The following is a 72,089-nucleotide window of genomic DNA, read 5'->3' on the forward strand; positions in this document are numbered from 1 at the left end:
CGGACAATGCGAATCGATTGGTTAAAATATTTTCAAGATATTATGGATCGCATGCAGACATTATTTTTCCACATTTGACATACCTAAAGAAAGTGTAAATTCTGAATAATGAGGAAGTTTTGGTATGTTTTTTGTGCGCTAAGCCATTTGTGTTTGGAGACAGATTGTGGTTTGTGATCTATATTAGGGTAGGTTGTCTTGATTGGTTGTTTGTTGTATCTATGATGGGAACTAGATTTTGTGGTATGCTTCTCAAATATATGAACTTATTCGCGCTTTAGGTTATGAAATGCAAATGAGTCGAATTGAATCGAGCATGCTTGTTTTTGAGCTGACTTCCGTCTAGACTCGTAAATTGTTAAGTGAGCTACTTCGTGTTCGAGTTTGTTCGACGTTGATCATAAAAGTACAAGAAATAAATATATTGTGTGCATCAGATTATTAGCGTTGTGGCACATTGTTGTCAACCCGAGCGCATATGCAGCGGGAGTAAATTATAAATGCACAAATATAATTTTAATAAATAAAAGACATGTTTAAATTATGTACAAGTATTTATATTTGTACAACGTCTCATGGCAAAAATTACTAGAAAAATATGTAAATCGTTTACACAAAACAATACTAGTCTTTGACACTCCAAATAATTAAAATGCATCAAAATAAACCAAACTAAAAACTAAATTCATAAACCGAAGTTGCTTAAAACCAATAAAAGAACACTCTTCGATCAAAATTCTTTGAATCTGTTGCAACCCAAAGTCAATTTGTGCCTGTAGATGAGAGGCAGGGAGCATGACGTAGCCTTCAAGAGTGGAGGTGGATGTGGACGCCGTGTTGCCAGCACCAGTAGCAACATCAGTCGCTGACCAAGGTAGATCCAGTTTTCTGTTGCCTTTGAAAAATGCATGAGCTATCTTTAGCGTTTCACTTACATTAGAAAGGGTCTCATCATCTTCTTTGAGGAATATCTGTGATTCCAGTATCTCATAGATCAGTGATGGAAATGTAAGGCAAGTGGATTTCAATCCACCTTCAGCAAACTGCAAGGCAGTCTTGAACACCAACTATCCAAAATCAACGGGAAGAAAAGCTTGCGGCCTAGTCACCATAGTTGTATTGGACGACGTTGTCCGATTTCTGATAGTCGTCTTGTGCAACACCGAATAAAAAGAAGTCAAATTGGCAGCAGCTAGGCGGTGAGGGCGGACTGGGAATTTGGTGAACCACCAGTCAATACGGCAGTGATCTCATCAATATCAACAGGAGGAGCGTCCTTAGCAACAGTATGCGATAATATTCATTGATAAAGTTCGGAGAAAATTGATAGATGGCATCCCGCACAAACACTCTTCCAAACCGAACAGAGTTGACATCTCCAATGTCATATGTGAGGTTGTAGAAAAATTCGCGCACTGGCCTCTTTGAGTAGGGGAGCATACAGATACCATCTGGTCACAACATCCTCAGAATAGAAGGCATTGGAGAAAGCAGCAGTTAAATCATAGTCTGTACCAGAGGTGTTGTCAGCACACCACTGACAACATCAGCTGCATCTTCAATCTCTTCAACGGCTGTTTCAGAGTAAGCATCAGTGGACTCTGCATCAACATCTTCCTCATTCTCAAAAGGTGAAGTGGATGAGAGACTGGAGGCTGAAGTAGGGCAATTCTCGAGCCATTTCCTCATCAGGCTCATCATCATACTCCTGTACTGCTTCTTTTCTGATTTTGGCTTCTTTTAGGCTATTTAGGAAGTCTTCCAGGGACTGTTCATCCTCAGAAGAAAAATCAACCTCTCGTGGTTGATCTGGAATGTCCTCAGGCTGTGCTCCAGAGGTAGAAGTGGACGGCTTCGGGCCAACAGCAGGTCGCGGGCGTACAACCAGCTCAAAATCCTCATCATGAGAGTCATCTCCCGAAGAGAAATCCGGATCGAGGACATTTGTGGAGAAGGGAGAGACATGTGGTTTCTTCGCAGGAGTAAAATCTGGTCCATACCCTGCTTGAAGTTTCGATCGGCGTCTTGGTGGTGGTGGAGGAAACGCTTGTGGAACCTCATATAAAGGCAGATTATCCACATCATATGCATTTCCAGGTTTTCCTGGAGCAATAATCTCCAAAGGAACTGCTTCTAGGGTAGTAGCAACAATATGTGACAGATTTTCATCAAGAGGCATTGTTGGTAGTGTTGCCACAGGGGGTGGAACACCACCGCTGGCAGCCATTTAACTGTGGATACCCAATGGATCAAATTGATTATCAGCAATCAGTATCTGTGGAAGAAAGATTGGGACGAAATTTAGCACAGAGAGATTTGCAGAGATAATGCGATTGTGCGAGAAACAGATTGCAAATGCGGTGACAGTAAAATGATCAAAACGTTAATAAGTCACAACCTAAATAAGCCTAAGGTATAACAGTAATAAAACCAGCAATGATCGCTTCTCCGTTTCTAAGCGTCTCCGTACATTTACCTCTAACGGTAACTTTCTGAAATTAACTCCACTTCCTAATCGCTGTTTAGCCCCTAGTTGAAACGATAAAAAGTGATTCAACCTTGTCCAGTAAAATTTCAAGGATAATATCAGTATAACCCCACATCTACTATAACCCACTAGCATAATTAGTCACACCAATTCAAAGTCTGGGTAATTAAGGTTTTTATCAACCGCCATAGGTTAAATATTGATATATCACTGCACATGATGAATTCACAAAACAAAATCAATATGCATGTCCTAAATATACCTCTAAATGACGAATTATCAAAATATCTTACAATGTGTAACGTCCGAAAAACCAACATACGTAAACCACATGCATGCAAAATTATTTTAATTGCTTAATTATTTTATGTAATTGCTTTTAAATGCTAAGCGTGATATTTATGATATGATTAAATGTAAGCTTGCATGATTAAATGATTATATGACATGATTGCATGAAATTAAAGATTTTACCCGAATATTCGATAATAGGCGGGGGAAAGGAGACCGGGGACGACCAAGACAAGAATATATATTTTCATTAATTAATGGCAAGGCTTCCTAATATGATTTAAAAATGATATAATTTTCTTAAAAATGTTGGAGTTCAAATTATTTTACGAGTCGAACCCTATTTTTCCCGGGAAGCCGGTTTTGGGCAAACAAGGAGTTTTAAAAGAACAAAAATATTATTTTTTGGAAATTAATTTTATAAAATTTTATTATTTAATTAATTGAGTGTTATTGAGCTCAATTTAATTATTTAAAGAAGGTCCAATTACCCTTGAGCTTGCAAGCTCAAAACCAAAGCCCATTAGCTTGTTATTAATTATAAATAAGTATCCTAGGCTTTCAAAAACACCATAATTTACCCTACAATCAGCCGAATTCACCTCAAAGCACACACCACAATTTCAAAAAATAGGAGGAAGAAAAGCTTGTGTCTTTCATCGCCTGTTCGTCCTTCCTCGCCGACGATTGAAAATTCGAGCATTATAAACACAAAAGCATGTTCCAAAACTCTTTTAAACATCATACAAATCATATTATGCATGATTTAATTGTTTATGTGTGAAAAAATTTAGGTGTTCGATTATTTTACAGTACGTATTTTCAAAGTTTTAACGATTTTACGCTTGTTTTAAAATCGGTTTTTTAAACCAACAGACATGCTGCCAAAACATGATCAAATACGAATTAATTAGGGACAAGACATGATAAATTTAAAGGAAATACCAAGCTGGAACCGTAGGAAAAAAATTCAGAACAAAGGAAAGTGGGTTTGGTGGAATGTATAATTCAAGGCTTGGTTCATATGCATGGGGTCTTGGGGCTCGACCAAGGCTAGGGGTTGTGTCCTAAGGGTCGTGGCTAGGTCCTAGGAAGAGTCCAAGCATGGCTAGGACTCGTGGTTTAGGCTGGGGAAGAGTCCACGAAAGCTAGGACTCTCCCCAAGCTCTTCCACAAGCAGCTGCTGTACAGGGGGCTGCGGCTCCATCTAGGGGTAGGTTATGTGGTCCATCAGGGTCCTAGGGTGATGGGTAGGGGTCGGGATAGGGGTTGGTGCAAGTGGGCGCGCTGTGGCTCGAGCAAAATGTGGGTAACGTAGGGAAACAACTTGGAGGCGCGCACAGGTTGCTGCTGGTGGCTCGCACGCCCCCCTAGGGATTGGGCTGGTCTGGGCTAGGTCTGGCGTGGTCCAAGGTTGATTAGGGTTAGGTGGGCTCGGTGGTGGCTCGACTGGAAGTGCTCTTGTGTCGCTAGGAGTCTTTGAGCGTGAGTTGTAGCAGCTTGGGTCTGGTTGAGTGCAGGGGGAGTAGCCTGGGTTAGGGGCTGGTTCGAGGGCTTGGGCTGGTATGGGACGAAGCTGAGCGTGGTCCACGGTCAGTAAGGGTCCGAGTTGGTCTCTAGTTAAGGGGCTAGAGGAGTCCTAGGGTCACTAGGAAACTTGGGTAAGGAAGGGTGCACGTACAGAATTCTGTGGCTCGGTTGCAGGGCTTGGGCTTGAGCTAGGGCTATGTTCTATGGGCTGGGCTTGGTCAAGAGGGTGCCTAGGTGGGTTGGCTTGGGTTTGGCTCGAGTATTTTAGGAGTTGGCTCGGGTGGTTCGATTATGGGTCATATTTCGAATTTAATAAGGGAAAATTAGAACCATGGGTCCACGGGTGTGGCTCATGGCTCACAAGGGTTAAATAAATAATAAAAATGCTATGTTTAAAATTTAGGATCAAAATATTGATTTTTGGATTTATTCGAGATTTAATCGTGCACGAAAAAAAATGCGTTTGAGCATTATGAAGAGCAAATGGTTAATGGGTAGAACCCATAATGCGTAATTATTCTTCTATCGTTAATTAAAGAATTAATTGAAAATCCTAGTTTTATGCTTCATAAAATTATGAAAAAATTATAATTAAGCTTAAATGATTATTTAGAATAATTACATGTCATTAAAAGTGAGAAAAAGATAAATTCGAGAATTTTTACGTCCATGGGCAAAACGGTAATTTTACACTTAAGAAAATACGAAAACGCTTGGCAGCGTCCCGAAGGATCATAATGCTTGTAAAATGATATTATAAGATTTAAAATGATGATATTTAATTTTATGATTTTTGGAAAAGCTGTGCAATTTTTACTGTTTAAAATGTTATTTTTGGAAAGCTATGTTATTTTATGATTTTAAAAGAAAAGGAAAAATATTTTGAGAAATGTGAATTGACTGTGACAAAAGATATGATATAATGATATATGATTTTGTGGAGATGACGTGAGGGCCTTGGAAACCCATATTCGGGCCAAGGCCCTAGAGGGATCCCGTTTACAGGCCAAGGCCCTAGAGAGATCTCGTCTATAGAAAAAGGCCCCAAAGGGACCCTGACGATTGTATTTCTACGATGGAGCCTAGTGCACACCCCTATGGACCATGTGGAGCTAAGACTGCAGTCGACCAAAGGATAAAAGCTAGTCACTTTCAAGGATCAAACTTCACCCAAAATTATATATGATTGAAAGCTTTATGATTTTTAAATGATTTTATAATAAATGATTCATGATGATGATTAAAGCTATTTTTAAAATGATTTATTTATGCTCAAAGCTATTTTTAAATGATTTTTCAAGGATTTATTTATGCTTAAAGTTATTTTAAAATGATTTTACTATTTGAAGGATCGAGTGTGCTATTGCCTTTGAAAGCATTTCGAACACTATATTCTCCAATGAGCTGCAATAACTCGTGATCTAAGAATGTTAACACCGATGAATTAAATCGAGTTTGGTTTAAAACCAAGCGGAAGAAACTCGAAGTAATCCTTCGTGAAAAAGATTGTTATTAGAAAACATTTTAACTTATGTAAACTGAATAACTGAAAAAATGTAGATTAGTTTTTGCATTCATCAGTTCAATTATGGTGACAACTGAACTGACGGATACTCTAACTGATCCAAATTTTTAAAACAGCAGTTAGTCAGTTAAATACACAAGATATGTTTATGGATGTTCGGAGACTTCAACTGCTTCTACGTCACCCCTTCTACCTCCACGGGTAGGATCCACTAAAAGATTTTGATTTATATTACACTTTTTACAAACCCACTCAGTTAGGACTTACACTACTGCCTAAACTGAACTCCTAGCTACGACTGAAGACAGCACCTTCCAGCCAACACTTCTTTAACGTCTATGTGTCAAAGACTACATACACAAGTTTAAAGTCTTTGTGCAAGACTGTATTTGAGTGGTTGTGAGAGTGTTTGTGTGTGTGAGAACTGAACAAAGATGCTCTCACACACTGAGGGAGATAAGCTTCTACACTAATCTGATAACACGTTGAAGTGTCCCTCTGGGCTGATTGCTTCTGAAAGCTGATTTTCAATGTGCGTGCCCTTTCTTTTCTCTCGTATTTGCGTTTAAGCTTGTTATCACTCTTTGTATATTGTTTGAATCTTCACTAATCTTCTCTTTGTATAGGTGGAAAAATTGATCGTACAGTGAGACTCAATTATTTATCTGTTGCATCTTGAATTCGTTTCTTGGACTTTGTGTCTCGACTTTTCGACTGCCCTTCTGAAACGTTTTGTCTTTAATGCTCTTATGTAATGTCCCTTTATTGTCCTTTGACTGGACAATGGCTTTGTATCCTTCACGCACAGCTGGAATCCATTGAAAGAGTTCGTCTTCATCTACAACTAAAAGATTCTGACTGATGCTTCGGACTGGTCAACTGAACTGTTCTTCAGTTGGGCTGGTGAAATCAGTTGACTCGTCAGTTGAACTGATTTCACTCTCGTTCAGTTGAACTGATCAGCTGGGTTTCTTTATCAGTTGAACACTCCTTCGGCTGGCCAGGCTTCTGAGGTTATCCTGCTCAACCACCTATCAACTGGACAATCAGCTGGACTACTCAATTGACATAACAGTTAGACTGATTTAGTTTGTGATATTAGTTGAGTCTTCAGTTTGCGATGTAAACAGCTTGTGACTGATACTAGCTTCTGCACACTAAGGTAGATTATTAGTAACACAAATTAACAAGTTTTGTTAACATCAAAATCAAGATTGCGAACTTGAAAAGTTCCAACACTATTTGTGATTTAATTATGATTAAATGATTTTTAAAGTGTTTATTTATATTCAAAAGCTATTTTAAATAAAAATATGATTTTAATGCATGTGATTGTATATATATTATTTGCTATCCATGTTTAGAACGTGCTGAGTCTTTAGACTCACTAGGTTTGTATGATGCAGGATTTGATGATTTATGGGAGGCAGTGACAATTGAGGGGATTGAGTGCAGCAATACACACCCGAGGGCCTTTATGTTTCCGCACTAGCTAGATAGATAAATGATTTAAAGATTTATGTTAAGGATTTTTATTAGAGATATTATATGCTTTAAGTTATTGTTAGCCGATCTTTTTAAAGGTCAATTTAGTAAGTTTTGGTTAGTTGATGATTTAGGATTCATTTTATGAACTTGAGATTTCATATGTTATTCTATTTTGATGGTTGATTATGTTAAGTTATTTTATTTAATTTATTATTTTAGAATTTATGATTTATGATTAGAAAAAAAATCGAAGCCGTTTCGCAATATATAAATTGTGCTGTGTTTGAACTTAGGTGTTGGCAACACCACTGTTTATGAGTCGATACTTCCACAAAAAATGTTTTGGTTTAGATATGATAGCTCTCACACTAGAAGAACGGTCTTCAAAGGACTCCTCTAGGTAGCTTTTTCCATTTCTATTTTGTCTTAGAAGTGGTAGCTCCCACACTAGATGAGACGTCTGCTATTCGTTTTGCTTAAAAAGTTCTAAATTTTTTTTCGAAATATACATATAAAAATATATACTTTTAAAATACCTTGACACCATCTTAAAAATAAACAACATACTATTATTTGAAAATCAAGGAAATAGTTTAAACATATAACAAAACCTAAAAAACAATAATTTGAAAAGTATCGCTCATACTATCACCTCTCAAAACCTCTCAAAACATAAATAAAAAGTCGTAAATCTTTTATCGTAAATCATAAGCATAAATCGTAAGTGCGGAAAATGGAAGCGCTGGTCCTCGAGTTATGTGCACCTTCAGCCCAGCAAGGTCAACCATCAAGACCTCCATCAATCTCACCTGCATCAATCACACCTAGTGAGTCTAAATATTCAACACATCATAATCTTTATAAAAAATAATACATATACAGCTTACATGCAACAGTGAAAATACTTTTTACGTAAAATAACATTTCATGAACATGCATAACTTAAACCTCAACATTGTCCTTTTTATCCTTTCATACCATATATCATTTATCATGAGTATAAACATTTTTCCTTTTATTGAATTCAGATCGTTAATCGTGACTTTCTTTTTCCTCAAAAGTCAATTGATCCATCTACATGTAACCACAGTACTGGACGACGGGGACATCAGCGACACTCTCATCCGTCAACTGAGGCTTGGCCTATATATCCTCATCATATGGGAACACGATCGCCGGGCTCTCTTTGGGGCCTTCTCCCGTAAACGGGCTCCTTCTAGGGTCTTTCCCCTCACGATATCCCCATTTATATCCTCATATTCTCATAATAGTCACGATTACTTCATCTCCTCCAATGTTTTTATAAAAATCATGCATTTAAATATCATTTTTCGTTTAAAAACAAGCATGCAACATTTCTTTTAACTTTATCGTTTCATCATAAATTCCATAACATTTAAAATAAGCATTTTATCATTTAAAAATCCATAAGCCCCCATAACATTGAAAATAATCATTTAGCATAAACAACAGCATTCAGAGCACTGCCATGACTTTTACTAATTTTCGGACGTAAAATTATCGTTTTACCCCTAGACGTAAAATCTTTCGCGTTTGACTTTTTTCTTAATTTCATTGACTCTAACATATCCCAAATAATTATTTAAGCTTAAATTAATTTTCCAAAAACTTTATTTAGCTTAAATATTAAATTTTTTCATTAATATTTAATTATTCGTTTTAATCACAAATAATTTCAAATTTCAAAATAAAATTCCTAAATTTAAAACTTAGACTCTTAATAATTATTTTAGCCCTCGTGAACCACGACTCGACCCCCGTGGACCGTGTTTCAATTTATTTTCTAAACGAAAACCCTAAGTTCGAACCATGCTTGTTAACCGTTGAGCCAACTTGTGATTCCATCGAGCCGCACCCGAGCCACCCCAAGCCAGCCCCTTCCTAGACCTTATATGAACCCTACTGGACCAACAAGACCCCATGAACCTGACCCTAGCTCGCTGCAATACCTGCCCGAAGACAAGGACCCGCGCGAGCCCTTCATATATGCGCCCAATATCCTAACTCCACTAGGACTCCTCGCCCTGATCACCACCCGTGCCCAGCCACCTGAGACCCTCTCTGGACCCTCTTAGGACTTCATCTATCCATCCTAACCAAGCCCTAACCGCCCTACTGCAACAGCCTCTCGGCCGCGCGCCCTCGCGCATGGGTAAGAGTCCTTGCTTGCATGGACTCTTCCCTTGCACTGCACACGAGTCCTAGCCATGCTAGGACTCAACCTCACCCCCGACCACGTCCGGCCCGAGCCTCGGTCAATAAGTTTGTGAATTTATTAGCCGGGTTGCCAAAACGTTCATATTTTTGTTGAAAAACCAACACCGATAAAATTTTCGTCTCGGCGTATAAAGTCACCTCAAAACCTCTTATTTTCAAAAATATGAAAAACATCAATCATATTTTAAATAATTAAAAACAATTAATTAATAAAAACATTTTACATTTTTCAGCCATCGGTCTCCGTTCCTCGATCGCAACTCGAAAATCCTTAAAAATACAATTTAATGCATATAAGTAGAAAAACTACTAAAACGTCACATAAACATGTCACATAATCAATTAAGCAATTAAAATCATTTAATTAATCATTTTTCATATTCTCTAGATTTGCATGCAATTGGATTACGTTGTCTTAATTTTGGACTTTACACTAGAAGAACGTCTTCAAAGGTATCTTCTATGTAGTTTTTTCCATTTTCTTCTAATCTGTTATTTTTCTTTTCTTCATCTTTTCTGTTTTTCACCAAACTGCTCCAGTTTTTCAAGTCACTATTTTCATATTGGACATGATCAAGAAGATCTCAAGATTCCTTAATTATTTGATAATTGAGATTGAGCATCAAACACCTACAAAACTTGATTGGAAGATTGATCTCTATCAGAGTGCACACTAGGAGATTGTCATCACTTGTACACATTACATACTTAAATAGGATGATTATGATTATGCAATATGCCTAGCATCCTAAAAATAGACATGCAAAAATGGTGTTGTCATCAGTGTTGGCAACACCAATGACAACATCGGTGTGTGCTTATTGTACGCACATGCTGAGAGACTTTTGAAGATTGGTGAATCTCACAAAGTCCAAAGATTTCGTGAATATATCAGCCAGCTGGTTTTCAGTTCTAACAAATTCCAATCGAATTATGCCTTTTTCGATTAAATCTGGAATAAAATGATGTCTTATATTTATGCGTTTTGTTCGAGGGTGTTAAACATGATTATTAGAAATGTATATAGCACTGGAGTTGTCAAAATATACGGTCATGATGTCACTGTGAAAACCATAATCATCTATCATTTTATTCATTCAGACAAGTTGTAAGCAACAACTAGTAGCTGCTACATACTCAGACTCAGCAGTGGATAGGGATACACAATTTTGCTTCTTAATGTACCAAGACACAAGGTTATTTCCTAGGTAGAAACACCCAACCGATGTGCTCTTTCTATCATCTAGGTCTCCGACCTAGTCAGCATAAAAAAACCTACCAAATTTGTGTTTGTCTCTTGTGTGTACCACAACCCTAACTCTAGTGTACTGCAATGTTTCTAAGAATACGTTTCACGGCTTTTAGGTGTGAAATTTTTTGATTTGCTTGGTACCTAGCACACAAGCAAACAATGAACATGATATCGGGACGTGTAGCGGTTAAGTACAAAAACTACCGATGATGCTACGGTACATGGTGTTGTCAACATCGTCGGCAACATCATCTTTAGACAGTTTTTCACTTGACCACATAGGAGTTTTCATATGCTTAGAATTATCATTTTAGAATTTTTTAACCAGATTCTTAGCATACTTGAATTGACATAGAAATATATCATCGTACAATTGTTTAACTTACAATCCAAGGAAGAAATCCAACTCTCCTACCATGTTCATTTCAAATTGTGACGACATGCACTCAACAAAGTTATCAACAAGTTTTTGTGATGAAGCACCGAAGATAAAGTCATCTACATAAATTTGGCAAATCAAAATATCATGCTTCAATTTTTGAATAAAGAGGGTTTTATCAACCTCACCTCATTTAAAGCCCAAGTTGATCAAATTAGCAGCCAACCTATCATACCATGCTCGTGGAGCCTGTTTCAGTCCATATAGAGTCTTCTTCGGCTTGTAGACATGGTCAATGTGATGTGAATCTTCAAATCTTTTTGGTTGACTAACATAAGCTTCCTCATTCAAAATTCCATTCAAAAAGACACTCTTTACGTCCATTTGGTACAATTTGATGTGCATATGGCATGTTATGGCAAACAACAGTCGAACTGACTAAATTCGGGCTACAGGCGCGAAGGTTTCATCAAAATCCACCCCATCAAACTGCGTATACCCTTGAGCTACCAACCGAGCATTTTTTCGAACAATGTTATCAGATTCATCTGTTTTATTTTTGAAAATCCATTTTGTTCAAATAACATTGATGTTCGATGGTTTAGGAACCAAGTCTCATACATCATTGCGCACAAATTGTTCAAGTTCTTCATGTATTGCATTGACCCAAAATTCGTCTTTTAGTACATCGTTAATGTTCTTAGGTTCAAAGTGAGATACAAAACAAGAGTGACTTATTATGAAAATGTGGAGCTCATTCAGACTAAACCAATCATTTTGCGGTAGTCTTTTTTTTTTCTTTTTTGTTTGCACATCATCATGCACCTCACCAATAATATGTGATGATGGACGGTTATTCTGAATCTTGCTTTGAATGTCCTTTCCTTCATTATTAACCCCATCATCATTGTCATCAACCTCTTGTGTTTCTGTTTGGTTCAGAGATGGTGTTGTGATGGGTGTTGTCTCACTGGTCTCAACACCAGACTCAACACCATTTCTGGTCAGTGGCGCATTTACATCCAGCAGTCCCTCAATATCATCCTCCTTGGTTTTTCTTGTTAGGTCTGCAAAATCATAAAATACAACATTAATTGATTCAATGATTGTCCTAGTTCTCAAATTAAACACACGATAAGCCCGACTATTCATTGAGTATCCAAGAAATAGGCTTTTATCACTTTTCAAATCAAATTTTGCAAGACGATCCCGATCATTTAAAACTTAGCAAACACAACCAAAGATACGAAAATATTTAAGGTTTGGTTTCTTTCCCATGATGATTTCATAGGATGTAATGGTAGATCCACTCCTTAAAAATACACGATTGGAAATGTGACATGCCGTGTTTAAGGCTTCGGTCCAAAAATGTTTTGACTCATTCTTGGAACTTAACATGACCCGAGCCATTTCTTGAAAGGTTAGGTTTTTTCTTTCCGCTATGACTTTTGTTGAGTGGTCTTCGTAGCTGAAAATTTATGAGTGATACCTTTCTTAACGCACAAAGAAGTAAAATGAGATTTTTTGAACTCTTTATCATGATCAGTTCTTATTTTAACCACCCTCACTTCATGCAAATTGGTTATTCTAGCATGCAATATCTTAAAAACATCAAAAATATCATATTTTTTTCCTAAGGAAACTTACCCAAGTAAAACACGAAAAATCATCAACACAAACAAACGAATATTTCTTACTATCCAAGCTCTCAATATCCATTGGACCCTTTAGATTCATGTGCAAAAGTTCAAGACATTGTGTTGTCCCAAAGTGTTGTAACACCGAATGCGCAACACGGTTTTGTTTAAATTTCTGACATGGTCCAGAAACATATGTATTACATGAAGGGCATACCTCTCACATCATGAAACTTACGTAGATTCTTCAAGGTCTTGAAGCTCGCGTGTCCCAATTTTGATGCAATATGTCCAAATCACTCTCCTTGGCACTTCTGCAATCATCACCTTCTCCCAATTGATAGCAATTGTCAGCAGAACGAGAACCTGACATTACACAAACATTGGCATCATTAAATCTTTCACAGTTATTTTTACTGAACCTAACAAACAAATCATCATCACAAAGTTGACTTATGCTTATTAAGTTAAAATTAAGTCCTTCAACCTGTAGAACATTGTGAAGTTCAGGAAGCCTATCAACGTTCAGGGTTCATTTGCCTACAATTATTCCTTTAGCACCACCATCATAGGTTACACGCCCACTTTTTACTTCAACATAATCCGTCAAGTGTTTCTTGGATCTGGTCATGTGGCGTGAGCACCCACTGTCAATGTACCATGCGCCTGCAATATTACTTTTTAAAGAGGTATAAATAACATTACATCGAATTACGGCTTTGGGTACCTAGATTTTCTTTGCATGAGATTTATTGGTTGCGGTGTTGTGCTTGGTGTTGTGCAACACCCGATTTGATTGCCAATTTAGGTAGTCCGCTCTTAGTTTGTAGCAGAAGGGCTTGATGTGCCCAGGCTTATAGTAGTAGTGGAAGATGAACTGTGGCTTTCTTTGCTTTGATTTAGAAGTTGACACTAGCTTCTTGGTTTGTGGCATCTTCATTGAATGATCAACTTTCAAATGAGTCGAAGTGACTCTAATTTGTTTCGGCCTTTGTTCCAAGACTAGCTTTGAGATCGGCAGAGTCTTCATAGGAGGGTCAACCTTTAAAGGGACCGAAATGACTTCACTTCTTTTTACAAACCAGCTCTGCTATCATTTCCCATTGTTAGCATTGCGTCAAATTTTGATGAACTTGAGTTGAATTTTGCAAGGGTTTTTGAGGCCTTCTCAATATCATCCTTGACTTTGCAAAACTCGAGGTCCTTTCTACTCAATAAGATTTCAAGTCGAGACAAACTACTTTTTAACTCAATATTTTCTTTTTAAAGAATCGAATTTGTCTCATTTCTTTTAAGCCAATCATCATACAGCTCTTCATACAACATCTGGACAGTCTCTACAGTAAGCTCTTCTTGGTCATATTCCTGAATTTCTTCACAGTCCAAGTTCCCAAGAGATTTTGCATTAATGCATAGTGACTTTGAGATGGTGTTGCGGTTCGGTGTTGCAACACCAGTGGCAACACCAAGTTGATTGACCTACAGTTTTCATGTATTCTACAAAATGACAGACAGTGATGTAAAATCATCTCCTTTACTGGATTTAAGTTTTTCATCATCAGAATCTTCATCACTCAAGGAAACTGTCATGCTTTTATTTCTATGGAGTCGATTGGCACACTCATTAGCATAATGCCCATATCCAGAACACTCTCTGCATTGTACGGAGTCCAATCTTTTAGTTTCTGGTTGACCCATCACTTCATTTATCGGTTTAAAATACCCTTGAGCAGGTGTATGCAGTTTATTTCTGTCAAAAGGGCCAAAAGAATGTTTTGGTGGTTGCATAATTTTCTTCTTGTCTCTCATTCTCTTCAATTAATCACCGAACTTCTTAGTAATCAAAGAGATTGACTCCTCAACGAGATCAGACTCATTTGCTTCCTGAATCAGATTGTCGAAGAAGTCATCAGAAGCTTGTAAAGCAATGGTTTTCCCCTTATCTCTTCTTTGTAGATCCAAATTCATCTCAAATGTCCTGAGAGAGCTTATCAAATCTTCCAGATTCAATGTAAATGTGTCCTTAAACTCATCTATGGCACAAATCTTTATGTTAAACCGTTCTGGAAGAGATCTCAGTACTTGCTGACAAGCCTTTCATTAGGCAAAGGATCTCCGAGACTAAAAACTTCATTAGCTATCCCGAAGTCTTCGATCATATTCAACAATGATCTTATTTTCTTCCATCCTAAGGCTTTCAAATTTGGAGGTCAGCATCCTCAGTTTAGTTCTACGAACAGTTTCTGATCCTTCACAGTGTATTTGGATAAGGTCCCAAGCATCTTTGGAATATGTGCAATTTGTGATAAGGCTAACATGTTGACATCGACAGAGATAAAGATAGCATCGAGTGCCTTTGAGTTGAAATTTGATGTCTGAACTTCATCATTAGACCATGCACTCTCAGATGTAACTTGGCTGTCACCATCAGCATCAACAATTCTAGATGGTGAGCAACCGTCTAGAACCCATTGCCAAGCTCTTTCCTCGATGGATTTTATGTACATCCTCACTTTGACTTTCCAAAACTCATAATTTGATCCATCCAAGACCGGTGGTCTAAAGGCAGCACTTGATGCCAATGCGTCCATTGAGCTATAGTTGAATTTCCTGTAAAAACAACAGTAAACCAGAATCAATCACTTAGTATTAGTATATCAAGAGTTGGCTCTGATATCACTTGAACGGACGTTGTTGATCATAAAAGTACAGGAAATAAATATATTGTATTTATAAGATTTTTAGAGTTGTGGCATAGTGTTGTCAACACGAGCGCACAACATGCAACGAAAGTTAATTATAAACACGCAAATATAATTTTAATAAATAAATGATAGTTTCAAATTATGTACAAGTATAAATATTTGTACAACGCCTCATGGAAAAAATTCATTAGAAAAATATGTAAACCGTTTACAAAAAACAATACTAGTGAAAATAACAAAACAAAATTCTTTGACACTCCAAGGAATTAAAACGTATCAAAATAAATCAAACTAAAAACCAGATGCATAAACCAAAGTTGCTTAAAAAAATAAAAAAATACTCTTCGATCAACACTTTGCGTCAGTGTTGTTCTTCAAGTGTCTTCAACAACAATCCTCTGTTAGAGTAGGTGCCCGTCGAGCCAAGTGTTGGCCGAGTGTTCACATTGAAACTCTATGTATAAACAATCTTTATTTTAATTATATTTGAAATTATTGTTTTGGTACATCTTTATCTGTATACACATGCTAGTTGCATAGATAAAGTCCTTGAATATACAAAGAGTAGAAAGAATATGAGATGCTCATATGATGAGTATCATGAAACTCATATATGAAATACTGTATATTCTAAACAGTTCCTAGTCGATTCAGCCGCCGCTAAGAAGGATATAGGCTGCTCGAGTTTGAGACTAGTATCTGCGCTGTGAGTACCATGTTTCATTGGTAAGGGACATTGTGATATGATGTCCGAGCATGTAGATAGGTGCTCCTTGTAGAGTGCACTGAACAACCCTCCATAAAGGACTTTCCAAGTGGTTCTCACTTATCGAGTGGAAACGTCCTAGTTTGTGGTTGTACACCATTAGTCCTTATGATCGGGACAACATTGAGACTCTATATGCTAGCATTGTACTTTGACTTGTTACCGACTCATATGGGGTCATCAGGGGACAAGGTTGGGTGTTCTGTTGAAACATATAGGAGTCGATGCGTTGTAGTCGGAGATTCACCTCTTACCTTCGGGTATGGATATTATATGTATATGTAGAATGAAATCTCTGATCAGAGTGTTGGTGGTAATTATGAAAGGGGTTTCATAGATTACACCATCTATGCAACTACGACATGACACATAGTATCGATTCTTTGACAGCTCTCGATAAACCAATAGTTGTCGAATCGGTCGGGATATACGAGTTGAAGGGACCGTACTGCAAGCTAACCATAATAGATTGGTTTTTGCAAGCACTATCATTTGATACAGAGGGAATCATGTAAGCGATGCTGCTAGGCGTTTAACATGATTCGTTGGGTACTATCAGATTTGAGTTCTGACGTTCTTAATATCAAGGAATTGATAAGTAAGAATGGAGCAATTGGGATATGCTCATATAAGGACATGTTTAGTCCCGAATCACATTGAGATGTGAACCTACGGCTAGTTGTATCATTGAACCATTGAGGGTCACACAAGTGCTAACTTTTTAGATCCCGTTGAGAAGTAAAATAGTTCAATGTGTTGAACGGCTTATAAAAGAGTTTATAAGCGTAAGGAAAAATTAGAAGTATGACTTCTATGAGAGAAATGTAACTTTTAATTTGTGGAAGTGTTCTTAAATTAAAAGTTGACCAAATAAATAATGTATTTGAAAATTGTGAATTTCATAAACATTATTATGGACTAAATTAAATTAATTCAAGTGTTGAATTAATTAAATACTAGTGGTCCTAGTAGAGTCCAAATAATTAAATTAATTCAAGTGTTGAATTAATTAAATAATATTGGGTCTTGTAGAGCCCAATAGGAAATAATTATTCAATTAGTGGGCTTGAATAAAATCAAGTAAAGTTTAAATGGTCTCAAATGAGTTTGAGATATTAAAATAAAAGTCTATGGGCTTTGTAATTGTTACAAGCCCAAATAAAATATGCATGCGGAGATGACGAGTTGGGAGACAACTTTTTCAATAATCTAGGCATGACATGCACATGCTCACTTTAACTTTTTACACAACCAAGAAAAGTTTTCTTCTCTCCTCCAAGCACTTGAAGTGGCCGAAATTTTCATGCCATTCTCTCTCAATTTTTTCTTCATTTTTGGTTGACGAAAATATACACTTCTCAATGAAAAATACTCTAATTTTTCTAGTGTAAAATTAGAGTGGTTCTACTTTGTTAGTTGTGGACCTAATTTTGAAGGAAGGAGTCCATTTGAGCAAGAAGTGGTGTTGGAAGCTTGTAGATTGTCTACCTTCAAGAACTACAACTTAGTTGGAGCCAAAACATCAATCCTTGTGATTAATAGGTAATATTCTAAACACACTACGAATGTCATTTTTGTGTTTATGTTATTTGCTACACTCTATAGTTTAGGGTGCTCGGTTTTCTTGCTAGAAAAATATTTTTGAAACTTCCGTTGCGCAAGCGGGCACCTTAATCGATCTCCTTTCATCCGCAACACGGCATAAACATGAATCAATCACTCAAATTCTTCAACATGAAAATTATCTTCTATGCATTCTCTGCAAAAGTTTGCTATCCAAACCCCACGGAAAACCCACAAAAAACAAGAAAATTATCTTCTATGCATTCTCTGCAAAAGTTTGCTATCCAAACCCCACAAAAAACCCACAAAAAACACACTTCCACGGCTGTAAGGCGCTCCATATTTATATCCAATACCTGACCTAAAAACAATTCCATAAAAGAGTCCTAGAAAATATCGAAACAAGATTTTCATTAGAGATAAAATATCTTATAGATAAATGCCATATTAAAAACAAATCCTCTAATATCTTGAAATAAATCAAGCAAGATCTTATCATCTAGAAAGACCAAATCTTAAATTGGTAATATCAATTTAACAAACATTAATAAAAGAATAAAATACTCATTTCAGTTCCCATTAGTGATCAAGCTCCAGTTTGATTTTCTTAGTTTGAATTTAATTCAAGGTATATAAAGTAATTTTTATATTGATTAAATAATTTGGATTCGAGATCAGTTCGTAACATCACCATCTTGCGATTATCATTGCTTAATTACAAGGCTTGCTTTAAATGTATTAGATCGACTTTTGGCATACTCAGTTACTGAAGTTAATTAAACTGATCGATCAATTTATTTTTAAATCAATTGACTTAATATTGATTGTTTTGGCTGGTTAATTAGTCAATCTTTTTTTGTCCTAAAATAATAAATATTAGAAAAGTTGTATTGTTATGCAAAAGTAAAAATTTATGGTAAAAAGTAAAAATCTCAAACTCTCAAAATTTACCAAACTACACACTTTATAAAATTTTTCTCTCTACTCAATTTTGATTTTCTTCACAAATGAGATATCTATTTATAGAAAATCTTTGAAAATAATCTAAAAATAATTACATCATTATATTCATCATCACACACTAATTTTAAATATTTACAACTCTTATTTTCAACATTCAACTTTCTTATTTTCAACATTCAAAAATTACAACTCATATTTTTCAACACTCATATTATTTTTCAACGCTCTCTCTTGTGATGATGATCATGATACAATGATTGTCTTCATTACGTATTTTATGCTGCCTCGTTAAAAACCTTACTAGGAAAAACCCATTGGGATAAAAACCATAGTAAGGGAAAATGAGTGCAGTCACGTAAACTCTCCCTCATGTTGACACGAACAATTCTTTACAAATTTCGTACATTGCGCATCCCAATATTATATTTCTTTACAAATTTCGTAGATTGCGCATCCCAATATTATATATGTGCTTTCTGAATATTGTTATAGGAAGTGCCTTTGTGAAGAGATCTGATGAGTTTTCACTTGGTTGAATGTGACGAACATCAATATATTTATTCTTCTCAAGCTCCTTGGTGAATGCGAAGAATTTAGGAGGAATATGTTTAGTTCTGTCGTTTTTTATGTATCCTTCTTTTATTTGAGCAACACATGCAGCATTATCTTCATATAGTATCACAGGCTTCTCGTCAAATGATAATCCGCATGAGATTTGGATATGTTGGGTCATTGATTTTAACCACACACATTCACGGCTGGCTTCATGTAGTGCAATAATCTCGACATGATTTGATGAAGTTGTTACGAGTGTTTGTTTCAGTGAACGGCAAGAAATTGCAGTGCCTCAACGAGTAAATACATATCTAGTTTGAGAACGTGCCTTGTGTGGATCAGATAAGTATCCAGTATCGGCATAACCAATTATACTTGGATTATCATATTTTGAATACAAAAGTCCCAAATCTGTTGTTCCTCGTAGATAACGGAATATATGTTTAATTCCGTTCCAGTGTCTCTTTGTTGGATATGTGCTAAATCTTGCCAATAAATTTACGGCAAAAGATATATCAGGTCATGTACAATTTGTAAGATACATAAGGGCACCGATAGCACTTAGATATGGTACTTCTGGACCAAGAATATCTTCATCATCTTCAAATTGACGGAATGAATCCTTTTCTATGTTTAATGATCTAACAACCATTGGAGTACTTAAAGGATTTAATTTATCCATATTAAAACGTTTAAGGATATTTTCTGTATAATTTGTCTGTAAACAAATATTCCACATTATTTTTGTTCAATTAGTAAACTCAGACAATACTTGGTTTTTACAAGATCCTTCATTTCAAATTCTTCCTTCAAGTATGACATAACTTCTTGAATTTCCTTATTCGTTCCAATGATGTTCAAATCATCAACATATACAGCAATAATTACGCATCCGTATGTTGTTTTCTTAATGAAAATAGTGGCATATTGAATTATTTACATATCCCTTTTTCATCAAGTGATCACTTAGCCGATTATACCATATTCGGCCGAATTGCTTTAACCCATATAATGATCTTTGTAATTTCACAGAATAACATTCTCTAGGTTTTGAACTTTGTGCTTCACGCATCTTAAATCTTTCAGGGATTTTCATATATATACTATCAAGTGATCCATATAAGTAAGCTGTAACAACATCCATAAGACGCATTTCTAAATTTTCAAATACCGCCAAGCTAATCAAATACTAAAACGTAATTGCATCCATCACGGGAGAATACGTTTCTTTATAATCAATTCCAGGCCTTTGAGAAAAACTTTGTACAACAAGTCGAGCTTTATATCTTACTATTTCATTTTTCTCATTTCGCTTTCGAATAAAAACCCATTTGTATCCAACAGGTTTTACACCTTCGGGTGTAAGGACTATAGGTCCAAAAACATTACGTTTATTTAGCGAATCTAATTAACCTGGATGGCATCTTTTCATTTTATCCAATCATGTCGATTTTTACATTCACCAAAAGATTTTGGTTCATGATCTTCATTATCGTTTATGATGTCGATTGCCACATTATAAGAAAATATATCATCAATTTCTTCTATATCTTTTCGGTTCCATATTTTTCCAGTATTAATATAATTGATAGAGATTTCACGATTCTCGTCAGTTTGTGGTTCTGACAGAACATTTTCATCATCATGTGTTTCTTCAGGAACATCATTCTCTATTTTGTGATCATTGTGTGTCTCTTCAGGAACATCATTCTCTATTTTGTGATCATTGTGTTTCTCTATGAATTTTCTTTTTCGAGGNACATTTACAACATGTATATATGATTTAGTTACCTCTTTTGCATCTGTAAATGCATCTGGTATTTGATTTGCTATTTTTTGCAATTACACAATTTGCTGTACATCTTTTTCACATTGTTTTGTTCTTGGATCCAAATGTAACAATGATGATACATACCATGTAATTTCTTTTTCGGTATGTTTCTTTTCTCTCCCTAACATTGGGAAGATTTCCTCATTAAAATGACAATCAGCAAAACGTGCTGTGAACACGTCGCCTGTCTGAGGTTCAAGATATCGAATGATTGATGGACTATCATAACAGATATAAATTCCAATCTTTCTTTGAGGTCTCATTTTCTTTCGTTGAGGTGGTACAATAAGCACATACACCATACATCCAAAAATTCTCAGATGAAAAATGTCTGGTTTTTTACCAAATACAAGCTGCAATTGGGAGTATTTATGATATGCACTTGGTCTGATGCGAATTAATGCAGCGGCATGTAAAATTCCATGTCCCCATATAGAAATAGGTAGCTTTTTTTTCATAATCATTAGTCTAGCAATCAGTTGTAGACGTTTAATCAATGATTCAGCCAATCCATTCTGTGTATGAACATGAGCAACATGATGCTCAACAATGATTCTCATAGACATACAATAATCATTGAAAGTCTGGGAAGTGAATTCACCAGCATTATCAAGTCTAATTTTCTTGATTGTATAATCGAGAAATTGATTTCTCAATTTTATTATTTGAGCAAGTAATCTTGTAAATGCAACATTTTGAGTTGACAATAAACTTACATGTGACCATCTGCTGGAGGCATCAATCAATACCATAAAGTATCTAAATGGTCCACATGGTGGATGAATTGGTCCACAAATATCACCCTGAATACGTTCAAGAAACATTGATGATTTAGTTTGGATTTTGGCTGGTGATGGTCTTATAATAAGTTTTCCAAGAGAACATGCTTTACATTGAAACTTATTATTCTGAATGATCTTCTGGTCTTTCAGTGGATGATCATGTGTATTTTCTATAATTCTTCGTATCATTGTTGAACCAAGATGTCCTAATCGATCATGCCAATTGGTTAATATTGGAGAATTATCAACTACCATGTTTGATTCAATGTGACTTATACGTGTGTAATGCAATCCAGTAGGGAGCATTGGTAGTTTTTCAATCACATATTTCTTTCTGATTTATATGTGATAAGACACATATATTTCTTATTCCCTTCATTCATTGTTTTAGTATCATACTATCATACCCATGTGAATATATATCATTAAAACTCAACAAATTTCTTTTCGATTGTGGTGAATACAAAGCATCATTGATAAAAAAAAAAAAATTTGTACCATTAGGTAACAAAAATTGTGCTTTACCACAACCTTTAATCAAGTCTACAGGATCTGATATTGTATTCATCATTGTTTTTGTTGGTTTTAGTTCCAAGAAATATCTTTTATCTCGGAGTTTAGTGTGCGTTGTACCACTATCAGGTATGCAAACTTCAGCTTTGTTCATAGCATTTTTCATATTTGAACTTCAAAAAAAATATGCAATGAAATAAAATTACTGACAATACATTTATAAAAATAAAATACAATACAATACATATGTAAAAATATAACACACGATAAAACATTATCATACGAGTACATGGAAAAATAAAATATTTTACATATCGATTCCACCAGCAAATTGATCATTGTCCGAGAAATCAATCAGAAAATCTCTAGCATCAAAATGAGATGAATCACTCAAAGAGTCACTATGTTCAGTAAAGTTGGTCTCCTTTTCTTTACCCTTTATTGATTCTTTATAAAGTTTACAAAGGTGTTCAGGGGCTCGATAAATATGGGACTAATGTCCTGGAGTACCACATCTAAAACAAGAACTTTCAAATCTTTTTGAGTGATTCTCATTAATACTCATATTCTCATGATGCCTTTTCAATGGATGGTTTAAGTCGCTCTTTTGAGATGAGCTATAGAAGTAACCATCTCGATTATTTTCAAAATCATGGCCGTGTCCACGTCCACGTCCACGACCACGACCTCGATTTCGTCCTCGACCAAAATCTTGTCTATAACTTTGATTTTGGTTTACAGATTTAAATTCATTTTTGCTTACGACATTTACTTCAAGAAATGCCGTTGAACCAGTGGATCGTGCCTGATGATTACTCATTAACAGCTCGTTATTCTTTTCCGCCTCAAGGAGACAGGCGATCAGTTCAGATTTATATTCGATGCGTGAAAAGTGAAAAATATTTTTTCAAGCATTTCCAATTCAGTAATCTTGTGCCCACAAAATTTCAATTGCGAGATTATTCTATACATCGCCGAGTTGTAATCACTTACTTTTTAAAAATCTTGGAATCTCAACATATTTCATTCATCCGGGCAGTAAGAAGTATAACTTCCTTTATATGTTCGAATCTTTCTTTTAATCTCTTCCACAAAACCATGAGATCTTTTTCAATTAGATATTCACATTTAATCCCTCGTCGAGATGTCGACGCAAAAATATCATGGCTTTTGCCTTTTCTTGTGATGTTGATATACCATTTTCTTTTATGATCTCATTTAGACCCAATGACTCAAGATGCATTTCTACATCGAGAGTCCGTGACATATAATTTTTTCCCGTAATATCAAGAGCAATGAATTCGAGCTTTGCCAAGTTTAACAAAGTGGTACTAAAAAAAATTACGATGTATTTTATTATTTAATGAATATTGCAATACAAAGTAATGGATAAACAACAAGTACAAGCATTCGAATTCGAGCTTTGCCAAGATTGATATGGTGGTACTAAAAAAATTACGATGTATTTTATTATTTAATGAATATTGCAATACAAAGTAATGGATAAACAACAAGAATAAACATTTGTAAAAATAAAGAAAGCACATGAGGAGGATATTCTCCGATAAATACAAGACTCGTGAGTATGATAACCAAAATAATTAAAAATAACCTTGAGAAAGCCATCTTTTTTTTCTTCGAAAATTTGATGAAGAATAATTGTTTAGAGAAGAAGAGAAAGTTGGAGTGATTGAATGTGTTTGTGAGATCATATTTATAGGGAAAAAACTAGCTGTTTTGTTACCGTTTATGACCGTTGGTGTACCAAAAAAATAAATGTATGTATTTGTATAATTTTATGGTAATAATATGATGTATATAATATTAGTCATGTTTAAATAATTATGTATATCATATCACATTATTATAATGAGGTGTCATAAGGTATTTTGTGTAAAAACTTTATAGGCTTTTATACTTGTCGTATCCCTTACCGGGAGTGTGGGATGTCATCTTAACATTCTCCAAGAATTTATAACAAGTTTTTTTGAAAAATTTATTTTTATTATTTCTGATCTTTATTATATAATAATATTATATTATATATTAAATATATACACAACAAATAAATAAACAGTAAAATAAATATTATTACTTTTGTTACCTTTTTCTTCTGTTTTGGAGCTTGGAAAAATATGGAGGACTTTTACGGCTTCGTGCTGATATCGTGTTATGAAAAAGTAAAAATTTATGGTAAAAAGTAAAAATCTCAAACTCTCAAAAATTACCAAACTACACACTTTATAAAAATTCTCTCTACTCAATTGTCATTTTCTTCATAAATGAGAGATTTATTTATAGAAAATTTTTGGAAATAATCCAAAAATAATTACATCTTTATATTCATCATCACACACTAATTTTAAATATTTACAACTCTTATTTTCAACATTCAACTTTCTTATTTTCAACATTCAAATATTACAACTCATATTTTTCAACGCTCCTATTATTTTTCAACATGTATAATGTTTTTATAAAATAAAATTTTATAATGACAAACATGATATTGTAATCATGAAAATAAAATAAATACATCCAAGATCATTTGAATAATTACTTGATATCAAAATAGGTCACCATAACAGTGACTTTTAAAAAAAATTCATTAATACCAATTATTAAATGTTTGGTTTAAAAAAAAAAAACAATCCACATCAAACCAATAAAAGCTATATTCCAAAAATCTAAACTTGAAATATCGAAAACATTAAACAAAAAAGTCGAATTCGTTCAAATTAAATCCATCCACCAAACCGGACATTAGTTAGCACCTTATTTTTAAAGGTACTTCACTTCAAAACGATTATCATGCGCTTTAGATCCTAATAAGAACTGTGTGTCATAGCAAATAAACTTTTTGACACCAACACCACATTTGCAAAGCACAGAGCTAGAAAATAATGTAAATCTGAAATGAAGAACTGGCCACAAGAAAAACAAATGTTGATAACTGTTTCTACAAACATTGTCAAATTGGTAATTTAACCCTTCTGTCATTTAGTTTGAACCACCCCCACCGAAAAGAAACTTTGTATCTAGTTACATGCGATATTCAGTTTGAGAACAGATTTTTGCACCGAACCGTTCATCTGAAAAGCGAAAATTCAAAGAACCTGATGTGGGGAAAAAATATAGAACCACAGGTCAGGTACAAAACTTGAGCATGTTATCTTAGCTCCGTGTCCTATTTGCTGCCTTTAAATGCTGAAAGAGAGAAGAATGACCTTGTTGCTGAAAGAATACGTAGAAGATAATATTAAAATTTGGAGATAAAAGAATGCGCATCATGGAAAACTATAAGGGCGAGAAACACAAGCGACGAGCAAGCTGACCTTTGGTAGTGGTCACAGAAGCTGAAGCATAGCCCTCGTGAAACTGCTGGGATAAACTCTGAGAGTTGGATTTGCCAATAATTGCTTCAGCTGAAACACAGTTCATTGCATTTATACAAATATATGAGATCCCCACTGATATAAATGAGAGAACAAAAAAAATTATAATTGAAATACAGAATATGAGGAAATTGTGAGGCGCATAAAGTACCGGGATGTTTTTGGTAGCTTTCATAAGTAGCTTTTGAATGTCCATTGTTAATTGATTGGAGGGTTGCTTTTTTCACCAGATTTTCAGCAATTCTTTTATTTACCAATTTTGAATCCTCGGTGTCTTCCTCTCCTTCGGAAAATACAGTCGGACTCGACCAACCAGTTGTATTTAAGTCATTCTTACTCTTGCGAGCAAACTTTAGAAGCCTCTTAAATCCCTTAGGCACATCTTTTTGGAAGGACATTGGTGGAGGATGTTCAGCATTGCCCCAGTCAGTGATATCAGATTCATTGTTTTCATCGAGAAGCATTTGTGACAGAGAATGACGAACCCGTGAATTTGATGTGTTAACTGGGGCTACAGAAGCAGGAGATCCCATTTCAAAAATGTGGCCATTGGATGTACTGGAATGATCTACATTTTCCTCTATTTCGACCCAAGCTGAAGGCGAGATGGCAGACCCTTCTTCAATATCAGCTTCTAGTTCTCGATCACTCACCCTATCAATTACATGGTCATTGGTGGAGTAAACTTGGGTAAGGCTCTCCTTGTCTTCACATTTTGGGGGGCTTGTAGCACAGAACTCAGGTTCCATCAATGTATTGATCTCTGATTCTCCAATTTCATTCTCTTGATGCTGAATCAAAGGATCAGAAGAATCGGAAACTGACTTATTTTCCTCAGTTGGGATTGGGTATGAAACAGTCATCAATGGTTCTTGAGATTGCAAGGATGCTTTGATCTTTGAGACTGGATTAATATTGGAGTTAGTTCCAGAGCCTTTGCGAAGAAAAGGCTTCGATTCCAGTGGAACAATGGTACTCTTCTTGGTAACCTTGCTGTATACGCTAGGTTTTGCAGAGGAAACAGGATTTCCAGGTGCAGTTTGAACTTTGCTTTTCGTTGTTTGGATCGTTTCTGTTACAGAGTGCTGCTTCTTATAAGTAGTGCTTGTCGTGCTCTTCGTCATATTGTTGTTCGATTTTACAGGCCTTGGCTGTGTTTGAGGTGTCTCTGCTTTTTTGCTCGACCGAGAAACAGATGATATTGGATGTGATTTACGAGCTTGCATGGCACCAACAAAAGTTCTCCCGTTAGAGACCTTGGTGGGTGACACTGCTGAAGCCCTTGGAGATGGTGCTGATGGCCATGATTTACGTGTGGTGGGCAGAGAAGATGCTTTTAGTGAAGTTTTCTTAATACTGCCAATTTTTGGAGACTCTGGTTTTGGTACTTCAGGTTGAGACACATTTTTCTGTGGCTTCTGGTGTTTCTTTACAATTTGCTTTTTACCAGCATCTCTCGTGTTTGCGAAGGCCAATTCTGATTTTCTTGAATCAAGAACCTGTTGCATTACCCTGAACTGTTTGTCTTTCTCTGCTTTCCTTCTACCAGTTTCTCCTCGAAGTTTCTCGTCCCTCTTTTCCTTGTGGTCATAAAAGCCAGCTCTTTGTTCATCTGGCAAGCTTCGCCTTTTGCTACTATTGGGCACAGCAGTCCTAAATTTCGTAGGCTTGGTCTGTACCATCTTTATCATCAAATCATTTAGTTCTGCTTCAGTTTTACGATTCCATTCAGCCAAGGCAGCTTTTTTCTGGTCGTTAGTCGATTCGATCGGAAGAGTCTCCTCTGGCGCAAATGCTAGACCACATTCTGTCCCTTCCGGTGAGTTCAGTTTCACATCTATGTCAAAATGCTCAACAGGAATATCTTCAAAAGAAACACCAGACTGAGCTTCAGCTGCTGGTGAATTATTCACAATTTCCACATTTTTTAGATTATTTTGGACCTGAGAAACATCTTCTAAAACAGATTCCTCGTGGTACCTTGAAGATTCGTGACTGATTCCACTACTCCATCTTCTCAGTACAGATTTATTTCCACCACTAAATGCATTGGACGATGGCCTGGCATTCTGAATATCCCCAATTTGATCCTTTTGTTTACGTTCAAAAAGACTTATAGCATCTTGCACACTTATTCTCACATTATTCTCAGATTTTTTTAGTGCCTCTTCATGTCCTTCTTTATCACTATCAATTCCATCTGGATTATTAGGTAACACCAACCTTTCTCTGGCAGGAATATAGTTGAGATTCTTGATAGATATTGCGGTAGATCTTCGAGATCCAGACCTCCCAATTTGTATCCTTCGCATTGGAGATGCTGACCTCCTAGGTGAAGCAGATCTTATGAGAGAGCGACTTCTTTCCACTGATGTTTGCTCTTCCTCATTTGAGAAAGAAGATTCCTCATGGTCTGATGAGCTTTGTCTCTCCATCTGTGCAACTTTTGCTGGAGAAGCACCATATTCTACTGGTGGCTCAGAAGCTAATGATCCAACACAATCATTATTCCCTTGGTTTGAAGAGATTCGATCGCTCTCCAAAAACTGTGTGCAGCTTGAAACAGGAGCCAACTGATCTCGTACAAGTTCTATGTGCTTGCTCAAGGAATCCCTGGAATGAATATATGTGCATTTGTATTCATAAATAATTGAGAAACAGAAGAGAAGATAACTCTTTTGAATTGACATGACTTTAATGCAAGCAACCTATTCTAGAGCAAGGAATACCTCAAGTATATCGATCCAAAATGGGTAGAGAACTTCTCTAAATCAGTCATTTCCTCAACAGAATATCGAGAATCGACAGCTTGATCAAAAGCAGCAGTCAGTTCTCCTCTTAATGCAGTGAGCCTCATGTCCATGGCTCGCAGCAATTCATTTCTGTAACCAACCAACAGCTCATACGATAGAATATGACATTCCTTAATTACAAGTAGCAGCAGACAAACTAAAAGACATACTTGGAAGCATCTGATCCTTCAGTCTGCAAATATACAGTGAACTGAATAAGTGTATGCAAATGTGTATGTACTAAATCATAATTGATGCAGTACGCATAGCATCAATACCAAAAACAAATGAAAGAATATTATAACATTACCTTTGGAGTTGACGAGGAGCCATGAGATGAGCTGCTATCTGCCAGGACAAAAAGGAAAAAGTGAACTCAGTATCTTTTCGACTATGGTTAAATGCTTTAACTTTCATCTGAATGGAGTGGTAATCTGAATGGAGTGGTATTGCATTTTCTTTGTAAGTAATACCATAAATTAGATGCTCTTGACAGCACAAGTCATGCATGTTATAAAGGTAACAACTTCACGTGAGAATTCTTGTTAACAACTGCAATGGAAATACCATTCTATAAAAAGTGATCAAACTAACCTGTTTTGCCACTTTGGACCTCAGATTCCATATCCTGAAAAAAAAAACATGACAACTTACTTTTACTTACAGCTTAACTCAAGGTCAAAACAGCTACTTTTACCTTTGCATACAAAGAAAGGTGAAATCTTCGGGCTTCCTCCAGCTGAGACATCTCTCTTCTAACGGCATTGGTGATGTCCAGCATATCAGGTGAACAAGTTATATGTAGAAACCTAGTTACTGACTAATCAATGATAATAGTTGAACTCTAAAGAAATAAACTACCAAAGAAATTAAAAAAATGATTTCCAAACCTTTCCAGTGTGGACTTTGTAAACCATTTTAAATCACGTGGGTTTTTGGGAGGTTTAAGTTTGTACTTAGCATCAGATCCTTCTGAATGCAAAGCATTGATTTCAGCTGAATGCAGTAAAAGATGCTCCAAAAGTCCAGATGCTATTTTATTCTCTTTCTTGTTCACATAGCACAGACATGCCTCATACCTTTATATAGGAACAGCAAAAATGTAATATTGACGAGGCAGATCAAAGCGCAAGAGGTGATAGCAGTGTTCTACGCGCCAGCCGACCACACCGAAAAGTGCTAGTCGGACAGCCTAGGCGGCAACGATGCCTAGTCAGTCCTAGGCTACCGAAAAATTGCCTTTTTTGGAATTTCTTCTTGAAAAGTTTTTTGAACTTTTAATTTAAATTAAAAATCAAATTACAAAAAAATAAAAGTAATTTTTTTATAGACCTTAAACCAAAGTTCAGCAAGAAATACAATTTGTTGTCTTGCCCTAACACACCAAACTTCATCTCATTATGTTGATACCGTGGAATCCACCTAATCCCTACGGCCGCCTAGGCCCTGGCTGGTACAAGCACCTAGCGAATTTTAGAATCTCGCATAATAGATTGCAAGAATTCCGATAGGCAGTTTCGCAAGTAAGTGAATGTGTCAATCAAGAAAAAAAGGGTGTTTCCCAGTAATCACTAGGGACATTAAAAAAATACAGATAAACTAAGGAAACTCATAACCTAGTTAAGAACACTTATAATAAATAAAATACAAAGCAATCGCACATAAACGACATGCAACATTGAGATATTCTTTTGCAAACCATTGCATGCAATTGAATAAGTGGTGGAAATATAACCTATTTTGGCTTGGAGAAATCTGAAACTCGACGTAGTCCAATGGCATGTCAGCATCCATAGCAACATCCATCTTCATGAACAAACTGACCAAAGAAATTTAAAATTAGTACTTTAGCCAAGATTTACAGATGCAAATTATTTCCACCTACAAATAAATTTTGATGACCAAAAAAAGGAAAGAGAGAGAAACCACCCAGGTTTTACCAGAGTTTCTAATTTTTCAGAATCCTAAACTCTAATTCATCAAACGACATAATCCTGGTGGCAAAATCACAAATTAGAACTGTTGGACAAGCATTGCTCCACTTGAAAATAATTCATCACCGACAAGATACTATTTATTAATGCAAACGCAGATAATAGAAACATGAGGTATGCCAATACAAAGCAATCGATTTTTTGCACAGTAACACAAGCACCATAAATATCTGAACGGAATAATGCTACTGACCTTCCACATTCCAAAATATATTTCACAGCCTAATCGTAGTAAAACAAATTCTCCAACAGTCACAGAATAACACCATACGCTACACATTCTACAGAGAATAACAAACGGCACAAAATGTCCCCGCTACACCCATCCAAAACAGAAACCGAACCGTCCAGAATTCGAATTCAAAATTTAAACTTTAGGAATCAGACTGCATATCTACCTCTCAAGATCAGATCTCGATTCCAATAAAGGAACAAAAAATACAGTATTACAATGACACAGCAATATCCAAATCCATCGGAAAAATACAAAAAAAAAAACATCAATAAGCAACAAATTTCAAATCCTACTACCACCCACAATGCGCTAAAATAAAACTGCATAAAATAACAAAAAAACAATAAAAATCCAAAACCCGGGAAAAAAAAAAGCAAATCGAGAGTAGTACTCACTGCAGACCGAGAAACGGAGCTCAGGGTAGTTCGAACTTTAAACTACCCAAAAAAAATAATAACACACAGTGAAAATGAGATCTCAAACAACAGCTGAAAATTCCAAAAAAGTATTGATTAATAATTAATTCGAATCAAATAATTTAGCATTACTTTATCTCATTGTAGGCGAATGTAGAGAGAGAAACCTGAAAAGTAAGCAGGAAGGAGCCTTCAGCTTTGAGTTGCGTGTAGAGAGAGAAACTGGTGCAGGATTCATGTTTTATTTTATTTTTAAAATTTTTCATTATATACATGGGGAAGTTGGTGAAAAATCCCCAATGAAAACATTTCTTTGGGTTCACTCCCTACCCACAAAATTGTGGTACTATGTCATACAAATTGTGGTACACTTCATGTGGAAATGTGGTACTAAAAAAGTACCCAGGGACTGAACACTAAAAAAAACGACGGCTGGGGACTGATCCCCAATTTCCCGTATATACATCGTTAATTCTAAATACTAGTTATTCTGAACACACGATGCGTGTGTACAGTTTTTTTTATCATTATCATTGGACTAAAGTAAAATTTGACAAATTATAGAGGGACTGAATTGATATTTGAATTGTTGAAATAAAAAAAATAAAAATAAAAGTATGTGTTGAAATTTAAAAAAAAAACAAAAAACAAAAGTGTAATATTAGTATCATATGTAGGTAAATTTGGAAAAAAAAAATTAGTGTCTTTCCTAGATGATTACTATCATGTCCTCGACTTTAATAAAATAGAATATATATAATTTGATTTGTTTTTTTTAACAAATATTACAAATATATTTTCTATTTTATTTTTATTTAATTCATTAAAGTTTTTTCAAAATTTATTATAGACATATATTAATTAAAAAAATGTTATTAAGCGTAAAAATTGAATTATATAACGAAGAACAACCAAAAAAATGAAGTGTATATAATTAGGAAGGAATGAATAATTTTTTATGTTAATATTTTGAGATTTTTAGTCGGTGATTTTTAATTTTTTTTAAAAAGGGGAGAAATTATGACGTGTGTGAAGATTATAACGAAAGACATGGAAAGTTGGTGAATTTAAGAAATTAGATTAGATTCGATTATTAATCATTGGTGAGCAAGTGGTGTAGTAAACGAAAGTTTAATTTTAAATTATTCTATTTGTTAAAAATACGGAAATCGACCTTCAATCTCCAGCCGTCGTTTTTTTTTTTTTTTGTATTTAGTCCCTGAGTACTTTTTTAATACCACATTTTCACCAACTTTCCCTTAAAAATACAGTATTTGTTTTGATTTATGACTTCTTTTGGGTCATCCACACAAAAATATATTAGATCGAAACATAAAAAGTTTTGTGAGACGGTTTTACGAATCAATTTTATGAGACAGGTCTTCTATTTAGGACATTCATAAAAAATAAATATTACTTATTACTGTAAATATGGAAATAATTGACTATCTTACGAATAAAAATCAGTGAAACGGTGAGAGACCTACTATTAGTTAGGTTATTATTACGGGCTTATTACTTTTTTTATTTCTAATAATTTAATTAATACGCTATAGTGATATATTGTATTGTACTGAAATTTTTGGTATACCGTATTGACATCGTAGCGAAATTTTCGGTAATTTCGGTATATATAGCATATCGATTTTACCGAAATTGTACAATGATATCGAGATTTCAGTACGTTATCGGTATATACGTTTTATACCCAGAAAACTTTATATTTTTAAAATTTTATAAATTTATCGTTAAAAATATTACATATTTTTAAATTTTTATATCTTATTTCGGTATTTTGATATTCCGGTATATATCGAAATTTTCAAATTTCAAAACATTATCGTACTGAAAAATTCAATATCGTTACCGTATCATACCGAAATTTTCGGTATACCAAAAATTTCATAAATTTGGTATTTTTTGGGTATGATAATTTCGGTATACCGAAAATTCAGTTATTTTTCTACCCCTAAATACGATTGCGAAAACGATTTCTTTAGGTATTAATATATATATTTGAAAGTATTTAAAATAACGGTAAAAACTTGTGTGAGACGGTCTCACGGGTCGTATTTTGTGAGACGAATCTCTTATTTGGGTCATCTATGAAAAAGTATTACTTTTTATGCTAAGAGTATTACTTTTATTGTGAATATCGGTAGGATTGACTTATCTCACAGATAAAGATTCGTGAGACCGTCTCACAAGAAACCTACTCTAAAATAACTATGAACTATATAGTATTTTAAATTAATGAATACTTAAATTTGAAATTGTTATTGAATGTAATTGCACCCATCCAGCCTGAATATAAGGTTGCATTTATCCCCAAAAAAAATATTATATCTTTCAAATCCTGAATTTGAATTACAGATTTCAAATAATTCAATCTGGACTATAAAATAGAATAAGTCACGGTTTCATCGGTCTATATCCATGAGACAGATCGATTTAATTCATACTTATTGTCAAAATTAATATTTTTGACAGAAAATGTAATATTCTCTCATAAGTATGGTCGGCTCAAATATCTATTTTACAAAATTAATCACGTGATATTGTCTCAAAAAATATATATATGTATATAATGTATTCTGACATATACTAAATCAGCAAAAAAAACTAGCCCCAACTATACATGAAAAAAAAATATTATTATGAAACAAACCCAAATATAGATTATTCCACATATACTAAATCAACAAAAAAACTAGCTCTAACTAAATAGAAAAAAAAAATTAAAATATTATTCTGAAACAAACCCAAATATAGATTTGTCTCATTTTAAAATCATTAATAATAAAATTAAAATATTATTTTGTTACGTAAGTTATAATTTAATTATGAACTAAAATTTGTTGGCGTCGATATAGACATTAGACTTTTCAGAAGAAGTTAGTCATATATAACATCATTTTCAGTTCACAATTCAAAGATCGGTTTTGTCAAAGTTCTTGGGAACGTGGTGGCGTCTCCAATTAAAACTGGAATTATATTCTAAAATCGTCATTAAAAAAATTGGTTTATTTAATTATACATAAAATATAAAAATGAAAATAAAATTTCTTAAGAAAAATAAAATAAAAAAGTGATGATGTATAGACTATTTCTTGCAAATAACATGCGTAGCCATCGAGAAACCCAGTTGATTCCATCCTACGTGTAGGGATACAATCAAGGGTCCAAATTTAGCCACACATACATGGGGTCCACTAATTTTTTTAAAATCACATATGTGTGTGAATCTTGTCCATCCAAATCATGTGGGGGCAGTGCCCTCACATGTAGCATCGAAGCTACCGAGAAACCCTACGCGATTGCGCTTTCAATTTACAATCCGTTTAAACTTAATGTAATGTTGGGAATAATAATTGTCTATATTGGGTAGAACAAACGAAACATTGTATTTGAGCTCTTATACATTTTAAAAGATTTGTGTTACATCATTACCATTATCTATTACTTTTGAAAAAAATTACCATCATCCATTACTTTTGAAAAAGCTACAACAGCTCAGTTTTACAATTAATTAATGATCTTCTTCTCAAAATCATTACAAAATAAATATAATATATGAATAATTTTTTTAAAAGAAAATGATTATCATTTCTTTAAAGAAACCAAAAAAAACACTAAATAAAAAATAGATAGATGTGAGATTGAGTGCTTGTTATTTTATTAAAAAATATAATTGATGATAATTGTGTAAATATTTTAAATCATACAACAGTCTTACATCACGTTTTAATCGCTTTTATGGCAAAGGTACGTAATTGTTGCATCCCAACTTGTAATTTCATGTAATTGAACTCATGATCTTGGATTTGACAACAATATCTCAAACATAATATTTCGATCTATTTCTTTTATGGTAATTCCCAACACAAGAACAAATTCCAATTTTTTAAAATTTATTAAAGGTAGAAATTAACTAAATGGAATGGTCCAGTGGTGAGGCCTATCTTAAACTAGTGGAACTACGGGCTGCAAAAAGTGTCCACGGCACTGGGTATACGAGTTATTTTTATTATTTATTTTATCACAATTTGTATTTTAAAGGGAACTAATCTTAATATATTAACCTGCATAATACTATTCATAGAATCTTCTGTCTTTTATATATATATATACACAACATTTAGCACAACTCTGTGTAGTTTCCTACCTTATGATGTATAGTGAAGAAGTTTAGTTTTGAAAATAATACATGAGAGGGTCGTAAACCTTGATTATTTGATTCAAACATATAACATATTATTACATAGTAACATCCTGCAGATGAGGAGAAACTTGTTCTGGAAACACAACACAAATAAACTAAAATATTACAAATTTTATTTTGAAATAAAAATGAAGATGTTGAATGATGTCTCCATCTTCCTTTTTGTGTTGATATATATCGAAGTCTTGGTAGATTTGAAATCTGCAAACTTGTGAGCTTTGCCAGTTGTGACTGAAAATATCTTTTAGTTAGTGTACCACTAGTTAGTGGTATGTCATGTTATGGTGGTTGAGTGGTTCATCTTCCACTAATGGAGTGGTTGGATCACATGCCTTCTTTACATTTGTCAAGAAATCTTTTTCTTTTATATGGTCTCTAGGGAAAACGTGACTTGTGTGAACCTTCACCACTTGGACTTATCGCCGCATTATGTTTTCGGTCAGATCTAGGTCAAAAAACGTTCGTGAATTCTGGTTCTTTCTGATTTAGGCATTATGGGCAGATTATTTTTGACTATCTTTCCGCATGAGTCATATTGTAGAATTTTCCACCAATTTCTTTACTCTCTGACAGTTATTCCAAATAAATTTTTTTCTTTTCAAATATTTTTTCTGCAAAGTTTGTAATTTTTTCTGTCATAACATTTAATATAAAAAAATCCATTTTCAAATGATAAAACTTAAATGTAAACATGATTTTGTCAATCTCTATGAGACATATCCATAATCTACATGCTCGTCTAGTGAAGATGTCGTCTTGAAACAAGATGTGTTTCATTCTCCAGAGGATTCTTGATGCATTTCTGAATGTTTATGTGGCACCCGGTTTAGGAATTCATAATTATTTCCTTACTAAGTGTCACATTTTCTACAATATTTCTTTATTGAACTGCTATCTTTATTTTTACCATTAGATAAAAATTTAAATATTTTCTACTGTTATTAAAAGATTATATACAAAAATTTACATTCTTATTTCAAATATGTACAATTATTCTACAACGGAAGTTTAACATTTATTTATAAATAGATCATCACAACTTTCAAATGCTCTTATTTCAGCTTTAGTTATTTTCCTGCTGTTCCAATTCTGTGATTCCTGTGTTTGGAAATTACAATAGACGAAAAGAAATAGAGGGTTAAGTCTTTGAGAACTTAGTGAGTTTAAATTAGTATATAGCTTTTAAAATAAGTTAATATAGCGCTTCATCATAATTATGCATGAAGTAATAGGCATAACAAATTAGATGTTATGAATGCTATGCAATGTTAAAATTACTAAGAATAATAGATAAATGAAAATTTCATAAATTAACATTGGTGGCTCTAATTAAGCACTTATAAGATCCTTTTACGAGCCGGGTGAACCATTCTTAGGGCCGAAATATTCGGTGTGCGTTGTTAAGATGAACCATATACCCGGGACTTTTGACCTGTTGTTCATTGGACTCACTTTCCGGGTCGAAGCCACGTTGTCCAGTGGACTCAATTTCCGGACCGAAATCCGTTGTCCATGACTCCATTCATTAATGGTATATCAATCCATTCATAAATATGCAAGAAAATATATCAGTAATCGAAATGAACTGTGGATGATATTTGAACATTAAATAAATGCTATTGAAATTTTCAGGCCAAATGCCAAAGGCTTTAATAGAAGAATGAATAGTAATTTCCTCATCTGATAACTTACAGTTCAGGCTTTATTAGTAATCCGAATTGTTGGAGCAAGTCCTAAAAATATATCATGAATTATATTTATATGTTAGAGTTTTAAGTAAATAGCTTATCATTTCCAGATTATTTTTGTTCAAAATTTAACTCGGTTGATTTTACTTAAGTTCGCAAAATTCATATTAATTATAAAATATCTTTAAACATTACGAACGTTGACCAAAAAGTCGGAAACATCACTAGGAAAGTTCGGCCACCGGAAAAAGGCGATACGGCGGCGCGTGAGGTACACGCACCAAAGGTTTCGACGCGTGACTGGCCTTTCGGTGGCCACGTGCGGCCGGGTTTTTTCCAGCTTATGTAACTTTGTAAGATCTTTAATTCTTATGTTGAAAGTATTTTCAAATTCCTATCCAATCAATACCAGATTTAAATATCGCCTTATGAAGAACTAAGGTACTCCGGCATTCCGAAAATGTTAGTTCCGTCAATATTTTGGGATGACGGACGATATGTACCTTATCTATGCAACAAGGGGTACAAATTTTGTGTTCAAGTCAACCTCTAGTTTGGTGTGCAGCTATTATTAAAAGATTATATACAAATATTTACATTCTTATTTCAAATATGTACAATTATTCTACAGCGGAAGTTTAACATTTATTTATAAACAGATCATCACAACTTTCAAATGCTCTTATTTCAGCTTCAGTTATTTTCCTTCTGTTCCAATTCTGGGGTTCCTGTGTTTGGAAATTACAATAGACGAAAAGAAACAGAAGGTTAAGTCTTTGAGAACTTAGTGAGTTTAAATTAGCATATAGCGTTTTAAATAAGTTAAAATAGCGCTTCATAATAATTATGCATGAAGTAATATGCATAACAAATTAGATGTTATGAATGCTATGCAATATTAAAATTTCTAAGAATAATAGATAAATGAAAATTTCATAAATTAACATTGGTGGCTCTAATTGAGCAGCTTCGAAATTAGCTCGCCTTTAGGGACAACAATGATTACTGACATCATTTACAAAAATTGTCCCTTAAACTTCCAAGAAAAAGATTATCTAGCAGATTTGATTGAATTACCAATCAAGGACTATGATATTATTCTTGGAATGGACTGGTTATTTAGACACCAAGCCTAACTCAATTGCTACACAAAAGAAGTTTATCTTCAAACTTCCCATCCAATCATTTCCAAAGCTAACCATACCATGGGAATAGTATCAACAGCAGAAGCTATGGCTATACTAAAAGACAACAGACAAGGATTTGTAGCTTATTTGATAAATAAGCCAAAGGATCAACTCAAGGTCTCAGAAATCTCAGTTGTACAAGAATTTCCAGAGGTTTTTCCTGAAGAGATCAATACTTTACCTCCTCAGAGAGACGTAGAATTTTCCATTGATCTAATATCTGGAGCACAACCCAGATCTAAAACTCTATACCGAATGGCACCTTCAGATTTCAAAAAATTAAAACTTCAATTACAAGAGCTCATGGACAAGAAATACGTCCGACCTAGTACAACTCCATGGGGTGCTCCTGTATTATTTGTCAAAAAGAAATATGGAACTATGAGGATGTGCATTGATTATCGAGAACTTAACAATGTTACCATCAAAAACAAATATTCTCTACCGCATATCGAAGAATTATTTGATGTCTTACAAAGGTATCAAGTATATTCAAAACTTGATTTGCCACAAGGATGTTACCAATTGAGAATTAAGGAGGATGACATCTCCAAAACAGATTTTAATACCCGTTATGGACACTATGAGTTTGTGGTAATGGCATTCGGATTAACCAACGCTCCTGCAGCTTTCATGGATATGATGCATCGAATATTTCAATCATTCTTGGACAAATTCGTTGTCATATTCATAAATTACATTTTGATATTTTCAAGAAGTCACGATGAACATACTCAACATCTACGATTGATTCTCAAAACTTTGAAAGAACATCAATTGTATACCAAATTCAGTAAGTGTGAATTTTGGCTAGAAAAAGTGTCATTTCTTGGCCACTTTATATCTAAGAAAGAACTGGAAGTAGATCCTGCAAAATAGAAGCCACATCTCGCTGGAAACAACCAATCAACATCACATAAATTAGAAGTTTTCTCGGCTTAACAGGATACTACCGAAGATTCATTAAAGATTTTGCGAAAATTGATGTTCCCCTGACACAACTAACTAGCAAAGACAACCCTTTCTTGTGGAATGATGAGTGTGAGAAAAATTTTTGCAAATTAAAAGAAATGCTTACTAGTGCACCTATATTAGCTTTACCAGAAGGAACAGAAGGATTTGTGGTTACACAGATGCCTCAAAAGAAGGCTTTGGATGTGTGTTAATACAAAACGATAAAGTTATTGCATATGCATCTAGAAAATTAAAGAATCACGAGTTAAATTATCTCACTCATGATCTGGAATTAGGAGCAATAGTGTTCGCATTAGCAAAATGGAGACACTACTTGTACGGTTCCACTTTTGATATTTATATAGACCACAAAAGCTTGAAGTATTTATTTACTCAAAAAGAGCTGAACATGAGGCAAAAAAGATGGATTGAATTTTCGGAAGATTACGATTGTTCCATTCTTTATCAATCAGGTAAAGCTAATGTAGTGGCTAATGCTTTAAGTTTATAAATAAATGTTAAACTTCCGCTGTAGAATAATTGTACATATTTGAAATAAGAATGTAAATATTTGTATATAATCTTTTAATAATAGTCAAACATATTTAAATTTTTATCTAATGATAAAAATAAAGATAGCAGTTCAATAAAGAAATATTGTACAAAATGTGGCACTTAGTAAGGGAATAATTATGAATTCCTAAACCGGGCGCCACAGAGATGGTATCAGAGCCAGGTTTCTTAGAGCCTAAGGTTTATTATAATGTCATACGTTAATCTTTATGTTTTTTTTACCTCATAATTGAAATGTCTCCTTTCGGGATGACGGAGTCTAGTGGGACATCAAAGAATAAACAAACTATAATCATCAAACAAATAGAGGAAGAGATAACAACATTAAGCAAAGAAAACTTGGATTTGAAATGCCTAGTGGATATGTATCGGGAACATTTTGAAACCTTCGGAACAAATGAAACTTTTCATAGATTTATTGAAGAACGGACGAGGGCTGATAATCTAGCATATCAGGTCAGGGAGACTTGGGTCATGTACTATATGAAAGAGACCGCACTCTTATATATTTACTCGACATGCATGAATTCTATGACCGAGGTTTGATTAGTTTCTTAAAAGAAGTATCACACCCTTCGATCCACATTGACCACTTAATCATGCATGGATGTGAACTAGTTTATCAATCTATCCAAGGAATGGAACCTGGTGTTATCGGTCCATCTTACACAAATCAAGCTAATCAGACCATAGCTCCTCCCATCACTAACACATTTGAAACCGGAGGTAGTAGCTTGACTAAAAATATTCCACAGTATGTACCAGCCCTTTTTGTAGAATATCCTGGAGTCATTAACACAACAATAGATCAAAACCCCTTTATGATAAAAGATTATCCGTTGCAGTCACCGGAAATTGAATTTCTTCCTGATCTCATGTGGGAAAACTTTGGAGTAGATGAACTTGTTCCAATGACTATCATACCTGAAAGTGAAAATGTTAATGAGCTTAGTTATGAACCGGACCCAGTTGAACCATATACATCACTGCCAAATACGGATCAAAATGTTACCATTGGAACCACATGCACAAATGAAGGCACGAGCCACATAATTTTTATAGATCTCTCAGACGACGAGATATGAAGACAATGACTATTTTGCACTAGTATATAACTAGTATTAATAATCATCATCTTTTGTAGGTATGATGATTATCAAGGTCATCAATTTTTGTAGGCATGATGACCCAGTTTGCTAGTTCTATTTGTATTATGCTTGGGTATTGTAAATATTTGAAACATGTTTTGTGTATAAATAAAACTGACTGTTTACCCTATATATATATAGAGCAAGATATGTTCATATTTTATATTTATGTGTTTAGAATGACGTCTTCACAAAATAGTACTAAAGCCAGAATCGGACAAGAAATTCCCCCTCAAGATGGCCACAACTCGGCAACTGGTGGAAATTCCAGAAACGCTCAACACAATCCCCCCGAGAACAAAACATACAAAATATATTTGAAATAATGCATCAATTTGTGCAGTTTTGTCAGCAAAATCAACCACGACCTCATGATCAAGCTCAAGAACATCACATTGAGGCAAATGATCAAGCTCTTGAGAGATTTTTGAGATTCAAACCGCCAAAGTTTGAAGGCAAACCAAATGCGTATCAAGTAGAATCTTGGCTAAGCAAAATCAACAAAATATTCTCTATTTTCAATTATTCTGAAGAACAAAAAGTGAATTTTTCTACTTACTTATTTGAAGAAGCAGCTCACAACTGGTGGCGTACGGTGGAACATAAGTGGGCACACTCCAAAAACGTAGTACAATTTTCTGCAAGAATTTGAAGGTAAATATATAACTCAAGTTATATTAAATACCCTAGAACGTGAATTTATGGATTTAGTCCAAGGAGACATGACCGTAGCTCAATATGAGGCAGAATTTCACCGTCTTATACATTATGCACCACATTACATGGAAGATGAGGTAAGAAAAAGAAAAAAATTTGTTCAAGGATTAAAGCTAGATATTCGTTGGGCAACACTGTCCACAGAAGTTGCCAGTTATGTTTTTGCTATTAATCAAGCTCTACGAGTGGAAGAAGACATCAATGCACTTCTTAAAAAAAAAGAAGAAGAAAAGAAAATCAGAAAGCCCAACTTTTTTGAAGATAACAACCGGTTACATTAAACCTATGTATTGAACCTAATTATAAATTATCTTACGTTGAACCTAATGATTATTGTACTTAATTACTTAACATATATGTTGAGCTTAATATTTTATTATATTTTGGGTATTTGGTTTTGGAATGAGAACCTCATAGTACTTGATGAATTTTTAAGTGTATTGTGATGTATTTTAATGTATTTCTAGATACTTTGGACAAATAAAATTTTTACCGAAAAATAATGTGGTAAAAATTCTAAAATGAAAATAATAAGATTTAGTTATACTAATAAAATTTAAAATGCATTTATGCACCTTTGTGTCTAGGGTGTCACAGTTTATGTCTGGTATTCTCAACTTTATGAAGTGAAAGGATTTGTACGAGCCTTTCTCTGCCTGTTCTGGTGTTGTATTAAAAAAATATCTATTCTTGACAAATAATCATTATTTGCCCATGTTTCATGAACAGTTTCTTGGATCCATTTTGGTAGTACTGAGATTTCTGGGAAGCTGAGTGACGTAGTATAAACTGAGGCAAGAGCTCCAAATTTATACCATTCTTTTACCTCCTTATGATAGGAATTTAGTTTCATCCATATTTTAGGATATTTTCCTGCTACATCAACTCAGATTGTGACTGGGTTGATGTTTATTCTTGTTTTCAATTTCTCACAGTTCTGTTGATATACCTGAGATAGAGAAACTATAAGCTCGTAAGTACCAACCTTATATTTTTCTTTGTCAGTTTGATGTCTAAGGTTGATCTCACCCTCTTTAATCTCCGATATGAAGGGTTACTTGAAGGCTCGAGACAAGTATCCGGAGCTTCAATATTTGCTTTGGTCATCTCATCTAAAGATGATCCCGAATTAAAATTTGTGTTAGGCGTACTTGAATTCCTTACTCCAGGTATAGTGCCATGTACTCGAAAACTCCTCATTTGGAAAAACAGTGGCTTATCAATAGCCTGGAGGATCGAGTTTTGCAATACAAACTATAGCCGAGTATAAGCCTATAAACAACATGTTATTTGATCAGAGATAGTGCTCTTATCAACTTGTTGTAGCCAACCCACAACTTCTGCATTTATGGCAAGCTTATTGAACTCAATTTGAATAATATAAAGATGTTCTCTCAAATGCCTCCGCATTTTCATGATGACATCGACATTAATGTTGTATATATCTTGTTAAGAAATTTTCGAGAATATTTTTATGAGATTTAATTATAACAATATAAAAAATATAACACGGAGACGGTCGTTTCAATAATTTAGCCTTATCATGTTTAGTTTCAATTATATTTTTCAAGAAAGCCGTCATATTTGTCTTGGCATTGTCATTTCTCTTCTGAAAAATTTATAGATTAGATGATGCTTTCTGTTTTTTAGGCTAAGATTTTCTAAGAACTTTCTACTTGTCCTACAGGGAATCATTAATATTTCTGTAGGGTAGGATTTTCCCCATGATCTTTTGGACCATGTTATGAGATATTGTTTCTGGCTAAAGAAACCGGACAAGTATTCATGTGTTTCATGTCGAAACACATGGTATTTAGTCAGATTCTTATTATATTCCATCAGATTTTTCATGACTCAAGATTTCTTCTTTCATATATAATATCGTCTGAAGGAATATCTTCAAACTGATATACTTGAACGAGATCTTAGTAATAAATTGCTTTTTCAATATCCGGAGTTGGTTCGAAGTATTTTATCCTTTTTCTATCATTTTCATGACAGTTGGTCGAAATATGACATCTTGCTTAACATGTCCAACAATTAAAATATTTAAAACTTCCAGTAGCTCAAGTTTGAGCTCTTATGAAAGTTTTTTTCGTTGGTGTGTGCCCTGTGCTTCGATATGAGTTCGATGATTTGGATGATATCCTACTTCTTGATAGTCCAGTTCTTTACCCATATTTGTAAGATCTGGATTTTTTTTCTAGATCATACTATTCTTGGTTTCCAAGAACTACTTCCACTTCCTCCCCTTATGCCATAAAGATGAGGTCTAAAGCTCTTTTTTTATGCCTTTGTGGCTTACTTCCAATTATTGTTGAAAGATCATTTTCTTTACAACGTGAAAGAGTACATTTATCAATACCTTGTAATATTGTCATATGACACCATTCTTCCAATTTTTCTTTAAAAAAAAGGCCATTCGTGCCAAACTATCCGGATTACCAGGGACATGTTCTCTAATTAGTATTTCCATCCAGGACTTTACATTTTAGCAAAAAATATTTCATTGCTATGTTTTTTTCGACCTCTGAATTCCGTCTATATTTACTGAATAACATAACGTATTCATCCACCAAACAGATGTCATGTAATTCAAGACCATATAGAGTTTGAGTATATTTCTTTTTCTTCTTTGTGTCTTGACTGTTAAAATAATCCACCCATATAAATTGTGCTTTAAATAAGGTAGCCACTCTCTCAGCTATCTCACTAAGAGATTCTCCATCTAGCACTGACTCTTTATTTTTTGCTGAATTCATGTCCCAAGAGATTTTAACGGATCCCATCGGGCTCATTTATAAAAGTTTAATGAACCATTATTTGTTGAGATCAAGTGTGCCTACTGCGATTCTCATAGATGTCCAGTCATCTATAAGATCTTCTCTGTTTTTGAAATCCAGTATATCAAGGTTAAGCATAACCCCATAATGATGTATTAGTTTTATAATAGACTTCCCATAGGGTTTTTGGTGCACAGGAATTTGATTTCTCTTCGACATTGTTCGGTGTGTTTCTCCATTGGAAATCTGTTTGGGATTATCTATTATTTGTATTATGAGATGCCACACATTCCCTTGGTGGTTCATGGGAAGATGACCAAGTTCTTGAGGAAATTTCACTTCCTGTTGTATTCATCTTCAGATCTACGACCTTGATATTCGTAAAAGATTCTGCAAGGTTTTGAAGATCTTTTAGACCAATCATTTCTATAGTTTTCATCAGGTTAATTCTTTTTTGAGACAGTTTTAATCAGATTGATCATTATTTATTCGTCGGTTAAAGGTTTGGTATTACCTTGGTCTTCCCTCTTTGGTTTAATAAAGGTTCAGTACCAAATGATGTAACTTTTCTTTCGAGGTCCTTTTACTAGAACTTGATTTTTATTCTAGAGTTTATATTCTTGTTTGAAGTTTCTTTAATTTTCCAAAAATTTCTTCTTGTTTTTAAGGATTTCATCTATTTTATGTGATACATAATATATCTGATTACCATAATTTTGTACCGTCTTTTAGATCTCTCTAAGATCTTTGGAGAGTTTAGAGGAATCCGGGACTAATTCTAGGAACATATTATTTTGAATCATAAGTTTATCTTACGACTATGATGTGTTCCTCTTTGCACCTGATGTTTAATCTTGATTAGCTTTCTTGTAAATATTACAAAGTATTGAAATAAATCTTGTAAATATTTAATATCGAACATATGTTTGAATCTATAATTTTTGAGAAAATATCCTCCTCAACTATTTAATAGCACCGTAATAATAACAATGTATATTAGAAATAATTTTAACTCGACTCCGATGCCATTTATAACCCAATTATAGCATCAAATATATTTTTGATCATTTTGTCAAAACTGAGGAGTTCAAACCAAAATTTTAGGTCTTAAAGAGTAAATCCTAAGTTGAAACTTGAATTAATTTTTTTTCCTAATTTACTCATATAAAAATAGGTTACTTTTTAAATAAACTAATAAATTAAATCAATTTACTATTATAGATTTTTGTTATTAAAAAAATGAAGCAATATTATTGTTAAAACTCACATAACAAAGTCTTTATATATAAAATGAGTAGTTTCTTGTGAAATAGTCTTATTCGTACATATTCGTGAGATGGATCGATAATTTCATATTTAAAGTGAAAAATAATTTTTTTGAGATAAAAAATAATATTTTAAATATAAACCAACATTTATAACATAATATACTTCTGACATAAAAATTAATTCTTTTTACTCAAATCAGCATATATTACATAATATTTCTTCATAGTATTAGTAACAGAAAATGATACTTTTGCAGTAAAAAAATAATAATTTGGACATAAAATATAATATTTTCATAGGTCGAATACTTTTCACTCAAATAAACATATATTACAAAATATTTCTTCATAACATAACTAACAAAAATACATACTGTTGGGTTAAATGTGCATGAATGAGAGTAATACTGGGATAAGTGATCTCTTGGGAAGTTCTTGTGCGTCAAGATATTGACGTTGAGTCGCTTGATCTAATTGACTAGATGAGCCGTAAAAGTAAGACACCAGATCTTAACGGGTAATACTGTTTCTATTGGGGACAAGGTCGACGATAAGAAAAAGGTAAGATCGATGTCTAAGAGATATGATACAACACCAGTAGATTGACGCACCTTTCCAGACTCATGTGACTAACAAAATGACTCATTAATACCCAAGTAGGTGCACTCTCCACTGCCAAAAGTATAAAGAAATAAAATTGTGCCTTGGTTAACAACTATAGTTTTTGACCTATGGTAAACGCTTGATCCTAACAATTGGTATCAGAACGAGGTCATGAGTTCAAGCCTCCCAAGAAGCATATTTCTATACTTCTAAGGGGTAATGTGGGGTTAAATGCGTATGAGTGAGAGTAGTATTGATATGAACGACCTCCTTGGAAGTTCTCGTGTATCAAGATGCTGACATTACACTACTTGATTTGGTTGGCTAGATAGGCTGTAAAAGAGTGATGTCAGATCTTAACGGATAATATTATCTCTGCTGCTAACAGCCCGATCCATTAGCAACCAAGTATTTGCACTATGCACTTCCACAATTATAAGAAAAAAATTGCACATTGACTAACTTTTTTTAGCAATTGTCCTAACGGTAAGCGTTCGATCCTAACAAATACTTCTGCAGTGAAAAATAATACTTTTCCTTAGTCAAATAAGATAATGCCAAATCGAAAAAATATCTCACAAAATTGATTTATAAGATAATTTCACGAAAGTTTTCTATATATAATATAGCATAACGAATATAATGATTCATTCATATTTTTTGGAGTAAATTTTGTTGGATGCCAAAGAGTTTTTCTTCCCTTGAAAGTTTTAGTACGGCAAAAGATCCAAAAGTTGGGAAATCTTGAAGCAACAAATTATTGACGGCCTCGTATTATTGGTGTCCAAACTTACGTGTGAAATTGGGACTCAAGAAAGTAACATCTAACGTTAATGGCGGTGGTAATAATAATAAGAGTAGGACTCTTGTGAGACGGTCTCACGAATCTTTATCTATGACACGGGTCAACTCTACCGATACTCACAATAAAAAGTAATACTCTTAGAATAAAAAATAATACTTTTTCATGACTGACCCAAATAAGAGATCCGTCTCACAAAATATGACACGTGAGACCGTCTCACACAAGTTTTTGCCTAATAATAATAGCTAGCTGTCAGTACACGTGTTACATGTGTATAATATTTATATTTATAAAATAATATTTTTAACTAATATAATACTTAATTCAATTTGAATGAAAGGAAAATAAAATAGATACAGAAATAAAAGCAATTACAAAACTGTTTGTGCTATTTGATTAAAAATTAGAGACAAAATTAGTTGATTAGTTTATATTAAAATTATCATTATTGTTACAGTAATTGGAATTTTTTGACCATTAAATTCCACATTTCTACATATCTATTGATGATATCTGAGATTCTGAAGTATATCTTATAAGAAACATCACAAAAAAATCTCTTAAAAAGTTTTAATCACATGCATGAAATTGTAACATTGACTATACTTTTTATATATGAAAGTTTGATAATACTGAAGTAATATTTTTGGTAAAAAAAAAAAACTTTACATATTCACAGTTCATCAATTTGCAATTCGAAAAAAAAAAATCGGATCAAAAATCTAAAGTCGACCATCAAATAAATGTTTGTAATCTCTAAAAAAAAAGTGAGGTTGCACTGTTAAATGTCAACATAAATCCGTCAGTTCATTGCTTAATAGATCAAATCCGAGCTGAATGAGTTGGGCCACAACCAATATTCTCCTTATTCAGCCCATTAATTTTCAGATGGGCTTAAGCCACATTTATCATGACGATCACTCCCGGTCATCATCGATCTCGGAAAAGGAACACACATGTCCACCAGTCCTCACTCAGTTCGTCCTTATAAACCTTAACGACCAAACGTCAAGATTCGATTACTCTTTTAACAAAAATAATTATTATACCCAACGAAAAATATGACATTATCCCTTATAAACCATTTAAGCATTCATTCTAAAATTGTGTGGGACACAATTATCAAAAGCGGCCCTTGTCCAGCGTAGACAGAATGTTAAACCTAGAGTTTAAAGATCTAAGATCGATCTATCAATATTTTTGAAAAATATTGATATAATATATAAGATTATCAATTTCGTGATGAATAATGATCTCAAATAAAACATTCATCGATATTAATGATGAAATTGGAAATAAGATATAAGATCTGTTAATATTTCTGATTAATATTAATGTAATATTAAATATTCATGAAAAACAATCATTTGAGATCTAAGATTTGTCAATATTCTTGATGAATATCAATCAACGAGATAAGATTTTACTTAATCATAAAGGATATCAATATAAAACATATGATATTATGATTGATAATATAGACAGATCTATATATATTCATAAAGTAATCTAGTATACAAGATCTGTCAATATTTTTGAAAAATATAAATCTTGAATATTCATGAAGAATGTCGATCTTAAATATTCTCAAAAAATATTAATTTTGTGTAAATTAGAAATATATATTTTTATGTTGTTCTCTCAAAGATCACATATTGTAACAAATATTATATTTAATATATATTAATTTATGCTAAAGAAGCATCATAATTAATAAGATTCATATCGATACGAGATCTATCAATATTTATGAAGAATATTAATTTAATATCAAATATCTATTAATATTTATGATAAATATTGATTATATATATCGATCTTCCTGAAGAATATTGATTTAAGATTCATCAATATACTCGAAAATCTTGATATAAGATAAAAGAATTGTAAATATTGCTAAAGAATATTGATACAGATATAATATTTGACAATATTCTTAAATAACATGAACTAGCATACAAAATCTGTTAATATTCACAAAGAATATCGATCTTAATATTTCTGAAAAATTGATATAAATCTACAATATGATCTATCAATATTATGAAGAACATTGATATGAATTTAAGATTCGTTAAGCTTCCGGATGAATATGATATAAGATTTTATTGATATTCTCAATGAATATTGATCAAAATCTAAGGCTTATTGATATTTTTGATAAATGATATCTTAAATATTAATGAATAATATTTATTTAATATTTTTCAATGTTCAAAAAGAAAAATGATTTAAGATATAAAATATATCAATATTCTCGAAGAATATTTAGAATATTTTTGTTTTAATATGAACTAATATCTACCAATAATTTTAGATAATATTGGTTATATATCAAATTAGAATTATATATTTTTTGTTAATTATCTTGAAAAAATATGATATACTATTTATTAATAATATAATAAAATTAATTTGATTTGTTTTCGATTGAAGGATTTAAGATCTGATAAAAAGATAGATTTTATAAACTTTGTTAAATGAATTTGGTCTCAACCATGAAATTTAATAACAAAATTTGTGCAATTCTTATTATTATATGTTGCATTCAAGTTTCAAATTCTATGTTGTTTTCTGTTTTTTTTGTCCAAATGTGAGATTGGGGTAGATACGTCAACTTAAATTTGTTGTTTCCAGTACATATCACTACTTATATTAATTGATTCATTCGCTAAAGCTTATATTTCAAGCAGAAGATACTGAAAGAAATGTATTTCTAATTTTTCAATTTCATTTGTTTCAAAAACATGAGTACATAATGAGCGACTAATATTGAAAGTCGTCTAATTGATGTGATTCATTCCCTGAAATGAAAGAACACACTTGATATATTTTGTAATGTGTATATTAATTTTTTCAAAAATAAGAATGTTTTACTTCACTTGAAGTGTAATATAGATTATAAAATATCTTCATAAATGTTTACGACACCTAAACATTTAATTTAAAAAAAAAATGTTTTACTTCACTTGAAGTGTAATATAGATTATAAAATATCTTCATAAATACGTGAAAATTATATGTTTAGGTGTCGTAAACAAATATTCGTACATATATTACGATAAAAATATTATATATCTTAATCGAATATTATATAAGATATAAATTAATTTCTCGAATAACCATATTGTACCTGAATTACGTTAAAGGATTCCTATCAAGCATGATACATGATTCGAAAAGGAAATTGGTTATCACTCGGATTATATTTTCACTGTAACATAACACAAATGCATTAAAGATCCAGAAGATCACTGATTGCCGATGAAAAAATGACAAATTAATTATAATGCATAAAGATATTAATTGTCCAATTCTACAAAACGTTAAAGTATTATACTTGATTGTTAGAATTTGTGTTGCACAATATATCGAACGATAAAGTACAGTAAACTTTTGTAAAAACCAGCGGACTAAATGGTGAAGAAAACACAGTAGAGCAAAGCTTAAAGTAAACCAAACCGAGGCCTGTACGAAGTACAGTGTCCTTAAAACACATTTGTCCCCTCTTATATATGCTTCGAGGATCGTCTTGGACGTTTGTTTCCCATGATACAGCGGAACAACCAGCAATGACTTAGCACGGGACACTACTTCAACAAACTGAAAACGTACATTTACTTTATCACCGAATTTAACGGAGGCCAAATGGAAAACTAACAATATGAAATGCGAGAGAATGCTTGAAAGAGATAATATTTTCATGTATATGAAATGAGAAAATGAACACACTATTTATAAGCCCTAAAATACACACCAAGAGTCATGCATGATTAATTAACACAATTAATCTTCTCATTAACTCAAGAATAAGAAGAGCCAAAAGTCTTCAATTAACTCAAAAATGTGGAAAGTCAAAAGACATTTCTAATATTATGAGCCACAATTAACTCAAGAATGTGGAGAGCCAAAAGACACTCTCACATTCACGAGACATAAATTTTATTCAAACTCTAAATTTGATTCAAATTTCCAACAATCCCCCACATGAATGAAAATTGATACAAATCTTGGTAACAAAGTTTTACAGTTGAATCCTGCATAGGATAGATAGGTGTTACTCTTTGAACATTCTCTTATGAAATATATTTGCTTTACTAGCTGACCAGTAGACATGATTTCATTGAACTGTTATGTCGTTTATGTAAATTAAGATATACTTCACACAAGACTCTCACTGATGCTATTCAGTTCTCATGATTGTATTCGTTTTGGCCAAGAACACAATCCTGGTTCTGCGAGAGGGTCTATAATTGAGCCTTCGAAGCGGCCTTACTTTTCTCTCACATGGATGATTCTATATTCTTCTCATCAGAATCATTAAAAGCCGTAAGCTTATCCTCTACATTCACTGTTTCATAATAGGAATGGACTAAGGATAATCCCCAAAGTGATATATCAAATTAGTGCGATTAGGTTGTCCCATTGAACCTAGTTCTTGGGGATCTCCAGTCAGTGTAGGTTGAGTTTTCCTTCACACCAATTTATTCTTACGCTTGAGTCCCATTCCCCTTGACGATTTCACAACTAGCTATCTGTTTAATAATTTGGTTTACGGATCCGCTATATTATCCTTCGACTTTACATAGTCAACAGAGATAACTCCAATTGAGAGTAGCAGTCTAATGGTATTATGTCTACAATGTATATGCCTAGACTTACTATTATACATATTATTTTGTGTTCTTCCAATCACAAATTGACTATCACAATGTATACATATAGTCGGCACATGTTTTTCTCATCTTGGAACATCTTTTAAGAATTGACGCAGTCATTCAGCCTCTTGAGTATATTTGTCAAGAGCTATAAACTCAGACTCCATCGCGGATCTGGCTATTATAGTTTGTTTAGAAGATTTCCACGCAATTGCTGCATCTCCTAAAGTGAATATAAATCCACTTGTAGATTTTGAGTTTTCATATCAGATATCCAGTTAACCTCACTGTATCCTTCAATAACAGCGGTATATCTTGTATAGTGCATGTAACGACCTTTTACAGGCCCAGTGGACCGCCCATACTGCCCACTGCCCCGATCGACCCAAGGCTATCCCGATCTTGGGCTCCCTCAAGGGGCCTTTTCCCTCACGGGCTTTCCATAGGCGTCGTACGGGTTACTCATAGAACTCTCCAGCCCATGGTGCAGCAATTGCGTGGAAAGCCCGTACGACGCCTATGGAAAGCCCGTGAGGGAAAAGACCCCTTGAGGGAGCCCAAGATCGGGATAGCCTTGGGTCGATCGGGGCAGTGGGCCGTATGGTCGGTCCACTAGGCCTGTAATGGGTCGTTACAATAAAAGCTCAATTGGTACCAGACTTGTGCTGAGTATCTATATATCCATGTGATCTCAGGTTCGAGTCTGGGAAGGCACAAGCTCCAGTGCATGGGTTGGAGAGTTCTATGAGTAACCCGTACGACGCCTATAGAAAGCCCGTGAGGGAAAAGGCCCCTTGAGGGAGCCCAAGATCGGGATAGCCTTGGGTCGATCGGGGCAGTGGGCCGTATGGGCGGTCCACTGGGCCTGTAAAGGGTCGTTACAATAAAATGTGCCTTTTATTGTAACGACCCATTACAGTCCCAGTGGACCGCCCATACGGTCCACTGCCCCGATCGACCACTGCCTCGATCGACCCAAGGCTATCTCGATCTTGGGCTGCCGTATGGACGGTCCACTGGGTCTGTAATGGGTCGTTACAGTGCAGTCCAAGGTCATGAGTGTACCTTAAGTACCTTAGCAATCTGATAATTGCTTTTCAGTGTTCAACTGTTGGGTTACTCGTGAATCTACTCAATTTACTTGGTGCATAAGCTAAGTCTGGTCTTGTACAACTTATTAAGTACATTAAACTTCCAATTACTCGAGAGTATTTTAATTGAGATATATTCTCACCTCGATTCTTTGATAGATACTGACTAGTATATATCTGGGTTCTAGCCAATGCAAAGACATCTTTATTGAATTTTTCAAGTATTTTGTCCGCATAATGTGACTGATTTAGAACTAAGCCTTCTAATGTTCTATGAATTTTAATTTCAAGAATCACATCGGCTAAGCCCAAATCTTTCATGTCAAATCTTGAGTTTAATAACTTCTTAGTGGATTTAATCATCTTATCATTACCACCAATTATAAGTATGTCATCTACGTAAAGACATAAAATGACATATTCATTTTCAGTATTCTTTATGTATACACATTTGTCACATTACTGAATTTATATCCACTTTCTATCATGGCTTTATCAAATTTTTCATGCCATTGCTTTGGTGCTTGTTTTAAGCCATACAGAGACTTCACAAGTTTACAAATCTTATTTTCTTGCCCAATCACAGAAAATTCCTCAGGTTGTTCTATGTAAATTTCCTCTTCTAAATCTCCATTTAGAAAAGCTATCTTTACGTCCATTCAGTGTACTTCAAGATTTCATAAGACGGCAATCGCAAGTATCACACGAATAGAGGTTATTCTCGATACAGGAGAATATGTATCAAAGTAATCAAGCCCTTCACGTGGATATAACTTTTAATTACCAATCTGGCTTTACACTTATTTATGCTTCCATCTGATTTCATTTTCCGTTTGAAATCCATTTACAGCATTGTGGTTTGCTTCCCGGAGGATGATTCGCTAATTCCCATGTATAGTTTTGTAAAATGGATTCCATTTCGGAATTGATAGTCTCATTCCATAGAGGTCCCTCAGATGAACTCACTGCTTCCTTGAAGCTTTGAGGTTCACTTTCCATCATAAAAGTGATGAAATCAGGACCAAATGATTTCTCAGTCCTAGCTCTTTTGTTACGTCTTGGTTCAATATCTTGGTTAAGCTCCTGTTCTTTTCAATCGTCTCATATAATCTTTTGGATGAACTTGGTTCTTCTTTAGATTTTCAAGGAAACATGTGTTTAAAGAACGAAGCATTTCTTGATTCTATTATCGTATTCTTGTGAATATCAGGTATTTGAGATTCGTGTACAAGAAAATGATATACGTTACTGTTTTGAGCATATCCAATGAAAATACAATCAACAGTTTTTGGTACTATCTTTACTTTATTTGGAGTGGGTACAACTATCTTGGCAAGACACCCCCACACTCGCAAGTATTTGTAGAAATGACTTCTACCTTTCCATAACTCGTATGAACTTTTATCTTGCTTCTCTCGGGGCACCTTATTTAAAAGATAATTTGCTGTTAGAATAGCTTTCTCTCACATATTATGAGGTAAACCAGAAATTAATAACAATGCATTCATCATTTCTTTCAATAAACGATTATTTCTCTCTGCAATGTCATTTTGCTGAGGTGAGTAAGGTGCGGTTCTTTCATGTTTGATGCCATGTTGAGCACAAAACTCAATAAATGGTGATTCATATTCACCTGCACGATCATTTCTTAGCACCTTAATTTTCTTGTTAAGTTGATTTTCAACTTCACTTTTGTAGTGAACAAATTTTTCAGTTGCTTCATCCTTACTTTTAAGAATATACACATAACAAAACTTTGTGCTATCATCAACAAAAGTAATGAAGTATTTATTTCCACCACATGTTTGCACACCTTTTAAATCACATATATCACTATGAATTAGATCAAGTGATTACTATTTCTTTTTGTTGGAAGGAGAAAAGTTTCTCTTTTTCTAGCTTTGGCCATGCTCGACAACATTTGTCTTGGCAGCAACTCGAGAAAAAAATCGTCTTTCAGAACTCTTGTTGTCTTCCTCGATGAGAAGTCAAACAATGATCTCTTCAACATTCATCTCCTTGCGCTTGTGCTTCAAATAATTTTTGAAATCTTTCCAAGATGGTTGTAGCTTTTCAACAATAGCAGCCACTTTGAAAGATTCGCTCAAAGTCATTCCTTTTCCTTGAATCTCGTGAAGAATTATTTGGAGTTCTTGAACTTGGCTAATAACTGGCTTTGAATCCACAATTTTAAAATCCAAAAAGCCGTCTACAGGAAACTTCTTGGCCCTGACATCCTTGATTTTATACTTTCTGTCAAGGAATTTCCATAACTCTTTAGCCATTTGCTTTTCGCAAAACACATTGTAGAGCGAATCGGTCAATCCGTTCAGTACATAGTTTCCGCATAAAAAATCAGAATAATAACACGCCTCCACAGCACTGACAGATTCAACATCTCCCTCGCCCTCTTTGAGTTTAGGAGCATCCTCAGAGAGGAATCTGGCCAGGTTCAGCATCTTCTGCTGCCATCTTTTGAAGTCCACACCAGTGAACTTCTCAGTTTTTTTTTTGCTGTGAGAAGCCGACACAGCAACATCAGCAGCACGTGGGGCAAGTTGAGGCGTCACAGTGGAATGAGGGACAACAGAATCAATTTCCCTCAACACGTTTGTTTCAGAAGCCATATCTTCACTTTATTAAGCACATAATGAGAATCTGTTTTAAGTTTGTTGTACAATATATTGAATGATAAAGTATAGTAAACTTTCGTAAAAACCAGTGAACTAAATTGTGAAAAAAACACATTAGAGCAAAGCTTAAAGTAAACCAAACCGAGGCCTGTACGAAGTACAATGTCCTTAAAACATATTCGTCTCCTCTTATATATGCTTCGAGGATCGTCTTGGACGTCTGTTACCAGGATACAACGGAACAACTAGCAGTGACTTAGCACGAGGCACTATTACGGCGAACTGAAAACGTACCTTTACTTTATCATCGAAATTTAACGGATGTCAAGTGGAAAGCTAACAATATGAAATGCGAGAGAATGGTTGAAAGAGATAAGATTTTCATGTATATGAAATGAGGAAATGAACACACTATTTATAAGCCCCAAAATGCACACCGAGAGTCATGCAAGATTAATTAACACAATTAATCTTTCTATTAACTCAAGAATATGAAGAGCCAAAAGTCTTCAATTAACTCAAGAATGTAGAAAGTCAAAAGACGTTTCTACAATTATGAGCCACAATTAACTCAAGAATGTGGAGAGCCAAAAAACACTCCCACGTTTATTAGACATAATTTTTATTCAAACTCTAAATTTGATTCAAATTTCCAAAAATTTGACACTCAAGTCATTGTGCACCACGAGGTGGGAAAGTTATATCGAAAGTGTCAAGGCTATTAAGTCGCAAGTCAGAGAACCTTTACTTAAGGTATCAAATTTAACTGATGATTTAAGATTATCGAGAGATTTTAGATTGTTAGCAAAACATGAACTTAGTAGCTTTGAATTTTTGTTAAGCTTGGTAATTTAAGTTTCGTCTAGTGCCTCATTTTTCTCCGGACCGTCCATCACAGTTATGCAACTTTAAAATACATTTCTTTCACGAAGCAAGACTTTACAATAATAATAATAATGCTAGTTTCACTTTAAAAGACAGAACGTGGCACATGAATTAGGAGCATTTTTGGTTGGGTGATCTGAATCCGACACTAATGTAAAAGCTGCTTCCAAAAGCCATTGCTAACCGGCCCATATCACTCTGCTCTTTCATTAATGTGCTGGCCCACTATTGACTCTAAACAAATTTTATTTGTATTTAAAAATTCACCTTCTATACTTCAACAGTGCTTGAGTGACAATATTCTAAATCTATAATATATATATATATATTCTAAANCAAGTGAGATTTGATGTGGTATTGGGACATCAACCTTACCAATAAGTCGATATATATCAAGTTTCTACTCATTCACGATCTGCAGTGTATCACTACAAAAAAATGAGTCGAAAAGAGCGGGTTTTAGCATCTATAGGTTCGCGACTAACAGCTCCATAACATTTATGTTCAGATGAAAATCGAGTTATTTGAAACATTATCCTTTGGTCAATCGAATGATTTCATATTTGCACGTCTCACATATTTTTACATTCAACTGCAAAAAAATTGGACCAAGGACTCGTCTTCTGTAATAAATGAGAGTACTACTCAACTGACCAAAATCACATGTCGCGTTGAAGGGAAACATTCAAAATCATCAAAAATATTTCATCGACAACTTGCTTGACTCGAATATTGAATGTTCATCTTTCCCACTCAATAATCCCAAAATTACATATTATTTAAATATTTATATTTTACTGAAAATTACAAGTCAGTGATGGTTTTACGTTGACAGTTCCGCTATGTCAGTGACAGAGATAAAGATTCCAGTTATATAAATTTTTTGTTTTTTTATTTTAAATTTTAATGTTTTATAATTGGGAAATTACAATGATTATCGTAGAAAAAGAGTGGATGACATGATTAATTATTTTGCCACGAAATTATTAAACATGATGTTGGATTCTTAATCGTGTTAATTATATAAAATTATTTATGACAATGACTTGTTCACTATATACTGTTATTCCGGTTGTATCAATGCTGAGTTTTATTAAAATAATTCTACTGATCGAGCAGAGAATTTATGATTAAAGTTGTATAATATTAATAATGTTTACGGCCTAGATACATTGTTATATTCGGGGATGGAGCTAGTAAATGAAGGTTGGGGTCAATTTTTTGTTGATATAAATTTTAGGGAGTACGAGAACAAATATTGGGGAGGAGAGTGAAATAAATATAATTATTTTTAGACTCTTAAACAACAAATGAAAAAATTGAGGGGCGGGTCCATTGGCTCCATCATTGGTTATACGATAGCTGATAATTGTAAACCAAGAATGAGCTTCTTCAAAAGAAAAGTAAGAGAAAATTGATTTGTTTAACATAAAAGTACATAAACTATGTGTATCATATTTTAGGTTTTGTGTAAGGTGTTGTAACACATACCCATAACATGCAGCAGAATAAATTAGTTAACGACACAAACAAATTTTTAAGATTAAAACAAGACAAAATAAATCATGCACAAGTATAAAACTTATGCGGTACCTCAGAGCAAAATATTCACTAGAAACTTGCAAATAATTTACAAAACTAATACTAGTGAAACAATGAAAATAATCTTCCTTCACAGGTCAAAGAAGTAAAGTGCATCTAAATAAACAATTACAAAACCACAGATGCACTGATTGTATTACTGAAAACCAGGAATCACGCGTAGCTCTTCGACCAAAACTTTGCACGAGTGTTTTCAGCGAGTGTCTCCAACACCTTACGACAACACAGCAAAACCAACGTGAGTTAATCACGCGAAATCTTCACTTCTCAGTTTTTCTGCACGACTCGACAATCAACAACGAAAGTTACGCACACATCTCTCTGTACACTGCTGCTATGCTATTCTCTCTTCTTTTATTTTCTTTTCCTTTAGATTTTATTCCTTGTATAGAGTCTTACACACATAAGAAACAAAGAATTTCATTAGGAATTTTTTTTAAAATAATAATAAAATATCTAGAGAATTTATTATTATTATCAATAATATTATCACAATATTATCAAATAAATACAAAATTAATTAAGAAAAATCTAATTAGTTTAGAAAAGTAAAACTACATATTTAAATATATCAATATTATCGGCAAGGGAAACATTAGTTAAAGAATATTTAGGAATGAAATATTCCTTTCAATAACTCTTTTTTGCCTTTCTGAACAAAACATCCAACAATGTTGATGTGTATTATCTGCCTGTATTATAACCCTCTGAGTTAGATAGTTATCTCTTCCCCTGAATTCAAACAGGTTAGTCCAGTCTTGTTAGATAGGTGTTGTAACACTTAAGGTAGAACACTCAGAAAACACTCAGAAAATTTATTAATAGATCAAGATAACAAAATTAAACAGGCAAAAGAACTTTAAAGATAATACAATAAACGAAAAAATCAAATAGACGACGGATCGGAAGCAACTTCAGAGTCATCCATTTTTGCAGCAGCCCCGACAACAACTTGTTATCAGCCACTTGGGCTTCATAGAAAGCAATAGTCTCTCGTGCATTCCGAATTTGTTGGCATCCAAAGTCGATTTGGACTTGAACGTGGGAGGTAGAAATCATCACGTACTCAGAATGTGGCTCCTTCGAACAGATTCAGTGTCAGCTGGTTTGGTACCAGATGTTGACGCACTCGTGTTTCCAACATCATGGGAAACATCAGATTCAATCCAGGGATGATCGACCTTCCAGTTTCCCTTAAAGTATGTCGGTGCAAACTTCAGTTGGTCTCCTACCTTCGTCAGTTCCTCAGAAACGTCCTTGATAAACCCATGGGATTCCAAAATCCCATAAATCAAGGATGGAAACGGTAAATCCACCATCCGAAAATTGTAGAACTTTATGAAACACCAATCGGCCGAAGTGGAAAGCGGTACTCCTAGTACCGATCATATAGAGAACTATGGTACGTGGTTTGGTAATTACTGTGGTGTTGGTCGAAGGCATCCAATTCCTAATAGCAGTCTTGTGCAACACTGAATAAAGTGAAGTCAGGTTTTCCGCAGACAACCTTTTGGGGTGGTCTGAGAAAATTTTGATTAAACTTATAGTGAGGACAAGAACTGTAAGGTCCAAAAATACGATAACATAATCCAACTGCATGAAAATATAAGGAAAATGGAAAATGACTAATTAAATGATTTTAATGGCATGAATTAATTATGATGCACATGATCACATGTTTAAAATAAGATTTTCTGTTATAATACATAAAACTATGTTTTAAAGGTTATTCGAGACGCGATCGAGGAACGGAGACCGGAGACCATATAAGGAAAACTATTTTTATTAAATAATTATTTTTAATTGTTTAATGTGTGGTGTATTTTAAATGAAATTTTTGAAAATAAGGTGTTTTGAGGTGTTTTTATACGCTGAGTTGTATTTTAAACTGGTATTCAATTTTCAATGAAAATAGGGACTTTTTGAAAACTCGGTTAATATTTTCACAAACTTTCCTAAACAAAATATTTTAAATATTTACTAATGGACTTAATGGGCCTACTATACTAGGTTAATGGGCTCAAGCTTGCACCTTATGTTATATATCAAATATTAAGCCCTAAAACCCTAAACCTAAACACTACAACTCACGCCCCACAACCCCTCTACACAAGGACTCTCCATCAGCCACACAACACAGCACACACGACACGTTTTCAAGGGAAAATCATGTGAAGTTGAAGGAAATTCAGTAAGGTCTTCCCTACATCGACGTTCTTGGCATCTCAATTCGTTTTCGTGCATAATAAACGTAAAGGCATGTCTTAATCTCTTTTTTCTCATCTTTCACACCATATTATATGCTTGATACATGCTAGCATACATAAACATGAGAAACATGGCATATTTTCGTTTTTATGGGCATACATGCATATAACTCATGTTTTTGTGATTCAAAACTTATGGTCAAAGGGGCTGCCATGGTAGGGTAACTTGCAGGGATGTTTTTCCAACATGTTAAGGTTCCATAGATGCCTAGACGAGTGCTGCACCGGCAGGGGTGAAAGCTTGCACGAAATTAGAGTCCTTAAGGGTTAGGGTTCTTTGGCTAGGAGTCCTTAATGACCACGGTCTCTAGCTGCTATTAGGGTGTGACCAGGAGACCTAAAGGGGCTGTAGGTTTGTTCAAGGTGGTCGCATGTGGCTCGGCTCGAGGGCTGGTGTGATCGCGTGTGGCTCGAGGGCTGGTGTGATCGCGAGGGTAGGGAACCACGCATGGCCTAAGAGAACGGGTTTGGGGGCTGAGGCTACTAGGTATTTTAGGCTCGGTCCAGTAGGGTCCCTAGGGTTTAGTAATGGTCCTAAGATGATCAGCTAGGGTCTGGTTGGGCTGGTTAGTGGCTAGGACCGAAGGGGTGCATGGTTAAAAAGGCTAGGGTTTTGTCATGTTAGAGCAGTCTAGGTTGTTCCAATGCTTTAATGGGCTTGGTTTGGGTTGGATATGGTTTAGTTAGGTTTTAATAAGCTTTAATTCAAATTTGAGAAAGTTTGGTTAAGTTTCGAGTTCATACGAGTCAAAACCGGGATGTACATCTAAGTTTAAAAACGAATTGAGAAATTAGTCGAGAAGCCTAAGTTTACGTCTAAAAAATATTTATGGGTGTATTTTAAGGTGATATGTTAAGTTTGGAATGATTTGGGTCGTCGTTTTAAGATCTAATGATAAATTGAGAAAGTTAGGGTTTCAGGGACAAAATGGTTATTTTACACTTGAAAAATGTAAGACGTCTTGGCAGTGCCCTGAATGCTATAATAAATCTTAAAACTTTTATTTTAAATTTTTATGGAAGTTATGATGAAACGTTAATGCTAAAGACATGTTGCATGCTTGGTTTAAAAGAAAAATGATGTATATGTGCATGAATTTTTATAAGTGATGAAAATATGAAAAGATGAAAGAGGTGAATTGATTGTGACTAATGTAATGATATGATAATATGATGATATGTAATGCCAATGCTTAGTTGATGGGTGAGAGTGTCGCTGATGTTCCCACCGTCCGGTTCCATGGTAATACGTAAATGGATCCATCGACCTTCAGCTAATATGAAAGTCACAATTGAGGATCTGAATTCAATAAAAAGGGTAACATATACGTATATGATGAAAGAAAATATGATATGATATGTTGAAAGGAAAATGTTAAAGTTTATGTTCATGAAAAGCTATTTTATTAAAAGTATTTTCCTTGTTGCTGTGAATCTATATGTATTACTCGCTATCATGGTTAAGGTTTGCCTAGTCATAGACTCACTAGGTGTGATCGATGCAGGTGAGCATGTGATTGATGTTAGTAGAGGACTTGATGGTTGATCTTGCTAGGATTGAAGGTGCACACAACCCGAGGACCGTCACTAGTTTTCCACAAATAAATACTATGTTTATGATTTATGATTACTCAAAGATTTTTATGACTCACGATGCTTTTGAGAGGTTTTCAGAGGATGTTAGGGTTAAGTTTAATTTTGAAATAATTTTAGTTTAGGTTGGTCGACGTTTTACGACTTTATACTTTGGATTACTTTCTTTTGGATTTTCGCATAATAATTGGTTGGTTTATTTTTAAATGGTGCAAAATATTCATATTTTAAATGCTTAGTGTTTAGGCCGAATGAATTAGAAAGGAAAAAAATTTCTAGTACTTTTAAAGAAAAACGAGTAGTGGACGTTTCAAGAATAATGAGATTGAAATCAAATGTTGCTTCCTCTTCTTCATCTCTAGCAGAGATATTGTAGAAAACATTAATCACCTCAGGATTAAAGCTAAAAATCTTGCACAGACAAACACCCTGCCAAACTTCATAGATCTTTCATCTCCAACACCAGATAGAAGATTGCAGTAAAATTCCATAACAGGTCTTCTGGCGTATGGAATCACAGTGCTCACAGTGGCAAACATTCCTCGATCTGTTAAGAAAACAATCAGATTCTGCTGTACATAAGCCTCCACATTAATATTTATTCTTCAATAAATTCTCTATTGATGTACAATGGCCATAAGGCTAAAGCAGCTTCAGAATAGAACTTTTTTGAGAAGGAGTGGCTCACGTCATAGTCCTCAGAGTCAATAGTATCTTCAGTATTGTCAAAATTGGACTCAACATCAGCATCAACATCAACAACATCATCACTACATTCACTCTCATCACAATCAGTTTCTTCGGACTCATCATCATCATCATAATGTTCTTTTGACTCAAAGTAAGATCTAGAAGAAGAATTGTCAGACGGGTCTGGGAGTTTATCCTCAAACTCTCGTATCATCTCCTCATCAGGCTCATCGTCATCAAATGTGATTTTATTTGCCATTTTTTTCTTCTTTTTGGTGTCAAAAAAACTCATCCAAGTATTGTTCATCATCAGTAGAGTCAACAGGATCACTAGGTCCTGTAACATCCTTTGGTTCTTCTATAGAAGATGATTGAACAGTAGGAGTAGATTTATGGTGTTCTTCGCTGCAACAGTAGGTTTTGGTCTTGCAACCAATTAAAAGTTTTCATCATCGGAGTCATCTCCGGATGAGAAATCAGGATCCAATAGATTTGTAGTGGAGGAGGAAGCTCGAAACTTCTTGGAGGACACAAAATCAGGGTCATACCCCGCCTGTCTCTTTAAACATCTGGGTTGTGGAGGAACATGGAATACACAATTCAGCTCTTCGAAATCTGGTGGATTATCAACATCTATTTCATTACCTGGTTCTCCAAGGGCAATGGTTTCAAGAGGGATTGGGTCCTCTGCGACCATAACTATCCGCAAAAGACTATCAGAGGGATGTTCTGTAGGCGGTGTTGTCGCATGGGGTGGAACACCATCACTAGCAGTAATTTAGCTTCGAATATCTAGAGGGTCGTATCTCGTTCCAGCCATCTAAAAATTTAAGCGAAAATAACATATAACACCAACAATTAAACACAATTTCGCTCGGGGAGAGAAATGAGAGCAGAGAAGGTTTGAGAGGAAAGTAAGAGCAATTAACAGTAATGAATTGAGTATTCAACAGTAAAAACATATATATACTCTCACTCCGATGGTACAAAGTTCTTGCCGATTTGTCATTTCAGTTCCGAACGGGCTGCACAGTAACAATAATAATCTTTCGAAGCAGACTCAATTTACACAATCATCCAACAGTAAATTAGATTTAAACATGTGCAATCTTTATTTCAAATAAAAATTTATGTTTAACGCCATGTCGATTTAACCCACTTACCATTAAAAATCAAGAAAATTCAAAATCAAGAAGATTTAGAGTTTTCTTCAAATGTTATAGGTCAAAAGCTGATAGCCCATTGAATAAGAAAAATTCACAAAACAATCAGAATGCATGTTCTAATCATGCTTTGAGTATGATATAATAAGGAAATGTGAAGCAGCGTATAAATTGTAGTATACATGTACTTGGTGTGGGCAACACGTCCCGGCAACACTCTTGATTTTGACTCAAACTTTCATGAACTTTCTTTTAACTCAGAAATGGTAGCTCATACACTAGAAGAACGGTTTTTGTGGGGACCCGGACGCTAATCATATTCTTAATCATCATTGGGACAATTTAATCAATTATAATAAACAGGGTCTAAAATTTTTTTTTAAAATACAAAGCAGAACGTAGTGTAAATCAATCTGAAATACATATTAAACATAAACATACAAATCTTGTATTGTCTATAATAATTCAACTAGGTCCAACTACATATCAGTGTTGAATCCTAATTTAATTCTGAGTCCGGATCTCCACGCTAACTAGTCCTGTCTCGTTCTCTTCTTGACCCTGATCCTGTCCCACCTGTTGTCATGCACACATACAAACAAGACAACAGCCGGATAACTCCGGTGAGAATTACATTCCCAGTATAAACCAAGTATACATGTAGTTATATAAACAATATAAAAGCATGCATCAGATATACATACATGTATCTCAATCAAAACATGAATCAATACTCTAAACAAGTACCAAAATCAGGAACATAATTCAATATCAAATAAGAAATCACACTCTGACTCTCAGACTCAAACTCGACTCATTTCTAATCTAGGGATCCCGATCTGAATAAGAACGCAACAATCTCCCACCTACTTTCCCGATCGTGGTGGCGGTACGTTCTTATTTACGGACTTTGGTCCTCTCTATATCGATTATCTACAATAGAAGTCGCTCTTCTTCTAAACACATCGATATGACCAAACGTCCGGTGTCTTGGCTGTTCTGCCAAAGACTAGGTATATCTACCTAAACTCTAACTCTGACAATGTGCAATGGGCCATTAACAACTCTGTCCTAATCTGGCCCTTCTGTCAGTGACTCTCACTCAATAGCTATCTACTACTCTATGCTTTTCTATAAATCAATACACAAAGCATATTCATTCAAACGATATAAATGTATGAAAAGCGATAACATACAAGTATGTGATTTAGGGAAACTCAAGTCCAATCTGACTTAAGTCGATCTCCCGATTCACATTGATTTATACCTTTATCTTCTCGATCTGACGAAGACGAAGTCTCGCACTCCAATCTGTCCATACCCAATCTGGCAATGACAATATCAATATGCACAATATCAATGTATAACTCAACTTACGACCTGTTCTGATCAATACTCAAATCACAATATAATCTGTCAATGTCAACAATATAACGATACAAGCTCAATCAATACCGAATCTGATCAATATCAATTTACGGATGTTTCGACGGCATAACAATACAGTCTCGATAACCCCGTCAATCTCAACATCACAGATATACTACCAGAACTCATAATCAATATCGGTATAATTCATACTCTCAACAATAATAGATCATACTCTCAATTCTGTACAATCTCTATCATAACAGTTCTGAAAATCATAACAATTACAGACACAGTCCGTTCTTCGATCTGACTTCAATTATACGATGTCTACTGTATCAGAAACACCATATATGATTCTTATTCAATTCTGACAATATCATAATTTCAAATCATATCCAAACGTAACAAAACTTACGTCCAGTTGTAGCCTGCGTCGATAGAAATACAGTACTGAAGTCGGATTGAAAATCAGACGAACGGATCGAAATATAAAGGCGTAAGGATGTTCTTCAATCCTTCCTCGATTCCTTCTCGTTTCTTTCCTTTGATTGCTGAAGAAGGAATGTTATATATATATATACATCAACTTGCATGCAAATGAAACGTGGCTTACTCTTCTTGACTTTCAGGCGGCGTTCGTGCGGTAAGAAAGTACCGCTCGAGCGCGGAACTTTCTGTCCGAGCCTTCCGTTGTCATCCATTGGTGCTCGGGCGGTTAAACATTACCGCTCGGGCGCCGAATGTTCTGCCCGGATGCTTAGCTATGGTCCATTGGCGCTTGGGCAGTAACTTTCTACCGCTCGGGCGCCACATGTTCTGTCCCAAACCTACTCTTGTGGGACACTGGCGCTCGGGCGGTTCTTTTCTACCGCTCGGGCGCCAGAAGTTCTGTCCAAAGTCTGGGCTTGTTATACACCAACGCCCGGCTTCTCCTTCAAATTTTATTTTAGCTCCTGACATCTCAATTCTGTCAATTACTCAATGTCTAATCACGATGGTAAAATCTCGGGCATTACGGTTTTCAATGGACTTCTCTAGGTAGGTTTTTCCCATGTGTATTTTGATTTAAAATTGGTAGCTCCCACAATAGAAAAACGGTCTTCAATGGACTCCTCTAGTTAGCTTTTTCCATTTTCTTCTATATTTTTTTTATTTTGTCATCTTTTATGTTTTTCTTTTTTTTGCTCAAATTTTTCCAAGTCACTTTTTCACATGGACATGATCATGAAATAAATGAATATCCTCAATTACTTGATGATTAGATTGAGCCCAAACCACTCTTTAGTACTTGATTTGAAGTTTGAATGCTAATTGAGAGTACATAAGGAAATAGCCATCATTGTACATACTTTACACAAAACAAGATGAATGATATATGCAATATGTCTAGCATTCTGCAAAAGAACATGCAGGCAAGGTGTTGTCACAAGTGTTGCTACACCCATGACAACACGTGTAATGTCCAAAAGTCAACCCACGTAAACCACATGCATGCAAATGATTTAAATTGCTTAATTGTTTTATTTAATTGATTTTAAATGCTTACTTGATTATTATATAATTGAAGATCTAATTGCATGATTAAATGATTATATTGCATGATTTCATTAAAATTGAAGATTTTATCAGAATATTCGATAATAGACTGCAGAAAGGAGATCGGAGACGACCAAGATAAAATATTTGCAATAAATATTTTTAGGCTTGTTAATATGATTAAAAATGATGAAAATTTTATAAAATTAATTCAGTCCAAATTATTTTACGAAACGAGCTTGCTTTTGTCGGGGAAGCAGGTTTAGGGCAAACGAGGGACTTTTAAAAGCCCAAAAATTATTATTTTTTGAAAACAAATTTTGTAAGCTTTTATTTTAGAATTAAATAGGTGTTATTGGGCTTAACTTAATCTAAAATTAGTAGGCCCAATTGCTCCTAAACATAAAGGCCCAAAACCTAAGCCCATTAACATGCAAATTTCAACTTCAATAAAATAGAAATCTAGGGCTTTTGAAACCCCATTCAGCCGTGGAACACACACACAGCACAAACATAAATTTTCAAAAATTAAGAGAGAAGAATCAAGGAGTCTTCGTCGCCGTTCGTCTTCCTTCGCAACCCACACCAATGATCGCATATTTGAGCGTTCTAAAACGCAAAGACACACTTCTAAACCCTTTTGATGCACCATGCAAATCATAATATGCATGTTTCACGTATTTTAGCATGGAAAATATTTGAATACAAATCTCTTAACGTTTGATGATTATTTTCAAAGTTTTGATGATGTTACGATTGTTTGAAAGACGTTATGATTCCTAAGAACACGCTGCCAATAGGATGTGTTTAAGGGACGGGAAAAGAGTCGTTAGGGGACAATATGCATGCTAGAATCGAGCTTGGCAAGGAAGGCAACAACCTTGGGTATTCAAGGAGTGGTTGGGATTCAAGGGGTCGGCTAGGGGAGAGGCTCGTGTGCGGCTCGAGGGCAAGGGCCGTTATGGACGTGGTTCGGTGCTAGGAAGAGTACTAGCATGGCTAGGACACATGTACAACAGGTAGGGAAGAGTCCACAAGTCCAATGACTCTTCCCATGCACGCGCCTTGGACAGATTCTGAAGGAGTGGTGCACGGCTTGGTTTGAGTGGTCTAGGCTGGTCCAATAGGGTCTAGGGAAGATTTCTTGGGGTTAAGGATTGGTCTGGTGCAGCCGTGGTCCTTAGTGGCTCGGTGGGAGAGGGGCCGCCACTATGGAATCTAAGGAGAAGAGCGCACGGTTGGTCTTGTGGCTAGGGGATGATTCGTTGGCCTAGAATAGGTCTAGAAGGGTCCATGAAGGTAGGGTTAGTGGTAGATCAAATATGGCTCGGTGGTGGCTTGAGGGAATCGAGCCGTGGCTTTACATACATAGGCTATGGTTCGATTTTGAGGCTAGGAAGAGAAGCGATTCGAACCATGGTCCTCGAGGGTCGATTCATGGTTCACGAGGGTAGTTTAGGTATGAAAATTCTATATTTAAAGTTTGGGAAGAAAATATTAAGTTTTGAATTAATTCGGGATTTAAACGCTTCATGGTTTAATAGTTAAGGAATTAAATCAAAAAGCTCAAGTTTACGTAAGTCAAATTTAAGCTTATATAATTATTTGGGATAGGCTCGAAACAATAAAAGTGAGAATTTTAGAGTCCAAAGGCAAAATGGTCATTTTGCATCCCAGGTAGTATGAAAGGTATGGCAGTGTCCCGAAGAATCATAACGCATGCTAAATGATATTTTAAAATGTTTATGATGAAAATATGAGATTTCATGATTTATGATAAAGATGTGTAATTTGTACTGATAAAAATGCTATTTTACAAATGTGGAAAGGATATGATATTTTATGAATAAAAAAAAGAAGGAAAAATATATTGAAGAATGCGAATTGACTGTGACGAAAATGATATGATATGATTATTGGAAGTATCGTGAGGGAGAAAGTCCCAGAGACAGCCCGTTTACGGGAGAAGGCTCTAGAGGGAGCTCAACAATCATATTTCTATTTACGGCGGTGCCTGGTGCCCGTCCCCATGCGCAATGGTGAGCGAAGACTGATCAATCGACCACATGATACAGCTAGTCACTTTCAAGGATCAAATTTCACCTAAAACGATATATGATGAGAGAAAGCTTTATGATGAAATGATTTATGATATATTTATGCTTACAAGCTTATTCTAAATAAAAGTATGATTTTTAATGCATGTGCTTGTATATGTATTATTTGTTACTTTTGTTTAGAACGTGTTGAGTCATTAGACACACTAGGTTTGAATATTGAAGGTGAGGATGAGATTGAGGGAGGCGTTGACGGTTGAGTAGATCGAGTCCGGCAGTACACCCCCGAGAGACATTTATTTTCCGCATTAGCTTGCTAGTAAAGTTTTGAAATAAAGATTTGTTAAGGATTTATTAGAGATTTTCATGCTTTATTTTGAAGTTAGTTTTGATCATGTTAATGGTTGACATATGATTTTTGTTAATTGAAGATTTAGGAATTTTATGCACTTGAAATTTGTAGATGTTAAATTATTTTGGATTATAAAAATATAAAGTTAGTTTAATTATGAAGTTCGAATTTGGTGTTCAATTTTTTTTAGTAGGATTTTAAAGTTAAAGTAGTGGACGTTTCAATGTGTGAGCAATCATTATGCACACAAACTGAGAGACATCCGAATGTTGGAAATTCTCTTGAAATCTAATAGTTTTGTGAAAATATCAGCCAGTTGATTTTCAGTTCAAACAAATTCCATTCGAATTATACCTTTGTCAACCAAATCTTGAATAAAATGATGTCTAATGTCAATGTGTTTTGTTCGAGAGTGTTGTATTGGATTTTTTGAAATATCAATAGCACTTGAGTTGTCACAGTAAACTATCAAGGTCTCACTATGAAAACCACAATCCTCAATCATTTGATTCATCCACAAAAGTTGTGAACAACAGCTACAAACCGCAATATATTCAGATTCAGCAGTATACAAGGACACACAATTTTGTTTTCTATTGTACCATGACACCAGATTATTTACTAAGCAGAAACAACTCTACTTGTACTCTTCCTATCATCTAGGTCACCATCCCTTTCAGCGTCTCTAAATCCCACCAAATTTGTATTTGATTCTTTGGTGTACCACAACCCTATTTCAATGGTCCCTGCAATATATCTCAGAATTCAATTGACTACCTTTAGATGAGTGATCTTAGGATTCGTTTGATATCTAGCACATAAACATACACTGAACATTATATCAGGGCGACTAGCACTTAAGTAGAGAAGACTATCGATGATGCTGTGAGTCTTACCTGACGGTCTAAAAAACTCGTGCATACTAACCCAATGATCTGTGATGATGGACGACTCTTCTGAATTTTATTGAGAATATCTTTCCCATCACTGATCATGGTATCATTATCTTGTTTGTCTTTCTCTGTTTCTGTCTCAGTCAGAGGCAGTGTTATACTGGATTTTGCAACATCTAACTCGGTATCTGTTCTACCCAGTGGCTCAGATATATCCAGCAGTACATCTATGTCATACTCGATTGTCTTTCCTGCTAGATCTGCAAGATCATCAAACAAAACATTAATGGATTTTATATTCATATTTGTTCTTAAATTAAACATTCGATAAGCACGACTATTGGTAGAATATCCAAAAAACAGATATTTTTCACTTTTAGAATCAAACCTAGCAAGATGTTCTCTGTCGTTTAACATATAGCATGCACACCCAAAGACATGAAAACACAAAAGGTTAAGTTTATTTCCCATTAGAATCTCATAAGAGGTCATAGTGGAACCACTCTTTAAATACTGTTGGAACATTTCATATTCGCAATCTTGATTTTGAAGTTAACAAAACTTGTTATTTTGGTTCTAATGATTTATTGTAGTGCGCAGAAAACTGGAACTGATCAGGCTTCGAACTGATCAGTTAATTGAGCCAAAATTGAAGCTATCGAGACGCAACTAAAAGTACCAGTTGATTGCCCACATTGAATCAGCTCAACTGACCTATCAAAGAACAGTTCAGCTGATGTCCAGCTAATAGATGGTTCAGCAGGAGAACTTCAGAAGCCCGGCCAGCTGATGAAGAACTCAACTGATGAAGAGCCCAGCTGATCAGTTTAACTGAAAGAGTGAAATCAGTTCAACTGACGAAGTCAACTGATTTCACCAGCCCAACTGAAGATCAGTTCAAATGAAGAAAAGCTTATCTAAAGTGGATTCCAGCTACGCACAAGGGTACAAAGCATCTGTACTATTGATAATACAATAATGGACGTTGCAGCAGAGCTTAAAGCCAAAATGTTCTAGAAGGCTGTCGAAAAAGTCGAGACACAAATTTCAAGGGACACATTCAAGCTGCAACAGATACAATTATTGAGTCTCACTGTACGACCATTTTCCCGCCTATAAATAGAAGATAACTGAAGACCAATAAAAAGAAGAATAACAAGAACAAGAGTGTGAAGAAACAGAGAGAAAGGGCATTTATATTGTATATCTGCTTCTTAGAAGCAATTTGCCCAGAGAGAACACTTTATCGTGTTATCAGCTTAGATTAGAAGCACAATTCTCTCAGTGTGTGAGAACGCCTTTGGGTTGTTATCATTGTTCAGTTCTTAGACACGCACACACACCACCACTCAAATACAGTGTTGCACAAAGACATTAAACTTGTGTATGTAGTCTTTGACACACAGAAGTTAAACAAGTGTTGGCTGGGAGGTGCTGCCTTCAGTCTAGTCTAGGAGTTCAGTTAGACAGTGGGTAAGTCCTAGGCTGGGTGGGTTTGTACAAAGTATTGTATAAATCAAAGTATTCTAGTGTATCCTACCTGAGGAGGTAGAAGGGGTGACGTAGTAGTAGTTGAAGTTTCCAAACATCCATAAACATATTATGTGTTCTTTGACTGTTTAACTTTTGTTTTCAAATGATTTGATCAGTTAGAGCATCCGTCAGTTTAGTTGTCACCTTAACTGAACTGATATGTGACACAACTAATTCCCCTGTTTTCAGTTATTCAGTTACACAATATATAAAATTCATCAGTTTTTCTTAATGAAGGATTACTTGAAGTGTTTTCCGCTTCATTCTTAATCAAACTCGATTTAATTCATCGGTGTAAACATTATTAGAACACGAGCTATTGCAGCTCTTGGAGAATATTTTGTTTGAAGCACCTCAAGGTACCCAACAAACGATCCTTCAATTGGTATCAGAGCTAGTTGTTCTAAGAAGGACATTTGAAAAACTAACTAAAATTATTTTTACTTTTTAAAATAGTTTTAAATGCTATTTAAAATTAT

At 34.5% G+C, this 72,089-nt stretch overlaps 2 protein-coding genes across 4 annotated transcripts in view; one reads left to right on the forward strand and one right to left on the reverse strand.

Annotated features, from left to right (window-relative positions):
- Positions 1-321, forward strand: part of LOC140976573 (uncharacterized) — a 9,504-nt gene extending 9,183 nt beyond the window's left edge. For 2 of the 3 annotated variants that reach the window (XM_073440809.1, XM_073440811.1), the window contains one exon: positions 1-319. This exon is cut by the window's left edge and continues 97 nt beyond it. In XM_073440809.1, coding sequence (XP_073296910.1) covers positions 1-98 — 98 coding nt within the window. In that variant the 3' untranslated portion in view covers positions 99-319. The other variant, XM_073440810.1, reaches the window with a different exon arrangement.
- Positions 322-25,407: 25,086 nt separating this feature from the next.
- Positions 25,408-31,571, reverse strand: LOC140976576 (uncharacterized). The gene is made up of 12 exons (XM_073440812.1): positions 31,506-31,571; positions 31,318-31,359; positions 30,429-30,499; positions 29,584-29,772; positions 29,391-29,502; positions 29,288-29,321; positions 29,004-29,041; positions 28,864-28,886; positions 28,631-28,783; positions 26,053-28,514; positions 25,842-25,931; positions 25,408-25,740 (listed from the first exon to the last, which is right to left on the reverse strand). The coding sequence occupies exons 3-12, from the start codon at positions 30,497-30,499 to the stop codon at positions 25,694-25,696; spliced, it is 3,219 nt and encodes a 1,072-aa protein (XP_073296913.1). The 5' UTR covers positions 31,318-31,359; positions 31,506-31,571; the 3' UTR covers positions 25,408-25,693.
- Positions 31,572-72,089: the final 40,518 nt, after the last annotated feature.

This window comes from Primulina huaijiensis, chromosome 5, assembly GCF_012295235.1.
Source record: "Primulina huaijiensis isolate GDHJ02 chromosome 5, ASM1229523v2, whole genome shotgun sequence".
NCBI lineage: Eukaryota > Viridiplantae > Streptophyta > Magnoliopsida > Lamiales > Gesneriaceae > Primulina > Primulina huaijiensis.

What these genes read in the sequence shown, in the direction of transcription:
- LOC140976576 (XM_073440812.1), bottom strand. Translation starts at nt 30,499, where the DNA reads ATGGATGTTGCTATGGATGCTGACATGCCATTGGACTACGTCGAGTTT. An exon ending in GGTCCAAAGTGGCAAAACAG is followed by an intron (nt 29,042 to 29,287) that starts GTTAGTTTGATC and finishes TTGTCCTGGCAG; the next exon opens with ATAGCAGCTCATCTCATGGC. An exon ending in GAAGGATCAGATGCTTCCAA is followed by an intron (nt 28,784 to 28,863) that starts GTATGTCTTTTA and finishes GGTTGGTTACAG; the next exon opens with AAATGAATTGCTGCGAGCCA.